Source organism: Argentina silus (genome assembly GCF_951799395.1).
Source record: "Argentina silus genome assembly, chromosome: 7".
NCBI classification, from domain to species: domain Eukaryota; kingdom Metazoa; phylum Chordata; class Actinopteri; order Argentiniformes; family Argentinidae; genus Argentina; species Argentina silus.
The window spans coordinates 19,178,325-19,249,360 of record NC_139661.1 but is presented as its reverse complement, the minus strand read 5'-3'; the positions used below and the strand labels follow the sequence as shown (position 1 = coordinate 19,249,360).

General features: G+C 44.7%; 5 protein-coding genes across 8 annotated transcripts; 4 read left to right on the top strand and 1 right to left on the bottom strand.

The window, feature by feature from the left end:
- Window positions 1–11,577: 11,577 nt before the first annotated feature.
- Window positions 11,578–13,969, top strand: LOC310807099 (uncharacterized protein). Of its 3 annotated transcripts, XM_083673397.1 has the most exons (4): window positions 11,589–11,669; window positions 12,076–12,142; window positions 12,488–13,003; window positions 13,161–13,969. In XM_083673397.1, the coding sequence occupies exons 2-4, from the start codon at window positions 12,130–12,132 to the stop codon at window positions 13,688–13,690; spliced, it is 1,059 nt and encodes a 352-aa protein (XP_083529523.1). In that variant the 5' UTR covers window positions 11,589–11,669; window positions 12,076–12,129; the 3' UTR covers window positions 13,691–13,969. The 3 variants fall into 3 exon arrangements, with proteins under 3 accessions (XP_083529522.1, XP_083529523.1, XP_083529524.1); XM_083673396.1 differs by lacking the exon at window positions 12,076–12,142 and having other exon boundaries at window positions 11,578–11,669; XM_083673398.1 differs by lacking the exon at window positions 11,589–11,669 and having other exon boundaries at window positions 11,715–12,142.
- A 2,305-nt stretch (window positions 13,970–16,274) lies between these two features.
- On the top strand, window positions 16,275–39,339 carry LOC310807096 (ras-GEF domain-containing family member 1B-A). The gene is made up of 14 exons (XM_083673393.1): window positions 16,275–16,451; window positions 21,341–21,523; window positions 21,782–21,904; window positions 22,198–22,335; window positions 27,040–27,252; window positions 27,762–27,836; window positions 28,689–28,784; window positions 28,902–29,004; window positions 30,621–30,700; window positions 32,104–32,199; window positions 34,668–34,763; window positions 35,281–35,404; window positions 36,249–36,321; window positions 37,659–39,339. Exons 2-14 carry the CDS (start codon window positions 21,347–21,349, stop codon window positions 37,681–37,683), a joined length of 1,419 nt encoding a protein of 472 aa, XP_083529519.1. The 5' UTR covers window positions 16,275–16,451; window positions 21,341–21,346; the 3' UTR covers window positions 37,684–39,339.
- A 1,723-nt stretch (window positions 39,340–41,062) lies between these two features.
- Window positions 41,063–43,151, top strand: LOC310807491 (E3 ubiquitin-protein ligase TRIM7-like). The gene is made up of 2 exons (XM_083673988.1): window positions 41,063–41,528; window positions 41,790–43,151. The coding sequence occupies exons 1-2, from the start codon at window positions 41,214–41,216 to the stop codon at window positions 42,330–42,332; spliced, it is 858 nt and encodes a 285-aa protein (XP_083530114.1). The 5' UTR covers window positions 41,063–41,213; the 3' UTR covers window positions 42,333–43,151.
- A 1,065-nt stretch (window positions 43,152–44,216) lies between these two features.
- LOC310807489 (TBC1 domain family member 2A-like) lies at window positions 44,217–50,897 on the bottom strand (the record flags this gene model as incomplete). Its single annotated transcript, XM_083673985.1, has 11 exons — window positions 44,217–44,415; window positions 44,572–44,693; window positions 44,906–45,091; window positions 45,391–45,511; window positions 45,845–46,387; window positions 46,627–46,796; window positions 47,067–47,177; window positions 47,305–47,673; window positions 48,145–48,335; window positions 48,517–48,520; window positions 50,550–50,897. The coding sequence occupies 11 exons, from the start codon at window positions 50,895–50,897 to the stop codon at window positions 44,217–44,219; spliced, it is 2,364 nt and encodes a 787-aa protein (XP_083530111.1).
- A 1,234-nt stretch (window positions 50,898–52,131) lies between these two features.
- Window positions 52,132–61,606, top strand: fxn (frataxin). 2 transcript variants are annotated; one of them, XM_083672674.1, is made up of 6 exons: window positions 52,132–52,275; window positions 52,862–52,945; window positions 53,439–53,530; window positions 54,225–54,345; window positions 59,748–59,845; window positions 60,133–61,606. In XM_083672674.1, the coding sequence occupies exons 1-6, from the start codon at window positions 52,159–52,161 to the stop codon at window positions 60,269–60,271; spliced, it is 651 nt and encodes a 216-aa protein (XP_083528800.1). In that variant the 5' UTR covers window positions 52,132–52,158; the 3' UTR covers window positions 60,272–61,606. The 2 variants fall into 2 exon arrangements, with proteins under 2 accessions (XP_083528800.1, XP_083528801.1); XM_083672675.1 differs by lacking the exon at window positions 52,862–52,945.
- The last annotated feature ends 9,430 nt before the right edge of the window (window positions 61,607–71,036 follow it).

The window sequence follows — 71,036 nt, the reverse complement described above, 5'->3', positions numbered from 1 at the left end:
AACTGCAGATACTATTTTACTTGGGCTGTTCTGGATTAATATTGAGCCTGATATGCCAGAAGCATTTACAGTACATCGTTATATTAGGTTATTGTGCAAACATGTCACCTCCATGTAAAGTTATGTGCTAGAACCCATGATCAGGGTTATGTAAACAGAAGTGCAGCACCGTGATATGCGGGGGCAAACACTAGTTATGTAACAGCCATTTCATGTCAACCATGGTTGAGTGGCATACAGGGGATATCCGCTCCTGAGGCCTTCAAAGATTCTCACGTCTCCCTAGAGCATTTGATCCTTCACACAGGACGCTACAGGATCAGAAAGGATCTTTTCTGATATGAATTGGAATCGTGCAACAGAGGAAGCGGTTACGCCTTAAGGGGGAGGACGGTTGAGACGGGTTACCGTTGGATACAGTGGAAGTATCTGTCTTTTTGCGTTTATACCGACTGATCTCTCTCTCCTTTTAATGTGAGATAAAAGGGGAGCTTGGTGATACTATATTATTATTATTTTACCAACAAACTAAAGTCTATTCGTAGGTTAGCATTGTTATACATCTAACGTAACTACAATACAACGGAGATGTTGTAGTGTTTGCAAAAGGGGTATGACAGTGACATTCGATATCCTTTATCTATGTTTGTTTTTTTGTGTATTTTCTTTATGATAACATAGAGCATCAAAGTCCTTACATCTCAGCAGACACCCTGCTAGAGCAAGCCAGGACAAGTTTACTGAATTATGTATATTTCTTTAAGTACGCAAACCAATTAAAATCAGCACTGGATAGGGCAAACGCAAATTAGGAAAACCTATTTGGGTAAAAGAGGAGAGGAGGCATAGTGCACTACTCCCCTTTAGGGTACAGCATGTTTTAAGCAGGCTCTCAAATCTATAGACTTCAAGGAGTGTGCACTGTGAGCTGTGTACTGTATCTCTTCAGAGCAGCTTTGAATGTGGATAAATTAATGCCTGGAGTTGGATTTTTCAATCCCATAACCCCATTCTGTCCATCTGTGGGTTATTTTGACTATTCCCAGACCTGTGGTACAAACACATTGCCTTGCCACTGTGAACACTTTGTGTGTCTCTGTGTCAGTTAGAGATTGAGAACAATGTCGGTCTCACGGAATTGATGCATGAAGAACATTTTATTTGACAGTTCAATGGAAATGTTGTGCACACCTAATAATATTAGCACTGCAAAAAGAATATGCCTGTGCCGACCCAGCCATGAACCCACACACCCGGTGACCCAAAAAACCTATTTTTTGAAAAACCGTCAGCACCATGCATTCCAAAATACATGCCAGTGTTATGTGAATATATGTCACTGTTATGGGGTCGGGAGGGGGTGGGGGGGGTGGGGGGGGCATACTGCGTGGGTGAACTATACATACACACAGCATGTTCCTGCTCTCCTCAAATGAATGAAAGCAGAGGGTATGGCACTTCTGCTGATGTGTAGAAAGCAGCTAATTCACACACAGGCAAGACAGAGAAAGCAGGGGAATGTGAGGCTAATTATTGGTACTCTGGAAAGAAAAGAAAGGGAGACATGTGCTGGGGATGTCATTCCCTAGTGGCAGAGACAGAAGAAAGAACCAGAGATGATAAGAATTCGGAGGATACACACTCTCCCTGCACCTGTAAATGCAGTGTGTAGAGTTGTTTTGATAAGCAGAGATATAACCTACCTACAAACAGCTTCATTGGCTGTTCTCAAATGTTTGACTTGAGCCAGATTATTCAGGTGTTATGGAGCTGATGATTCTATGTTGTTGTTGTTATTCAGACACATCCATCAGATGATGCACTTAAGACGTGTGGTATTGCATTAGGTCAAGAAGCAGCTGCTCTAGTCTCTGCCGAAAGATACCCAGAGACACCAGGACGGAGACATTAGGTCTTAGAGACCACAAAACACTCTTTTCACTCTGGCGTTTTTTGGGCCTTTGCTCAGAACTTAGGGTCTTGTAAAAGAAAGAGGGGCTAAAGTCAGGCCTGGAATCCAATATTTCCAGTGGATTTTTGGGCAACCGCTTCCTGAAACCACAAAGGCATACTCAAAGGTGTAGGGTGTGTGGTCTTTGAGGTAATCCAGGCGGATGATCCTGTCCATGCTTACCTCCTCCTACTCTTTCTTAAAAGGCTCCAGAAGACTGTCTAAAAAGACTATAATGTAAGTAAAGCAGGATTCATCTACAGTACATTCTGGAAGAGCTCTCACCCACACACTTTCCCTTACTACTGCAGAAGCAGGATACAGGACACTGGGGTAATTCACTTTTAGTCACCAAAGGATTAAAAAGACAGAGTACCAGAGTATAGCTACTGCATCTCAAACCATTGACATTTTTATTCAGAGAAATAACACCTATGAGTGTTGTATGAAATGTATTTGTTTTGGTTTCAAATCAGAAGAAGATTAACCTGAATGAAATAACACTAATATGAATACTCTATGATATTCCCCAATATGTACTGCATGAGTGAACCGACTTTTTTCAAATGTTTAAATTCCAATTTCACGAAGCAACATAATTTGCCCATGAATATTCAAAACAATACAGCTGCGACTCCAATTTAATTATTGGAGTCGTAATTGGTTTGGACTTCCTCTGTGGGTTGGTTTTGGGCAGATTCCCTGGGCAATGAGGGCATGAGGATTAGTGTCGATGTGTGTTAGAGTATAGGCCTTGGCCTGGACAGGGTGAGCCGTGCCAAGCTTCCTACTCAGTCCTCACTCCAGTCCTCACTCCATCAGGAGAAGGGTTGTCAACATCCCATGCAGCTTGATTACAGAGGAACATGCCGTACGGGTCAATTTCTTTTCACTATTTCCCTTTTTCTCTCTCTCTTTCTCTCTCACACACACACACACACACAGACACACACACACACACACACACACACACGCACAGAACATGCACACACTGTTCATTTTTGCTCTCTCACCCACACACTTGTGTGCTGACAGTAGAAGATGGAGTTCCTGACCAACCCAAACGGTTCAGTGTTGGGAAAGGACACAGGAAGGAGGGGAAGAGGGAGCGTCAGAACAGTACAGACAGTCCAGTACAGCATGTTCAGAATCCTGCTGAAATGGACGACAGATGACATTTGAACTCTCCCCAGCCCAGAGCCACACTCTTTGAGAGCCCAGACTAGTGATATATCACACTCCATTCTGCACAGCTCAACTCCCTCATTAGACACTAAAGAAATCCCAGTGTCACTCACAATTATTCTCTATGAATGCGCACACATTTGCAATTATACTACAGAGATTGCTGAACGGAATAGGTATTAATAGATGTAATTGCAAGGGAATAGCTTTTCTAAGATTAGAATGAGGTCCTCTGTATTTTTCTCGTCGCGGATGTGGAGTCTTTATGAATGATCGTTTCTAAATGAATGGAACCAATAAAGCTAATTCAACCTTAAACCTTAGGAATATTGTCAAAGGAAATATAATATTGACGGTTAACATCATACATATGTCTTTCACAGAGGCTTTACCCGTGACATTTTTGGGGGGAAAACGATCCAATGTTTCCGCAACAGCACTTTTATTTTGAATCCCCCTAAAACCAGAATATCCTCACACTTCACATTTCATGCTCTTTCAATGGACATCTTTGAAAGGTCATGGGTTCAGGTGAAGGCTGAGGTATGTTCAAGATTTTCTTAAGGGGTACCATTTCAGCAACTCTGTGGTGCTATAATAGATCTGTTGTTCAGAATGTGTATTTCTATCAAGCAATTTCCTGTGAGGATTTTTTATTAACCCCATTCCAAATGTAATCATATCCCCCCTCAGGGTGTTCTATGAAATACTAGCCAATCACTTGCACATTGTGGAATCCTCCGAACAATTAGGTTTCATAATAAGAGGGAGGCGTACCCAATTTGATCTCTCCTAATTTTTCCCTCCCACGCATCGCAGCTAAATGCTGCGGACACATTTCTCTACCTTCGGGACAGGCTCCAACGAGCATTTTAGGTCTTGTCTGATCAAAGTAAATGAGCATGGAGAGTGTGGGCAGCAACTCTCATTTTATCGGAAGCCGCTTTTAATTTGCCAGACAAGCACTTTACCGAGGGCCCGATACGGGCCCCCTCAGCGCAGCTGGGACACGAAACGACCGACAGCTGTGTTTACAACTGTGCCAATAACTTTGTGCCCATCTCGTTATTTTTAGAGGGCCTAAATTTAAAACACATGTTTACAGTGGCTTCTGAAAAGCCTTTTGAGAGGGAGAAAAAGGAGTTGGCCCCTGCGCTGCTGTCTGTAAACACTAACTCACGCACAGCCAAAACAAAGCTAACTCGCAGGCTGTCGCTGTTACATAACTGGATCGCTCTCAGCCCTTAGCTGAACTTCTTCTTGTTTCCCTGAACAATCTGTCAAGTTTTTTCTTTTTTCTTTTCTCTCTCTCTCTCTCTCTCTCTCTCTCTCTCTCTCTCTCTCTCTCTCTCTCTCTTTGTTTTCCCACCGATTCCACTATTTGAAGACTGGAGTTGAAAGGAACAGTGGCCACTGAGAGAAAAGCTGTATCCTTTGAAAACATTAGGAGAGAGGAGTGGGCGGCTGCGAGGACTTTCTGCCTCTCTACTCTTTCACACCGTCTCCTTCTCTCTTCTCACAGATAAAGCCAAGGGACAGATAAAGCCAAGGGACAGATAAAGCCAAGGCCCTGGTCCATCTGGACCTGCTTCGGCATGCCATTTGGCACCCTGAACACAGCCCAGCGCTGTGCCACCATCCGCAGCTCTTTGTCACAGCACCGCTGTGGGGCACGGTCAGGGCTTCAGGGCGAGCACGCAGTCAGCCCGTCCATCCACTCATAAACAAAGGGGAGAGGAAGAAAAAAAATCCTTAAAAGTCTCTTCCAAATGACTTGCCGACTGTTACATAACGCCTACGAATTATGTAATGGAACACATTGGACATCTTGTGCAGTCCTTCCTGTTTCCTTTTGCCTGCTCATCCAATCTCTCGCCCCGTCTCTCTCGGTGAGCAGAGGCGGTGAGGGCTGGTTTGGATGAGGGGGAGGAAAGAAAAGTGTGTGTCTGTGTGTGTGTGTGTGTGGCCGGCCAGCAAGGTTTTATGTAATCCAAGCAGATTAACGGGGGCACAATTAGCCAGTGCGTAGTATTCTGTGACAGCATCGCTTTCCTTTGCGTTTTCTCCAGTCATGTAAGACTGTCACTGAGTGACAGACAATGGCATGTTCCCACTGCTGTGACACTTGACTAAGCAAGCATGGCCCACAGTGTCACCCCTGGATGCACAAGGAACACCCGCCATATTGGCAGGAAGACACAGGCAACCTGCTGGGATGAGAGAGGGTGCTCAGCTGTGACACCCCCCCTAGGGTGTGCGTGTACACACACACACACACACACACACACACACACACACACACACACACACACACACACACACACACACACACAGGCATACAGTACTAGAAGCACGTCCATGCTGAGAACCCCCCTCTGGTAGTTTATCCATTGTGTGTTCTTGCGTCACTGGACAAAATGACTCAAAAACAAAGGGAGCTTCACCAGTGATTTACTGGCACAGAGGCCTCTGACAGCGAGGTTATGTGTCAGAGCTCACACCCTAATCATGAGTCTATTTATACACGTTTCAATAAAAATGGACCACAGGACAAATGACAAATAATCATCATGTATCACTTAAAATAAATCAGTCCTAAGGGACAAATATGGAACTACTGTGACTTTTAGGTCACTAAATCCACCCCCAAAGTTTTTTTTGGAAAGCATAACCAATACATGAGCAATTACCATCTCATTAAGAGTTGAACCACTCCTAGATATCTGGAATGGCAGGGTCCCTGTGGTATGTGACAGATGATGCAGGCCCTGGGGCCTTTAAATTGCTCCAAGTCTGGAAAAGCGAACAAATTCCCTGCATAGAAGCCGTCCCCTTTTACCGTCAGGTGGTCTGAGTGTTTATTGTGACATCACTCTGGCCCTTTCCCAAGCACAGATGGATGGGAGGGGGTCTACAGGGGGGGGGGGGGGGATCTAGAGGGGAAGGAAAGGAGGGGTGGGTTGGGTTGGGGGTGGCTGTTGGTCAAAGAGGCAGTCTGGGTGGGTCCCAATGCTTCCTCTACTTCCTCGAGTTACTTCCCCCCTCCCCTCTCTGTCACCCTCCCTGTTTCCCAGCTGCTAAAGCTAATTATGTCTGTTCCCAGACCAGTGGCATCAGTGTCCTTGGAGTTTTCTCACAGGTTTTTCTACAACCTTTTTTTCTTTTCTTCAGGTACTGGTGGGTTGTCCACCATCTTAATGTCATGGAGGATTTACCACCTGTTTACCACAATCTGATCTTGAGTAAAATAACACTTATATGCGTAGTTGAAGTCTGGTGACCTCTTCTCATCTACAAACCAAATGTTTTAATATTTTGTTTTTTTACAAATATTTTACATTTATGTGGCAGTGGAGTTTTTTGGACAGCTTCCATGGCATAGAATTTTTGGGGGGGAAAATATTGAAGAGCTGGTTTGAAATTGTGAGAAAACATATTGCATATTGCATTTTCAGTATATCTAACTGAGCATAGTATTTTAGAGGTTATCTGAGTTTATCTTAATTGAAAAAAAGTACTCTACCTTTTCTATCAAGTCTTATCATAACTGGAATTTGGTGATTTAAATCAGCAACACAACAATCTCAAATAAAATCTGCACTACTTTTTTTTTTTTTTTTTTACTACACCTATCAGTAGTCCACAGTGTCTCTCTGCTCCAGACAGCAGTGTCACAGATGGACAGATGACTGTGTCTCCCAGTCACAGATGTACAGATGACTGTGTCTCCCAGTCACAGATGGACAGATGACTGTGTCTCCCAGTCTTCCTGATTGACTTTAATTCATTCGTCCCATGTTAGGGTAGGAGAAACCGGAGAAAACACACACACACACACACGCACACACACACGCACACACGCACGCACACACACACACACACACACACACACACACACACACACGCACGTACACCACACGCACGTACACACACACACACACACACACACATGTCTAGACGTCCACACGTGCACTCTTAAAAGTACTAATCACATGAATGTCTGTCTCCCTTTATCCTGTTTTTGCTGTCTAAGGGAACACTTTGTTACAGCCGTCACCCGCCATGCCTCTGGCATTTCTCCATAGACACCTGCTGGGAGGTCACCTACTGCTGCTCTGAGAACAGTAACACCCTCTGCAACAGGGTGTAACAGCATTTCCCTGATTGCCCATCCCAATCCACACTTTACAGTTCACTACGCAGATAGGGAAAAGGCAGTTAGCTAGATGTGACATTTGTAAGATGTGTAGTAATTGTTTCTATTAAATATGTGATAGTATTGCATGGAAATGTTATGTTTTTTCGTTGATATATAATTCGAAAAAATATTACGTTTTATGAGTTCTAGTTGGTCACTGCAGATCTCTAATCCATTACTGAGACATCGGCTGTACTTGAAAGAGTGTTTTGTCTTAATATTTCTTTGAAGGTATGTTTACAGTTGAACGTTATGGAGCTAGGACATAGTCATGTGATGTTCTCTTTTGGGATGTTTTGGTGCTTTTCTCTTCAGATCTTTCACAACAGACATAATCGTAGCTGATGTAGCAGAAGATAAAAGCCAGAAGGTCATGTCGGTTTTTCCCATGTGATGGAGCAAAACGCATCCCGTCTCTCGCTGTATGCATGTTAGATCAATAGACTTTTCTTATGGAGAGGCTTGGAATATAATACTTAGGTTACAGGGTTGCTTGGGGGAGTTGTCCTCCCTGCTTTGTTTGAGATCAATATTGTTTATCTGCTGTTATACTTTCAAAGACACACACTACAGTGTGATTGTGTGAAGTATGCGGCTTAGAATCCATGAAAATGGACAACAGCAGCATTGCGGTTAGATACGTTTCGCAGATTTTACGTCTGTTAAATCCAGCGGTATTTCCACATGGTTGCAATCGCTAGTGTTGTATTTGATGTTGATTGACGCAAGTGGGGGAGGGGGCTTGCTAGGGCTCCCCTTGTGTGGTCGGTATCAGTTTACCAGAAGTAATGCAAGGCTTGTCTGTGTTGAAAAAACATACTGGGGAAGAGTTAGGCATACCTCGGTCACCAAAGGGGGGTTGCCATAGTGAATTAGGTGGGCTGCATTCCTCAGAATTCCAGAGACGTGGACCTAAAGGGGGTTGGGGTTGACGTTTGGGTTGGAGGTCTCACAAAAGAAAACTTGGAATGATTTACAGAGGACGGTGAGGGTTATTAAACACCATTTGAAGACGAATCGAGAAGCGAAAGGGACACCATGTCCCACACTGGGAGAAAACACCCGTCGTGGTTTGTTCACAAAGAACAGTTTAAAAGTCACCCACCAACCCAGTAGAGCTGCATTGTAATCATTGTTATAGTCCAAGACCACCAACTCTGATACACACAGTATATGAAGGGCAATGAATCATCAGCTTGACTATTTTTTCAAGGCACAGCCTCATTCTGACCCTGTGATGTAACCTTTTAATTGTAACTCAAGCAGGGGAGGCTGGTGGAGATAGAAATCAGAGGACGGGCTCATTGCAATGCATGGAATGGAATAAGAAATGGTATGAGAAAACACACGTGTTTGATGCCATTCCTTATTCCATTCCATGCATTACAATGAGCCCGTCCTCAGATTTCTACCTCCACCAGCCTCCACTGAAGGGCTTATGAACGGCCAGTGGGCAATTTCTCAGCAGACCGTACTGACATGCTTTTCCACTATCAATGTAAACAATAGCTGGTTCTCATGTAATCCAACCTAATATGGAAATTTTCAACATTGCTTTGAGGAATGTCGAATGTGACTTTTCCCGACAGAGAACAAAGCTTCATTGGTAAAAATGTGTGTGACAGCAAGTGCAAGGTACCGTAGAGTCTGTCACTGTCTTTGTTTTGGTCTAGCTTGAGTTCCTGTTAAGGGACTGCCCACTTAGACAAAAGGAAAGGAATTCAAGGTGGAAATTCCCAAAGTGTTACATATGAGAGAATAGATAGCTCTGTGTGACTCAAGTAGAATACATGGATGTGATGTGAAGTGATGGATGTGATGTGACTGAATACAAGCGAATTTCTTTTTTAGCTCAGCCCTATTTTTTTTTTTTATGATAGTATGGGATATGAGCATAAGAGAAGTGCAAATACTTCATTCCATATATGGATATATATATAGTATGCTTGTCTCTCTGGGCGAATCCTTCAGAGACACAGCTGCTCACGGTGAGAGATTTGGATAGTATGTGTTCATTGTATCAAAATAGTATGGTTTCAGAAAGACCTCGATATAGACAGAACATTATTACCATCTTTTGAAGTGGGTGTCTAGAGTATATGGCCCAAATTGTTCTATGTTTTTAGAGAGGATTGGAATGGATGGCATCCTTTCCACAGATCTTGCCGTTATAGCTATACGTTTGGCTATTGGTTTGCCTTTGGTCAAAATGGCTGCCGCAAATTGGTGCATACTATAACAGTGCACCAGAATTAGAGGGCATCAAAGGCAAAGGACCAAGTGTTCTGTAATTGGACTGAGTGAATTAAATCATGGGACTGGCTTCAAAAACAGCAGTCTGACAGCCACACGTCACAAGTTCTCTGAAGCCCACTCATTTCTTACTGATAGCTGGCTTGTGGTGGTAACGCCATGTGTGTTTTTGAAACTCTGTGGTCTGCATCTCACCCTCATCCATAAGCGCCCATAAGTGTACGTGTAGCAGCTGTGTAACAGGTATAGAAAGAAGAGGGCAAAGTTACTGCACCGTTACTGCATGTTTCCCCTTCATCCATAGCAGCTCACCTTATTTAGAGATACTGGCTTTATGTATGTCTGGCCTTCTTTACACTAAATGGTGATTAAAATAAGTTTTGTGCAGCACAAAACGAGCACCAAATGACTAGCCTTCAATATCAGCTGGTGTACCTTGTTTTGGTAAGTGAAATGTTTTCACTGTTGTTTTGTGTCTGGGCGGGGAGGGTGTGGGTCTCAAGAATACTGCTTGAGCTTCTTAGCTGCCAAGGAACATAAAAGGCAAATGGAGACACGCCAGAGAATGGGAGCTCTCAAGGGCGGCTGCCTACGCAGCGGGATGTTTCACTCCACCTCCAGTTACACTGACATAATCGTCTTCTGCATGTTACCGGTTCCCTCTACTTTTGTGTTCACTGACCTGGTTTCTGCACTACAAATCATGCCACAGAAAGATATACAACCTGTCTCTCCTCGGTAGTGGGAGGGTACATCCCCCTACGAGACAAGGCAATATTACAGGCTTGCAGTTGTTTTTTTATTACAGTATTAAATTACAAACTGAACCTTCTCTTGGGAATTCACGCTTGCAAACTGTGCATCGTGGGCTTAAAAAAGAGAAGCCTGGTAAAAAACAATGAGCACGCATGTGTGTGTGTGTGTGTGTGTGTGTGTGTGTGTGTGTGTGTGTGTGTGTGTGTGTGTGTGTGTGTGTGTGTGTGTGTGTGTGTGTGTGTCCAGTTGAGTGTTTAGTCCCTCTCATCCTCATCTCATCCAATGTAATTATACCCTGCGGTTGGCTCATGATGCTGCCGGCAAATCCAGACCCCCACACGTTCAATGGTATGCTGTGATGCAATGCTAGTAGTTGCAACTTCTTTAGTAGCAGAGATACAGTATGTCCATGATGAAGAGGGATATGGGACATGGGGGCAATTTTACTTCTATCAAAAGTCATACATATATCAATATTCTCTTATACCTAACATGATATGGAAATCTGTGTTAAGGTATCCATAAACCGAAAAGGCAGATTCTGTCTTTTAGCATGAATTCCAAGTACATTTTGCAATATAACACAGAAACTATTTCACCAATGGTGAATGCAGAATAGTGGCAGAGGTGGCAGACTGGAAAGCTTTAAAAACTCCAATGTCTCATGTTATTCATTCATGGAATGCATGAGGCAGTGGGTGACTGCTCTCAGAAGATCAGTGGATTACAGCAGACTAAAACAGCATTAGCTGCACTTAGGACTCTTCTAATTACTGCGTTTGGGATGAAAGGCAGAGGGAACTCAGTGAAATGGAAGGAGGGACAGCGGGGCTTAATGCTCCCAGCAGCCCGCACGGCACAATAAATAACCCAGCCAGCACGCTGTTTTCTGCTTTACAAGAAACTACGCCCATTGCCATGCTCCTTTCTTTTTGCTAAAAGAAGATTAATTTGTACAAACTAAATGATAACGTTTTTTTGTCATCTTTCTTTTTTGCATCAATACAAACATTTAATTTGCGTCTATCCTGTGGACATTTATGTTCATGCCAGACTTGTTAAATCTTACTTTCCAGCATGTGCAATCATAGAGGCAATATTTTACCTTGAATGTTACTAAATATGTTTCAGGAGAACCTGTGGATCAAATATTGCAAGTATTTTTCAGCATCAATAAACAGCTATCATCATCTCACCCGATGGTGACGTCACGCACTATTCTGAAACCGGAAGAGAGAATCAGTTTGTGTATGTTTGGCGACAAAACGGCTAAAATGAACCCTCCAATCATCAACTCCACGAACTCAGTGTCAACATCCACAAAGAGTAAGTTTCTGAAGTGGGACTGTATGTATTTTAACTGCAAGTAAAACATCACGTAGCGTGGTAACTTGGAGATGGCAAGGCACGCTGTAGCGATCAAGCTAACGGCTAGCTAGTATCAATTTGACATCGAAGATGTTTCGCTAACAACTAGCTAACACTGTCTTTAGCCTTGATTTAACAATACCGAACATCTACTCTAGTTACTGATAGCACTGAAACTTGTCACATGCCACTTGACTTGGCTAACTTGCTTCCTAGTCAGCTTGCTAAAGTAAACTACCTTGCTTATAATGTATAACCTGTCAAGTGAACATGAACAGGTATTTCAGTTCTGTACAGTTAAAGTTGTCTGTCAAAGTCCAGAATGCGCTGTGGCTTACATTCTGCATGCTTCACACTTCTTCAGGAAATGGTGTGAAGATTGAAGTCGCTTTCTTGGAACTTGCAGTTCCCAGCATTTATGCAGCATAGTGGTATGACAGGCCCAACATTGTGTTCACAACAGTACTGCCATACACTAAATGCCATAAATGTAACACTGTCTTCAAAGCCCTTCTCAGAGGACTCTCTGAAAGACCGAATGAATGTCTCTCTGAAATGTGTTTCTTAGAAAAGAGTTACCATCCCATAAACTTAACTGCTTACCCAAAACCTTTCAATTGTAATCAATAGAGGCCTTTAATAGATGAGGGGCAACAGTGCAAGGTAGATGACCCAGCCTAAGTGATGATGATAGGGATGATAGGCCTAACATTTGAACCTATGTTTAAAAAAAATTAAAAAATGTTGTCAAAGTCATGACTCATTTCATAACACAGGAAAGCGCGAGGCGGAGCGCTCAGTGAACTGGACGGTAGAGGAAACCCAGGTGTTACTCTGTGCGTGGAGTGACGAGCGGGTCCAGAAGAGCCTGGCGGAGAATGTCCGCAACCGGCACGTGTTCAAACACCTGTCGGCCCGCATGTGTGACCTTGGCTTCTCGCGGAGTCCGCACCAGTGCCGGCTCCGCGTCAAAACCCTCAAGGCCAACTACGTGAGAGCCAAGCTGCTGAAGAGCGTGGACGACTCGCAGCCGTGCAGCTTCAGGTACTACGAGGAGATGGACGCGGTGCTGGGGAGGAAAGCCGTGGAAGGGATCGGAGGCTGCCATTATGGCTCCGTGGAGGGGATTGGAGGACGGCAGTCGCGGTACTTGGGCTCTGAGGTTAAGATCGAGGAAGACAGAGAGGCCTCCACCGAGGAGTACGAGTTCAGCGGCGAAGGGTTCACTCGGCCGTTGGCGGACAGACGCCACGATGTTTTCCTGGAGCCGACCGTACATCCTGGACCCATTGGTATGTGCTAGCAGCTCGTCTGTCATATATTCTATAAGCTCATTCTCATCAGTTAAGTTTGCCATTTCATCCACTGTACCTACAGTATCTTGTCAGTATTGTTTTCCCAATGCCCACTGTTAACTTTTTTTTTAATTTTTTTTTTTATGTGTTGCAGGCTTTCTAGTGGAGGATGACCTAAGCAACAGGTACTCCTCTCCTCCTCCACCTGCATCACCACCACCACCACCATCACCACCACCACCGCAGCCTGCCTCCCCTGTCCCTCCACCGCCAGATCCCAATCTCACCCCGGGCACCATCCCCGCAGCACACTCCCAGGCCCTGGAGCCAGCACTCAAGCACCTGGCCGACTGCTTCCAGCGCCTGGTCTCGGAGTCGCGGCAGCTGCTGGTGCAGCTGGAGAGCCAGAGGCAGGAGCAGGCGCGCTGGCAGCAGGATCTCCTGGCCAAGTGGCTGGAGAGGGACGATCGCAGGCAGAGGGAGGCCGCAGACAGGGACGACCGCAGGGAGAAGGCCCGCATGGAGCACGAGTTGAGGGTGCTGCAGCTACTCACGGGCCTAGTCCAGCAGAGGCCACACCACCACTACTGTCAGTGTAGTCGGGTGGAATGTGCGGGTGCAGCCACAACCAGCCAGCGGAATAGGACTGATGATAGAGACAGGTCTGAATCACATGCCTTATAGAAAAGCATGGATGGAATTGGCTGTCCATGTCTTTTGTGGACTGATGGGCTACTATGTGCTGGGATCTCAGAACATACATTTGCCTTTTCCAAGAGTGCTGTTTTTGTTTTTTTTACCAACGTTAGTAGAATTTTCTGGGTTAATCAAAGATTTCTTAGGATTAAGAATTCAATTGTTTCCAAACTGAAGAACTCACAAGAACTGTATTGGCATGTGCTCTGTCCATTTGTACTCTCATTTTTACTCTCCGTTGTTACTCTCCCGACCAATAAAACACATTGTTATTTATATGTTCCTTACAGAAGTTTGCTCATATTTGTCTTAGTGGAAATCGACTGACTTTATGCATTGATTTCATAAATGGCAAGCACATTCTGGAGATAGATACGCATGCTAGAAACACTGCAAATCTTTTTCATCTTGTTCTGAGCTGTGGTTTACACCCCACATTACGTATGCTGAAGCACTCTAAAACAATGACTCCTAACCACAGGTTATTTAACAGTAGCAGTCCTGCGTAGGTGTAAACCATGGTATTATGTGAACGGTTGTTGTTCTCAAACACCTCCCAGTAGGACCATGATAGGGGACCATGATGCTCATGCTGTGTTGCCATTGCCAATGGCCCAGGTGATGGCTCCCTTAGCACCCTGAGGAAGAAGTACAGCTTCATTGTAAACTGTGTCAGTCTTGACACAATATCCCTTTTTTTATTTTTTTTATTTTATTATTTCTATTGCCACACCACTGATGTTGGTTGAATTTGTTTTCAGTACAGTGTGGGGGGGGGGCGGGGGTCTGCATTCACCAAAATATACAATCAAGACAAGACATGTTAGAGAGAGAGAGAGGGGGGGGGGAGAGAGAGAATACCATACAATACAGTACAATATAACATTATGTATGATGTGTGCAAGTTGCAGTAAGATGTGCACAGTTCTGACAGATCAGGGTATCATCATCATTTCATCAAAACATGACATTTGCTTATAAATGAGTTGTGAAGCATCTATGCAGGTCATATGAGGGGTTTATGAAGGTACACCAGGAAGCCTTAAAAATGGTACTTAGTTTAAAGTCCTAACCCAAAAATTACTCCCCACAATTTACTCTCTGCTTGCCTACTTTGTTCACGGTTCCGGCAGGTTGATTTTTCACCAAACAGTCGAAGTGCATTCTTCAGATATCTCGGTGTTCTGCCTGCAAAGGTGTGAATGCCACTGTTAATGCACTCACACCCAGTAAATCAGGCTACTGGTTCTCACATGGTAAATGTATACTGTATGTTGACGTCTACTTGCGGATTGCAGATTTCACCATGGGGGTTTCACCATGGGGGCGTCTGAGAGCTGTGAGGAGTCTAAGGACCAACATTTTCTTGAATGAACTATCCCCATGCTTCCACTATTAACCCTTGGAAACGTGGTGAAACATGAAACATAGCTGTCCCATAATCAAACTGCTGAAACTCAAATCCTATAATTCCACAACAACCATGTAATCCCATTGTATACAGTTAAACTCTCCCTAGGAGATCATTTAAATGGGCTGGGGAGACTGGATTACAGCCTATATGCAAACCTTTCTAAAACCAGATTATTTTATGAATGTTGGCATTATTTGGGAAGAATTGCTGTGATTCTACTGCTCTGTGAATTAACACACTTCTGAGGAGCAGCCAACCTAAAGCCAAATTCACTCACTGACCTGTATCCTTGCCGTTCCAGAGGCAGAACCTTTGTGTGAACTGATTCTGGTATTTGGGGGGAGGGAGTGTGTGAGCTGAAGTGGTCAGGAAGAATTCCAGGTTTTCTTACTGAGCAAAGTTGGCCTCTGTCAAGGTATAGCCTATTGGTAGTGTTTGGGGAAAGTGCAGTTTCTCTTAGTCCAGTTTCAAGGCTGAGAACAATTATGGAGTTTTATCAATGCAGTTATAATGTAATGACATTATTTGGTGGTACTTGATTTTTGCAGAATATGATTCTTTAAAAAACATTGTTTTGTTAATTTAAGCATCAAACAAAATGTCATACCTGGTACATAGACATACAACATGCCTTCTGCTTAAATATGTGGATCTTAATAACAGTGAATCATTGTGGTGCATCCTTAGGCAAAGAATATCATCCTATAACATTTATTTATTCAAGTTACAAATCAGTATTCTTGATGTAAATGCTTGTTTTAAGCAATTGTCACAACTCACATTCAAGTACTCCAACAATTAACAAATGCCACTTTCCCATTCAAATACATTTCCCATATACACACGATAGTGTATTCAATTCCCAACACTGATGTTATACATGATGAAAGATTTCCTAATATCGCTTCACTGATGGCGCTTCCAGTCGTAATGATTGAGGGTTATGCCTACTGGCTCGTCCTCCTCTCTGATTGGCTGCCGCGTCTGCCGTAGAGTAAAGTCATTAGCAGGCTTTCCCGGTTTCGCAACTCATACAATTCAATACGGTCGTGGAGTGCAGATCTCCGTGGCAGTCAACAGCCCCACTCGGGCTATCGTTAGATATTCATGTGGATGTTCTGGTCAACCAAACCCTAAGACTTGTGAAACCGGGAATTCTTCCTTCTACTTGTGATTTGCAAGTGAATATGCTGCATTGATAGACCGTCAGTGGAGTCCTGCTGCAGAATATTTCCTTTGAAACTTCACTCCGCTCATGTAGGAGAGTCCTCGCAAGTGCTCGCTTTATTTGATTGGGAAAATATATTACGGATTCTAAGCGGTTTTCATTCTGAGGTGAGATATTTCCGTTTGGTTTTTGGGGGTTTCTCTAAATATTAAATAGTTTCCGTTATAACTCACATAGTGGTGTTTTCTGCCTCTGCGATGTATACAAGGATAGCCGCGTATGCAGTTTCAATGGATTTGTAGTGCGACTGCTTGGGTGTATTTTGCATGGTATCTTACCGCACGGCACCTGCATCTGTTTTTCTTTTTTTTTTAAAGCGTTTACTTATATTGGCCTCTGTGATGCGCACACTGTTGAGTTGATTAGTATTGAACAAAACACACACATTGTGAATTAGGGAATAGTTGACACATTTAATATCTTTATGGATCTCAATTTTCCTTCTGACGGCAGCAAATATAACTTGTTTTTTGCTGATACATGTTGGGGGTAATTGATTGAATAGCCTATTATGTCTTGTAAATGTCATGTCCTCACAGAATGTACTCTTGTAATGGGATTTTTACAATTAGTCTCATGGTGGACTATTTTTAACCTCTACTACAAATGGTTAAGAGGATTCCCCATCTCCCCCAAGACATTGAAGGGATAAACCAAGTTAATCCCATATTTTTCCAAGACAACATTAGACGGGTTTAGTTCAGGTTTGATGCAATTTCTGTTTAGAAGTAGCCTTAATTGTATATGCTGTCTTTGTGCTGACACGCTCAATCCTTTCGCTGGTGATTTCTTAGGACTTTGACCTGATAATGACTCTGCCTCTACAATACTGCAGTATCGCAAGAGGTTCAAAGTGTGTTAGCAGTGAGAGAGCCTACTCACCCCAACTATGCACTAATTACCGCTCCACACCAGTATCCTTCTCATTAAATAGTAATGGTGAGCATTTCCACTAATACATTCTAGTATAGGTGATCATTAGGGGAACTCATTATAATTGGCACATACTTTTGTGTGTGTGTGTTTGGAGGAACCAGTTAATGGCAAATTACTTACTTCCACTTACATACTCACTATTTGTCCACTCCAATGTTTGAGATGGCAACCATGGATACGGTGAGTGACAGGGGGGTTGACTTTGTATTGTGACACCGGCTTCATTCAGTGTGACTTGTGTTTATTAACCACCACCTGGGTACCTCACCTGGGCACCTCACCTGGGCACCTCACCTGGGTTACCCCTATGGCCTTAGCTTACCCAGCGTAGGTTCAGTGGCTCAGCAGTTCAGCTATCTATCTCCAGCCTACATTTCCTCATACTGTGCGTGTGCAAGATTCCGCATGCCTGAAATTGTGTCAATTGAAGGGGTGGGGGCCGGGGGCCGGGGGGGGGGTTGTGTTGATTTAGGTTCCTCCAAGTGTCTCTCTGTCTGCTTGGCTACACCAGGGAGTGTGGGAAAGATTTCCTGTCCATGGTTTTATGACCCCCGGCTCCTAGTGATGGCCTCTCACGAACAGTCGTTAGCACCTCATAGGCAGGGCGGGGGTGATGCTCTCGTGCCCTTGGGGAGGCCACACCTACGAGGGTCTGCTTTGCAAGGAGGGGAAAAGACATCCTGCAGCTCGTGTTGTAACCCATCAGTTCAAATGCTGGGCATTGAAATGTACATCTTTATGGCATCGTTCCTTATGAGATTAGTCGCTTGTTTCATGTTGACCCACACCCCTTTCCATCTTATCGAACATTTCTCAGAAGCCTTACATATGAAAGAAATTAATATGGTACATGTCACCATAATATAACATATGCCATTTAGCTGACGCTTTTATCCAAAGCGACTTACATTGCAGTGAGTGCATACATTTTTCTGTATATTTAGGCTCATTGGTAAAAGGACAGTTTCATTTCCAGGGTATTAATTGCGCAACCCTCCAGTTTCAATATGGGGGAGAAAGTCCCTTGCACCCAAGACTGCCACAAGACATCCTGACTCCACTTATCACCCAAGCAGTCATCTGAGAAATTGCTCACCATGTGATAATGAGTAGGCAAGCACAAGGCCAATGAATGAGTGAGAGCATATTTCCATCAGGGTAAACACAGGCTATGCATAAATATGTTATTTTGAACGATGACTAAAATAATACTAGAAAATCTCTCACTTCTTTATAGTAACAGTTTAATTGGTTAAAATAACTAAAGCAAGATTGAACACTAATTTCTTATAACCCAGATTTTTGGGACTCATTTCGATTTAGGCTAGAAAGTAGATGGTTACACATGCTTATATATACGTTTGAAACCAAAACATTCGCCTATTTCTGGTAGCGAGTGAGGCAGTGGGCTTGTTGTTTGTCTACCTCTACCACCCACCCAGTGGCGAGCCTAAACCAACATCAACATGCTAATGTTTGCCTTTGTTCGCCAAAGGAGTCGACATGTGGCCCAGTATACTTGACACCTGGAACCGAAATGTAAATAGTTTCAGATGTCCTGGGTTTGTAATCGGCTCGTGCTTTTGTTTTACACTTTTATAGGATTAGGCCTATGTGTGGTGCTGCAGCTGCACCCCCCCCCCCCCGCCCCTGCTATTTGCATTTTTGGCCTCCGGGCAGACTCTGAGGTTGCCTATACATGAGTGTGGCCCCAATTCTTCTTTTGGGGGCTTCTGTGGAGTCACACACACACACAAACATACATACACACACTCACACAAACGTGTATACAAACACACAGGGACAGATGCTCTGAGCACCCTGCATTTGGTCAGGGGTAGAGAGGCTCTTATGGACACAAGGGACTGGGAGAGACGGTTGGGAGATTAGAGAGTGAATGTGGCATTTGATGCCGTTGCCAAGTCATTATTTCAGAACTGGGCCACTTGCTACGATTTATTTTTTGTTCAAGAATATTCAAGACAAAACATCTGACCAGTCCAAGGCATTTCATATGCAATGAAAAGGTTGATTATCAAAAAAAAAAAAACTTAAAGCATCCGTCATCAATATGGATAGGCTTTGTTGGATTATGAAAAATAGCAATATGGTCTCTGTGATTTGAGTTTAGTCATCTCTGTATCCTCTCCGCTGTAGGAGGGTGCTCCTGCCCTGACATCAATATTCCTCCACTCTCCCCACCTCATGATCTCACTCACACCATGAGCCACATGGTGCAACAGATGCACAGGCTGCTGAGCTGACTTCACACACTGCCTATTCTGATGTAAATCGCTATGCTTGTCTGAATAAAAGCGATGGTGTGTGTGCGTGTGTGCACGCCCGCAGCTATAGAAGACGTGTGTGTGTGTGTGTGTGTGTGCACGCCCGCAGCTATAGAAGGCGTGTGTGCATGTGTGTTTGTGTGTGTGTGTGTGTGGAGACAATCACAATCTTTGGCTCTCTTGGCAACCCCTATGATACACCCCTATTTGTCCCTGGCACTTGTGCAGTGGAATGGCCTAAATGGATCCCTGAATAGGCAGCCGCCACGGGGTGGCCCATTGTTGGGGGGGTATCATTGCGCCCCGTGCCAGCTCAGTGAAAGGCCCCATTGTGCGGTCCCCAGTGGCTCAAGGGAGAGAGCTCTTTTCTGGGGCAGGAGTCTCCAGGAGTCTGGCTGGCATTTGAGCCAATGCCCCTGTGTATGGGAGATTGGGCTTGGGTGGGTGGGTGGGGGGTGGGGGGGCATTAGCTCGTGCTGGCACGCTACAGACCTGGCAGTAAGGTGGTTGGGGCACTCGTACTCTGGGGGAGAACTCACTCACACACTAAAGAGGGCGCACACACTGCTGCTTGCTTACACACAGGTGCCTTTAGCCACGCACGCACACTCACAAGGTCACATCGCATGCACTCTCAGAAAGGTCACTCATACTGTACTCTACACTCTCACATTGGGCACATTCACTCTCAAGGTCACATACACACTCTCAGGGACTCGGGAACACCCCACATTGCACACACACACACACACACACACTCACACTCACATGGGTATACACATGCATAGCAGCACCGCCTACACACGAGCACATCCACATGACTGACGCAGACTCATTCACAGGTGCATACGACACCCTCATGTGAGCACCGTGTGATGGGGAAAGATGAGTAGCCTTGCTCCCCACGGGGCAACGCTGCCCTACGCACAATGCCCGGTCACAGGACTCCCCTGAGTCTCTCACAACCTCCCACACGTTCACGTGTCTCTCTTCATTTCTGAGTGTGCGGGAGAAAGAGAGTGGGGGGGGTGAGGGGGGGGTGAAACAAACTCTTTTCATTAGGCCCCTTTTTAAATGTCAACCTGTTTGGTTATCATCATGTGCGTTATAAATCAATGAGCGCTGTGTGTGTGTGTGTGTGTTTGTGTTTGTGTTTCTGTGAATATGTGAGGGGGGGGGTGGTGGTGGTGGTGGTGGGGTCAGGGTGAAATAAGACAGGCTCTGTTCAGGAGCCTCATTATTTTCGGTCAACATGTTTGGCTGGGTGGTTATCATGTCCTCTGTAAATGGATGCACTGTGTTGTCACTCGGCTTGCGGGAGATTATTTCGCTTTTAAACTGTTGCACAAGACACGAGCAGAATGCCCGCTTACACTGCGGTAATACGGTGGATTAGGAAGTGTAGAAAGCCCCTGTGGCTGATATCTCCATAGAGATTAGCCTAAATTAAAAGGATGCAAAGGTCATTAAACAAAGATGCTTTAATGTACCGTCATCACAGGGTATAGCCATGTGATAGACATTCTTAGAAGAATTTCCTTAAAGGTCAGCAAAAAGCTTCCCACGGGTGAGGCCAACCATATTCCAAACAAACACCACTGTCTGTCTGTGTTTGAGAATATCAGTCCTGGCTAGCTATTTTGGATTTGTTTTGCAGCCTACATCCACTCCTGCGGCTCTCCGAAAATATCCGGAATAACAGTGCTTCGGTCAAAGCAATTGTCCTGACAAGTCTCTGTTTTTCTTTTTCTTTTCTCTCTCTGGGTCTCCCACAGGACAATATGCCTCAAACCCCACCTTTCACGGGGATGTTTGGCACCAGTGGTTATAACAAGAATCTCTACCAGACAAAGGAGGAGGGCTACGGGGGACTGTATTACCATGACAACAACCTCGTGTCGGGGTCACTGGAGGCCCTCATTCACCACTTGGTCCCATCCACGGACTACTACCCAGACGTGAGTTGCTGTTACTCTCGATTATGAACGGGTGAAAGTGGCAGTAAGCAAAAAAAAATTAAGATCTTAAGAGAAATTAAGAGGCATGCCAGATAAGATCTCTTCAACATTCATTCACTTGTTTTGTATGTTATGGTTATACTATTAGCTTTCACATTTGGTTCGTATTTGATTTGACAGCAGGGGAAGAATAAACCCGGACCCTACATTTTCTACCGTTATTGATCTCTCTCTCTCTCTCTCTCTCTCCCCCTACAGAGGACGTACATCTTCTCCTTCCTGCTCAGTTCTCGGCTCTTCATCCACCCCTATGAGCTCATGTCCAAGGTGTGTCACCTGTGTGTGGAGCACCAGAGACTCAGTGACCCCCAAGCTGACAAGGTACAGCACATCACCATACCCCCCAAAGCTCCCATTGTTCCCCTTCCCCCTCTTGCACTAATTGGCCTCAAGTTCAAGTTCAAACAAGGCCGTAGTCTCCAAACATTTCTCTTTCCGCAACACAACATTGTGTTCATTTACTGGATCTATTTCCATGGTGATGAAGATTTGCATTACATTCCGTCATCTGGCCATAAAGTATATGAAAATAGCCTATAGATATACATCCCTGATTTGTATGTTGTATTTCTGCTATTTTCAGATTTATGGATGTATTGCATGTGTATCCTCAGATAAGAATCCGGAAGATCGCCCCCAAGATCCTGCAGTTCCTGACCGAGTGGACGGACACCTTCTCCTACGACTTCAGGGACGAGCGGATGATGCGGAGCCTGAAGGAGCTGACTCACCGACTAGCCAGTGGCGATGAGGTCAGTCCTCCCACAGAACCTGGCCTGTCCCAGAGTTCCTCAGTACATCGTCTCATTTACCATAGAAAGAGTCTCAAAAAAAGGTCAGGTCTTCAGTGTTTTTTCTTAGGTAAAGACAACAGGGGAAGAAAACAGGAAAAGCATTGTCTTAACTATTTATCTGAGATGCAATGAAAGACGACACGAGAGAGCATCAAGGGAACGGAAGAGAAGGATCATGTTCACGGAAGGGAAACCTCTCAAGCGTATCACGTTTTGTTTACCTGGATCTGCCGGTGTGATACAGCGTTGGAGAATGCATATGGAGTCAGGCCGGTGCTTGATTTCCAGGGATAGGGGTGGGGGGAGAGAGAGTTTGCTCTAGCCACAGGGTAGTTTTTCAAGCCTGGCCGAATAAAGAGAAAAGAGCTATTGTTTGCGAGCCCAGCGGCTTTTTGTCAACTCTGGTACTCCTCCTTAGGCAGCGTTTAAATTGTTCCACTAGTGCTGAGTTGAATGTCACTGGCTTAGCACTGGTTTCCCTCCATAATAAGGTTGTTTTAATGGAGGTTTTGGGAGGGGAGGACATTTTGTCCTATGCCAGCTGTTATCTTTCCCATCGATGTAGGAATGGCCAAAAACCCGCACTGCAGCACATTTAGGCCTAGCACTGTGGCTTTAACGAAGACACGATGACTCATGCTGTCTAAGCATCAAAAAGAGAAGTGCTAACGCGATGTTGCTAATGCAAACTGACGTTGTTAACCAAGCTTTGCTTCATTTTCTTAAGTGATCTCTTTTCTTTCTTTTTTTTTTTTGCCACATCATGGCCCTGAAGCTCTCCATTAAGACTGAGGGTGCGATGACCTCACAGAGTCAAAGTATTCTCACACCAATTGGGTTAAAGTGATCCGGTACTGAATGTTCTTTTCCTTCATGCTCCATTATCTTTTTTTCTAAACTGTCCTTACCTGAGTCAACATCCACCCCCCACCCCCCACCCCCCACCCCCCACCCCCAACAGTTGGAACACATAATTCAGTTAGCATTAGCGGTTATGAATCGGGCCGCATTCACCATTCACTGTAACCCAGTGGTTTCACATGGCTGTCTGTTGTGCTTGTGAAATAGCCCGGGGAGGGGGTGGTGGCAAGGGGAGTGGGAGAGATAACGACGGGCAGCAGGGGGCTAGTTAGGCCCACAGTGATGGAGGACATTCACATCCATCTGTCCGGATGACATCCCCTCTCAGCCACAACCCAAAACACACGCACGCCCCCTTTTGTTCAGGTTTCGCAAGATTCGTCAATAATACAACCGCTAGTATTGATCCGGGGTTAACCTGGGAATCAATGTTTGTCTGTCATCATGACAACCTCCCCCAACACACACACACACACACATGCGCGCACACACACAAACAAACTCAAATTCACACCCCCCACCCCTGTACATATGGATGTTTATTGCTGTCCTTGTGTTACCTCTCAGATAACTGTTACTATGTAGCTGCTCAGGCTAATGTTTGCTTGGAGACACAACACAACTAATGTAAGTGGCAGCGTACATTGTGGTGATACCCTCCAGTCAGTCAGTCACACACACAGAAATTAATATAAACCGAAGCTCCTTCATGCGCACATATTTAGATTTTTACATTAGCACTTCATCCCCGCCCTCCATTGCTTGTTTTCGTGGCTAAGGTCGATTTGGACAGTGAAATATTGGAGATCCCATTTTCACTTCACGAGACAACCTGGAACTTTCCCTCAGTTGATATTGGGGTCAGCACCCTGCTAAACAAGAAAACAAGTTGTTTACACTCGGCTTGGCAATGAATACCAGATTGATGCCCCACATATTTTTCACATGTATCAAGATAACCAAAATCCATACACTGCCACGGGTCGTGTTTGGCTGCTAGATTCCTATCAGTGGCTTAGCTGGATATATGACCCCCTTTTGACAGAGCAGCCCTGTGCGATACCTTGCTAGCTCACTTGCTAGCTCCAAATCTGTATTCATCTACCTCAGTCATCTGTCCAGCCCTTGATGTGCTAACACGATAGCCGTATCATGCAATTTTAGGCGCTGCTTGTTGTTTGGTACAGTGGGACCCATTTGTTTTGAATTGTATGGTGCCTGTGAGTGTTTTTGTACTGCAGGTTCCAGACTCCACAAGTGAGTGGTGGAAGGTGGGGTCACCATTATTCTCTGCCTGTGGCCCCATAGACAATAACTCCCATTTATCATTGAGCATGAGACTACTTGAGGTCAATGGGGGAATGCTTTCCAGTACTCCAGTTCTTGGAGGCCAATCTACTAGGAGAGTTTCTATGAAAGAATCACGCTGTTCTCATTCTATGACAGTGTTCTGACGACAGTGTGCATCAAAGTAGGTAGCATTGGTTTTCATACTTCATATACAGTAGGCTTACAAAAGGCGAGCACTCCGTCCAGAGTTCAATGACCCTGCTGCCTATTTCTCCCTGGCTTTCAGGAAAGGATGGTGGTGGTGAACGTCTAGAATAGATGCCCTAACATCTGTTCAGTGTGGTGTTCTAGACCACACTTCAACATTCTAGCCCTTGATCTTTTGCTAAGACTATCATTATGGATGTGGTCGGGTATATAGGGAGGAAGCAGTCTGTATGTAAACAAGTGCTCTGATCTCCTTTGGAACCAAGACCTCTATTCAATCAAAACAGGTACTGTCAACTAAGTAAAATTGTCCAGCTTTCAGAATAAGACAAGTCTGCACAGGTAATAATTGTGTATTGAAAGATATTGCTAAGACAGGAATTATTGTATTCCAGTAGGCCTATATTTAGGTCCTCACTTGCTCAGAGTTGCTTGGCTGACATGACACCCAGAGAGAGCCTTCTGGCCAGGGTCGGGTGCTCCTCGGCAGGAAGTGATGTCAAAGAGCCAGGAAAAAGAGGGCTGAAGGGCGGGGGCAGAAGCTAACTGGGCTCTAACGTGTGGGAGGGGGTCGTCGTCGTGTGGCAAGACCGTCTGTCGCCCTATCCGATGCCAGGGTTAAAGCGTAGGGAAAAGGGCACATTGGCTTAGTCCTGTTCGCCACGCCATTTGTCACAACAAGCAAGCCTTCCCGCTGCTTGGAAATGTCAGGCCTGTTATCTCCAAGAATTGTTTCTATATTTAGCGAGAGCCCCCTCTATTTGTGGCGGAGACAGAAGCCTCACCAGATGGTGGTCTTTGAAGTGGTGACCAGGGAGATTCTCTCTGGTGTCTTGCCTGGCTCTACTGTTCATGGGTATACAACAGACAACAGAGGAACCATAAGGAAATTCCTAGTTGTTTTGAACATTCTATTCATGTGTTCCATGCCCCATTGTTGAGAGAAGATGCAGGTATACAAAAAGAAACATTGTCACCAGGGAGGCATCTTCAAAATGTGACACACAGGGTTCATCCCGAGTGTTTAATCTCCACCACAAAACTGGGATTAGAAAAGGGAAAACGATTATTCTCCAGATTAGTCTTTCGCTTGGTTCAAACACCACTCACAGCAGCCCGCCTCTAGTCTGTCGGTCCCCTCTGCCACTGCTCTCTCCTAGGGTGTGTGTGTGTGTGTGGTATACAAGCACTTCAGGCTATACAAAAAATTACAACCAGGGCTGATAAGTGGATTTCAGAAAAGATCTCTCTCCCCTTGATTGATGGGCCTCCGTTCAATTTCCCAAGTGCCCGGTCGGCACACCGACGCCTCAAACAAGAAGGGGGAGAGAGGAGAGGTTTGATGGCTGGCTTGACACTAGCCTCACATCCATCATAGGGGTAGTTCATGAAGCAAACTGCATTCCCACACTGCTGAACTTAGGACTTGTTTGCAGAACCTAGTTTTTCTGGGCGAATTGGCAGCCGTGAAGTGAAGACGGGATGTGGTCACAAAAAAAGGGGCCCCTCTCTCTCTTTTATGTAACTCATACCAGCGGTATGGAAAGAGGCCATGACCATGCTTCTCTACACACACACACACACACACACACACACACACGTTATGCAACCGCTGTCCTAAAGTGTGGCAGGGACCAGTTATCTAATGGCATGCAGTGCTGCATCAAGTTATGGACCAGAGGAGGTTTTAACTATAGGGTGGCCCCTTCACCTCGGGGCCGGCGAAGGGTCCCTCGTTACGTTTGTTGGAGCTGCAAGGTCTTTTATTAGCCTCAGGAACAGGATTATGTAACACAGTGACCGGCCGTCTCAGAGGACACATCTGTTAGTGTAGCCAACGGACACTTTGCTCCAAAACAAGATTTCGCAAATGTTCTTGCTTTGCTGTGCTGTGCTGTGCTGTAACAACAATCTCAGTACGCACTTTTTCTGCTGACGTGCAAATCCCAGGTGGTGTTGCCGTCCCAGTGACTTTGTCTTAGTTTGCCACATATGTATTTTTGGGAAATACAGTAAATGTTAATAATTTTAGTTGATGCACAGCTGAGGGATGGGGCTGGAGAAAAAGAAAAAAAAATTCATCCAAAAATGGATGTACCAATTACCGATTGCCCCTTTAACTACATAAAATGATTGCTCGCTCTCTCTCTCTCTCTTACCCGTGCCAGCATTTGTAATAAACCCTAAACTACAAAGGAAACCAAATGAAGTGATTTACATGCATACATTGCTTTAACCTCAGAGAAACTGACTCTCTCTCTTCTTCTCCTCTCTCCACCCCTCCTTCACCCACCCGTCCTCCAGCTCTACAGGAAGACAGTGCAGCAGATGACGCAGACCCTCATCCGGAAGCTGACCACGCTGAGTCAGTACGAGGAGGCGCTGGTCAAGATCAACGCCACGGCCACCGACAGGCTGACGGTGCTGAAGGCCAAGCCCCAGGCCATCCAGAGGGACATGCTTTCCATCTGCAACGACCCTTTCACCGTGGCCCAGCAGCTCACCCACATAGAGCTGGTGAGGGAACACTTTTATGGCTACCCCAAAATCAATAAGTTAAGGCCACTTTACCGAGTTTCATAAGGGTAATGATGCTTTACTTGGTACTCTGAATGCACATTGTCATAATGAGTAAGAGGTCAAAGTGCCTTACAGGACACCCCACATTTACACCCCACAAGACTACAGGACACCCCACATTTACCACATGAATAACAGGAGGAAAGAAATCTATACCTCAAATCACGGGAGAGGAGAAAACATGAGAAAAGCTGAACCATGAACCATGTGATATATTGTCACAGTTGTTAAAGAGAAGCCTGTACTGTTTTCTTCACCTCTGTTCACCCTTGTATTGATTTAAATCAGACGATTGTATTTCTGCTGTTAGCGCCATGACCATACAAAGTCAATGTGCAACTGACACCAGGCCAATGTTTTCAAGGTGATGTAACATTGGCAAACATTTCTGAACAAATTGACCAAGCGCAGACAGATAGAATTTATCGAGTTGCCTTCCTTTTCAGGAGAGACTGAGTTACATTGGGCCCGAGGAATTCGTCCAGGCCTTCGTTCAGAAAGACCCTCTGGACAATGATAAGGTAATGTCTGCATGTTTGTACAGCATAGGTCATCGTCCAAGGCAGAAAAAGAACAGCCAAGCACATACCAACGTTATGCAATACAGTTGGCTGTAACTTCGCCTGATTGCTAAATTCAGAGAAGCAGCGATTTGTCTGTCTACCTCATAATGTTAAAGGGCCTAGTTTCCGTTCCAGACTGTCATTTTATATACACTACCCTGAAACTGACCCCATGGGTCAATGCAAGGACCTCATTTTGTGTCAGTAGACAGTGAATCCCAGACATACCGTAGTAGACCAAATATCCGCTAAACCCCCCCTCCCTCATCAAGATTTCCCCTTAAACATCCCTCTGTCTGGATAGCATGCTTGGGCCTTATCGCCTAGCAACCACTGAGCCACAAAGAGCTGTCGAGGGTTTGTTTTGGGGGGCTGTGTAGAGTCTGTGTATGCTCGCCATTCTGCTGCTAGGCAACAGTGAGGTTTGTGGGGGGGGGGGGGGGGGGGGGGGCGGATTTCGGCGCCCTTTCTTTGTGCCTAGCCTCAGGCTAGCCTCCCTCTTGAAGAATCCACTTGGAAGGGGGGAGAGGGTCGGGGGGTGGGGGGGTAGCTGTTCACCGTGGTCATTGTCTGGAGGATAGTGGCGTAAGGCCAAAGGAATTTGTGGAATTAGAACTACAGGCAAATCCTAGTCAAGGACAACTCTATTGTGATAGGCTTGCAATGATCAGCTATTGCATGCAGGTCTAGGGTCCAAAGTTCATATTCGCTGGTTTAACTGCACTTAGTCTGTTTTCCATCACGCGGCAACAATGGGAATAAGCTGTAGGCTGTTGTAATTACATGTCCTTCTATTCTGTTATGCGACAGAGCTGCTTCGGCGATCACAAGAAGGCTAGAAACTTGGAGGCGTACGTGGAATGGTTCAACAGACTCAGTTACATGGTGGCCACAGAGATCTGCATGGTGAGTAGCTACTGTGAGCCAAGCTAAACACTGTTGACGCTAAGTTAACTTCCTCTATCTGGCCCTTCTACATTTTGGCCCTGAGGGTTTATCTTGCACTTCTCTGTTCCCTAACAGCCTGTGAAGAAGAAGCACAGAGCCCGAGTCATCGAGTTCTTCATCGACGTGGCACGGGAATGCTTCAACATCGGCAACTTCAACTCCCTCATGGCCATTATTTGTAAGTGGTTGTGTTGTTTTCTCTCCCCTTGCGACAACTTGCTCCCCAGCTCATTTGCTGCACAAAGAGCTGTTTGTCAACGGGAAATCCGATCAGTAAATTCAATTTGCCATTCAGAAAGACTTTGTGTACTGTTCTAATCCCTATAGCCTTTACCCGAAATGACATGGCAGTGAGTTGTTCACATCTAAAACCACGGTATTGTTGGTTAGCTTTTGAAGATCGTCCATGACCATTTTTCAATCACATAAATGTGTCCTTTTGAGGGGAATAGTGTCTCTCACAGCTCTTTGATCGCAGCTTGTGACCTCCCCACCCCACCCTCACCCCACCTCCCCACCCCATCCACAAAGCAGCCTGGGTAGTTTGGGTCTTTGCCCTGGGCTGTTGGGAGGGGGGGGGGGGGGTAGCCGATGGTCCAAGTGGCCAGGGAAGAGGGCAGCTGGTCAGGCTTATAGGCTTGGGACAGGGAGTGGGCGCAGGGAGGGTGGAGAGGGGGGGGGGGGGCGGGGGGGGCAGCTGGAAAGGCACACACACACAACACCCTCCTAGGCAGATGGTCAGCACTGACCAGAGAGCAAGAGAGAGCGAGATGTAAAGAGGGAGAGGGGTATTGGCAGGCATGTCCAGGGGACAAGGCGAAAGAGGGTGGTGTGGGAGAGCGAAGGACGACCCACAGGGGGGGTGGGGGGGGGGTAGAGGAGAGGAGAGCCAGCTGTCCCAGCCTTTGCTTGTGGCAAAGCTCCTCTCTAGGGACCCAATGGGGCAGATATTAGAGTTACGATGAAGAGACCAAACAAATCATGGGAAAGGCTCAGGTCTCGGGCCTGGCTGTTGTCTGTTTTTACCGCGCTGTCTGTCTGACATTGTGTAAAAAGGCTGAATGGGATGAGTCTTAACATCAGCGCCCCCGACAAAGAGGGAGGGAGTGTGTCCCTATGGGGTTTACTGCCACCAACACCTGTCAACACACAAGCTCCCCTCTGTGAGGCAATGTAGCTGTTTATCAGACAAGACACGCTCTGGCAGACTCGCATGCCACTATGTCTGTGTCTCTCTTCGCATTTCTATGGTCACATTTTCCAGGATGTCTGAATTTCTGATGATTCTGGTGTTAGAAGAGGAATAGGACTTAATAAGTCAGAAATAGCCATGGGGCATGAAGGAAATTGTGTTAGGACTCTCAACGCTCTCACAGCATTGGGTCTACCACTTCAGTATAAGCATGTTGTGAATTTCTGGAGCGAATGTTTTTCAGAAGTATTGAACTAAGGGACTTTTCAGGGACAGACAGAGCGCGCGCGCACACACACACACACACACACACACACAAACACTCATAAGATTACCATATGGGAAACAGAGTGTTGGGAGGGGAAGTGAGGCGTGTGCTAACACTATTGTTCGATTGGCCTTTGCCATGATACTTCTAAAGAAGAAAGAACAGAGGAGAGGGGGTGGTGAGGGGGGGGGGGGGTCTGTCTGAATGAGAAAAAAGCCATGTGTTTATGTGTGTGTGTGTGTGTGTGTGTGTGTGTGTGTGTGTGTGTGTGTGTGTGCACGCTCATATTTCTCACACTTCTTTTTTTTTTTCTTTTGTCTTCCTGTCTATGCAGCTGGGATGAATATGAGTCCTGTGTCTCGACTGAAGAAGACCTGGAACAAAGTAAAAACTGCCAAGTTTGACATCCTGGAGGTAAGTCCATGAATGCTTAGGTGTGTGTGTGTGTGTGTGTGTGTGTGTGTGTGTGTGTGTGGCGGCTCTTGTGGCAATGAGTGGGGCGGTGTAATGACAAAGGCAGATGAAAATGGGCCAATTGGAGGGCTTATGAATGTGGAGCAGCATCCGAGTGTGTGGAGGATTGGAGAATAGCTTAACACCCTGTATGACTGTGTGACTCATGCATGACAAACCACCCACACAACTGAAATGTATGGATCGTTAGTAGGTTGATTCTATAGGGGAATCCTTTTAGAGCAAGATTGCTGTCACATGACTAATGTTGAATCCTCCCAAGCTGTTCGATGACTTTCAATGCCTGTACGATAAAGTAATTCCCCTTCATATTCACCTGTTTGACAAAATAATTCTTATTGAGTGTCTATATTATACAATCTACCTACAGAATCAAAAGGCAGCAGTATCAGTGCATAGTTAACCTTTCTTGTGGACTCTAGGGCCTTTTTGAAGCTGTAGTACTCTATATTAGTGAATATAACTCCGGAAGTCTTGAAGAGTTCCCCACGTGGGTGTAGGGGGAGGTCCTCTGGGATCGGTAGCCCCAGACAGTGAGCTGTACCTGGGGCTCAGATCACACAGCTCCATGGTGGGCAATGGGGACCCTCAGACATGAAGGAAAGGGAAGAGTAGTCAGGCATACCAACAGACGGCCATACATGTCCCATCACTGCCCAAGTCATGAGATGTGAAGTAGGAGAGATTAAAGGGATAAATCAGGTTGGGCCCCTGTGGAATCATGGAGCCAATCAAAGGTGCAGGTTTTTCTCCCTCTCTTTGCCCACACCTTCCTCCTTCAGGATATAGACATTCTGTTTCTGCTCTTGCTTTTGTTGTGGCAGCAGAAATGTTGTTTAGTTTTTTTTCTCCCCCTGTTGTTTGCTGATGGAGGTTATAGTCTTAGTTTGATAGCCCCCATCCGTCTCCCGCTTTGTTCATCTCCTCAAATTGACAGAGATGGTTTACATGGGACAGTGAGTGATTGATTGAGTCATTGAGCTGGAGTGTCCTCCACGAGTGAGAGAGTCTTTGGGGGTTGTGGAGGGCAGCAGGGGTTTCAGATTACCTAGTTCCAATGAAGAGTGGAGGAACATGGCTTCGGGGGCCTTGCAAATGACTCACCACAGTGCATTTTCTATTAGCCTACGTTTTGTATTGGTCATATTGTCAATGCACTTATCCGTAATCACTCAGAGTATACGATCTGAGAAATAACCAACAGAATATATTGCCGTCTCGTTTTCTGTGGATGCGTTGCAAGCCGTTTATGAGCAGAGTTTACAGGGAACCTAAAGCACACACTGTGGGCTTAATCCTGCTGTTAAACTAACCCTCTGTTCTCTCTCTCTCTCTCTCCTCAGCACCAGATGGATCCTTCCAGCAATTTCTACAACTACAGAACGGCGCTGAGAGGAGCCACCCAGAGGTCGATCACAGCCAACAGCAGTAGGGAGAAGGTACGCATGAACAGACTCACTCTAACCAAGGCCCCAAATGTGTCCTCGTCATGTAGAGGTAAAGCTCAGGGTTTTTGGAAAGAAACCATATTACTCATGAACAACTTTTCTCTCTCTCTCTTTTGGCTGTTAGTCTTTGATGGGATTCAATGCATTTGACACATTTTTCCCAGCGATGCGGACGGAGGCAGTTGGTGAATCATATAGATTCTGATCTAATAAATTGTGGGAATGTTTCTCTTGCTTTTTGAGTTCTGGTAAACCCCATTTATGTAACCAATGAGGGTATGACACATCGGTAGTCTAAGTGTTTTTCGTACATTTATGTAAAAAAGCTTTTTGAAGTGTTTGACGCAAGCTGTGCTCTACTTCATGGGAGGACTGTCAAACGCTCTGTCTCACTTGGAACTGATAAGCGGCAATTAATTGTTACGTAAAAAGTGGAGATTGTATCGTTCGTCTGCACTTTCATGTAACCAGAAAACAAGAGGGAACGCAGTGGGAATGACAAATAGGCCTACTTGAAAAGCATTCCTGCCCGTTAGGAGAGGCTTCTGTGTCGCCATTTGTTTGCCTCTTGTTATCGTCTGCGTGCAGCGTTCCCATCTTATGGGGGGGGGGGGGCTGGGGGTTTGATTGGATTCGAATGTTATATAACAACAATTTGAAGCACAGGGCGCAGAGGTCAAAATTGGGTCAAGCGAGACGCTCTGACCGACGTCCAACAGACATGAGGGCCCCCATTTCCTCCTCCATCAAATATGTTCTGTTCCCTTCAGGAGAGGGGAAAAAACATGGCTGTCTGCCAATTCATATTATGTTCTCTGCTCGCTTGCGTCTCCCACCCCGACCGCGTGTGAACCGGCCAGCCTGTTCCAATCCAGCGCTAGCGGTTAGCCTAGAGTTAGCGGTTGCCAACAGAGGAGAGAGTGTTTGTTGACATACTGGGTGTACTGTCAATATGTATGGCTTAAGATCTCTGATGGAGGAGGGGGGATTTTTGGGAGGAGTAGTAGGCTAGTAGGCTATGCCTGTGGAGTGGAAATGCTGGAAGGCTGGGGTTTGCCCTGATAGACAGACAGACGGACAGGCAAGGGTCATGAGACAGAATGTTCTCAGGCAAACTGGAATGTTCCTGCCCTTGTGACTTGTTCTTGGGTGGGGGGGGGGGTTGTTTATGGATTGTTCCATGCACGACAGATGTGTACTTTTTTGGGTGTTTTTTTTTCCCCCTCTCAATTGAGATCTGTTTTAGATTTTGTTCATGAATGACACTGTAAGGACAGCGAAAAACCAAAATAATTATGTACATGTTATGTTGCTGATGCGGATTGATAAAATAATATTTTGGCAGCTGTAAGTCACTGATCTAAATGAGGCTTGACATCTCACATGCTTGTTTGTGCTCCATCTCTGCGGCAACATGCCAGTCTCACCTCCCTATACAAGACAGTTTAGCCTTTCCCCAGTGATGACACAGACATCATGTTCCATTTGTTATTGCCAAAATATACCCCCTTAGATAACGAAAGGAACATTCCAACTCCAAAGAGGATGGCAAGAAAAGAGCTCTTAATTAAGCCTCTTTTCTCAGACCTGGTTTCTGCAGAGGACTGTGGGGGCTCCAAGGGGGCTTCTCTCAGGATGTTACCTAACCTATGACTCCTGCTGTGTAAATCACTTCTACTGCTCTACTTTTAAGCGTACTTTTCTTGTCACTGCGGGGCCTGTTTTTCGGGCACGCACTCTTCTTGTTTTGTGTATGTACCAGCCCACATGTCATCACTTGGCGTTGCGTGAGTGTTAAGTACTTCCAGACCACCTGTCTGTTGTCAAGATCTTTCTTTCCTCTCCCTTCTCCTCCTCCTCCTCCTCCTCCTCCTCCTCCTCCCCCCCCCCCCCCCCCCCGCCTTCCCTCTCACCCTACACTCTTATCTCCGGTACGCAGCCTGCCCAGCTTCGGCCACCCCAATCCCCCTCACCGTGAGTGGGGAAGCCGACGAGGTGTGGCAGCCTCTTTCTGGAGCTCTTGCTAGGCTGGCCCCCTGCACGTCCTCTGAAAGCACCTGATGTCATGAATGTTTCATGTGCGGTATGGGGATGTGATGGGAGGAGGGGAGATAAGGGGGTGATGGAAGCATCCTGGTTGGCTTTTGGGGATGGCTGATCGCACCAAATCTGCCATTTAGATTTTCCCTCACTGCTATCTGGGATAAGCAAGTCACTTGCTGACCTAAATCGGTGTTTGGATGTGGTTGTGAATTATTTAAGGGACTTTGGGAGGATTGTTATCTGGAAACCACCTTTTCGTGCCTGACTTCTCCTTTCCGAGTGTTAAGAATTTTCTGGCGGTACGTTTGTGGTAATAAACACTGAAAACCCTTGCCTGTACAGTGTCACCCAGTGGAAACCCCCTAATAACTATACAGCAAAAACTAAGTCCTATTTTCACTTTTCTTTTCTTCCAGATTGTCATCCCCTTCTTCAGCCTCTTGATCAAAGACATTTACTTCCTGAATGAGGGATGTACCAACAGGTTGAAGAATGGACATGTCAACTTTGAGGTAAGTTTGGCACACTTTAGAAAAGGAATTCCCCAACAGTAACACACAAGATGAAGCATTATGACGAAGGCTCTTACATAACCTAGCCCCACCAGTTCCCATAGCATTGCTATGGGAGTCTGTATATCAGTGTATTAACAGTGCATGGCAACCAATGTGTCCAATTATAGCTATCTTCCCAGATGACTGACGGAGAATGAGGAAGTGGTATTTGCTTGCGTAAATCCCAGCTGGCTTTCTCTAGAATTTGCCCTCCTTTTGTTATTAGAGACCAAACATGTGCTGGTCATAAACCGGTGTTTCCCCCAGATTTGTTCTCAGGTGGGGATTGCCATTACTATTACTATTGAGTTCCATATAAGCCAAAACGTTCTAGGCAGAGAAAAAACAATCCAGTGGTAGGGGAAAAACCATAGGCATCGCGTTTGATTGATTGCCTACAGAATTTCTGTACGCACGTGAGCCTGAGAAATCGAGTTCAGCAAATGTTAACATTGATGTTGTGGTTGCGTTGCAGAAATTCTGGGAGATGGCCAAGCAGGTGAACGAGTTCATGACCTGGAAGAAAGTGGAGTGTCCGTTTGAGAAGGACCGCAAGATCCTGCAGTACCTGCTGACTGCACCCGTCTTCAGCGAGGATGGTACGGCCGATATAAATACCCCAATTACACTACTTCACACACACAAACACAGAGGCCCTTGAACATCTCATGTTAGCTGGAAAACAAAAAGTTATGTTTACATGTTCTTTTCAGTGCCTGTCGGGATCTGAACTGAACTAAGTTTCAACCCTACTTACCTACAAACCCATATTATCTCCTCCCCTGCTTGAGTGGCACTGGCCACACCTGATCCCTCATCTCTGGCACGACACATAATCATTTCTGGCACACGCCCCTTAATCTCAGACTAAGCCATCTCATTGGCCTGAACCCTTTTCACTCACTTATGGGACCAGACGGGGCGGTCCACATACGCCCCTTGACCCCAAAGAGCACCATCAGTAGAGCGTGACTACCCTGAGTGCTCCAGACCCACCCGGTCTCCTGTAGCCGACAGGTTAGGATCATACCCACACCTGTTTTGGGTCCACACAGATTTACTGTCTGAAGATACAGTACCCGCCATCTCTGGCGTCACTGGATGTCATAACTGCAGAACTGCCCACATAAGCCTCTTGACCCCATAGAGCACCATCAGTAGAGCATAGCATGTGTAGAGTTGCATAACCTGCATTCTTAGTTGGGAGTCTAGGCAAAGAATATGCTTCCAAGGCTAGAAATGGGATGATTTTCGAATAAATCATTACAAAAAAGGCTAGGCTGAATATTTCTGCTATACTTTTCGTAGACATGACGTCCCTCAACAACAAATAAAACCTGCCAATCTACAGTGACCTATACAAATGTGCAGTGTTGTTATGCTGTGTTTTGATTTAAAAAATGCTCATAATTGTTCTCTGTTTCCCCCCCCCCCTCCTCACAGCGCTGTATCTGGCCTCCTACGAGAGCGAGGGGCCTGAGAACAACATGGAGAAGGACAGATGGAAGTCTCTTAGGTGTGTACCCCGGGGTCAGCCCCATTCATCAAAGCTGTCACAGCACTTCCCTGCCAGCCATGCAAATCCAATGGGATTTAGGTCACAGACGCACGCTGACCCGCCCGCAAGTCGATAATACACACACTTTGTTCACACCATCATTCAGACATGCATGCACACACACACACACACACACACACACACACACACGCACAACCCCCACATCCACACACACTATGTTCACGCCATCACACACCGCTTTGGGCGTGTAATATGTGTGTGTAACTCAGAGAAGATGGATGAGGAATTGTTGGCATTGTTCAATTGGGTTTGGGTTGTTCAAGGGAGCCCTAGGGAGCTGACAAAGGGATATTTACCCAGTTGGCGCAGACCGGGTGTCAGTCACAAGGTTACATGACAAAAACCAAAGCCAAGAGGATTTTTCCTCTCAGCAAGGGATTTTTTTCAATCCATGTCATTTTATGTTTCGGCAGCTATTTCTTAAGCTAACCGCTATGACGAAAGACAGTTGTTGGTAAATGTCCTTGTGAAATTGCCATCTTTTATGTACGGGACATGTATAATAAATAATTGTCAGTTGCAAGCCAAAAGTCTTCAAATGAACAACTCACAACAGATGGCTAAATCTGCTACCTTAGGTCAAAGGTGAAAACATGTCACATGTCTGAGACTGACTCCAGACCTTAGTGTGTCCCTGCGTGCCTGCGTGCCTGCGTGCGGGTGTGGGCGTGCGTGGGTGAATCCACCGGGCTCTCATTCCAGTCACATTTCCTGATAGCACTCCAGCCATTCTGACTGGCGCTCTTTTCCCCCACTGCGGCGGGATCCGTCACATTATTCCAGTCAGGTCGTGTCAGCAGAATGTGTCACCACCCTGGCGATGTGCTCCATCAATGTTTCAGCCAGAGGGCGGGGGGAATGAACCCTGTTCTAACCAGGCAGCAAGAACATTGAAAAGAGTGGAGGAGTGGTTCTAGCACTGAACCGCAAAGGATCTACTCCATTTTCTTTCCGTGTTGATAAGAATAGACTACTAGTGCATTATGCCAACCGTGCCAGTATGTAGATGGCACTTCATTTATTTTTTATTTAATACCTTTTACCTTCTCTTTGGTTAGCAGCTGGGGTTAGTTATCAGGATCTGATAACGTCTGTAGTTAAGAGATTCGGTAGAATGAGGTGAAATGTCTTCTAGAGTGCGATGTGGTATGAAACAAGGATCAGGTGTTGGTAACAACCAACCAATATTTATATCTTCTTTCTGGTACTGCTGTCTCCATAAAGCATTGTCTTTAGAGTGATTTACTAACAGATTTTTCCTTTTCTTTTCACAGATCCACTCTGCTAAGTAGAGTATAAAGTTCTGAAGAATACAGAATGAAGTGAACCCTCTTGACAAGCAAGCCGTGCCCCGTTGTCCAAATAAGAGTATCCCCATTTGGAAGGGAAACGACAATCTATACTTTGCTGAAGAGGACATATTGTGTCCTCCATCGATGGATTTCTAATGAAGCCCTCAAGTTTTTTGCTCTTTGTGCTGTATATTTCAGGACAGCTTTTTTTCATCTCTTTGTATGAATTTGTAGTCTTTTTTTAAAAGAACAACGCTACGACCATCGCAACGAGGAGAACCCAGGGAGATGCTGTTGCTGTCCACCGCATCTGCCGAAAACCGCCAACATCGTTGGGGTGACGCTGACAATGCAAAAGGTCCCCTGACATTTTCAAGATGTATTTTACTTTTCACAGAAGCTAGGAGTTTTGCTGCTGGTTGGCTAACTCAGTCCTGACGGGTAGAACAAGCTGCTCTCTAAGAACAAAAACCAGCATTTCAAGTACTGGAAAACCTGTTCTGTATATTGGTGTGAAACCTAACTTGCAGCATTAATATTGAAATATTAAGCTATCATTCTTTGTAGGTTGTAGTTTGTTGTTCGTTTGTTTGTTTGTTTTGTTTGTGTACGTTTCCTTTTCTACATGATACCTGAGTGATGCGTTTCTCTTACCCAATGTGGTCGACCACCCTTTTTTTCTGAGGAGTGTTTTTGCTAAAATATGTGCTAAATGCACTGAGTGCATTGGATACAAATATGATGTCATTTTTGTTCGTGTTGTATAAAGCTTTGTAATACTCTAAACCAGGAACCCCCCCCCCCCCCTTCCTTTATCAATGAAACACTCAACCATGAGCAGAAATGGAGGTGTGTAGATAGCATGTCCCTGATAAACAGTGTTATAATGGCTATGCCACTTGCCACTGTACAGCATAAATATAGCCTTGGAGTACTACATGCTTCAAGAAGTCAAGATTAGCCATTGTGAGTGAGTTGGACAGAGCTAGCTACCCACTACCCCCCCACCCCTCTTCCTCGTATGATGGTATAGAGGTGCAATGTGGCTTTGCTGCCCCCTGGTGGTTGAGCTAAGTGAGGGGTGATCAATGGGGGTGATGGAATGATGAGAGCGAATGAAAGTCTATTGAATGATGACGAAGATGTGAGAGGATTTGTAGGTTTTCTCAGTTTACGCTTACATTTCTATCCTTGTGTTCGGCTTTTGTATTTTTCTTATTATTATTATTATTGTTGTTATTATTATTTTCACCATATTTGTTTTATTTATGATCCTCTTTGTGTAGTCGTGTTATTTCAGTATGCTGATATTTACAATTATTTTATTGTTCTTATTTAATTTTGTACTAGGTACATAACATACTTCATTAGTTATCAGATATTGACCTAACAAATATTTTTTATACAGGTTTGTATGGGATCACTTCCTTTTCAGGGTACGAGCGCAAACTATGAAGTTAAACACGTTGACTGATGTCTAGCTTGCCTTGTCGTTGCTTTTTTTCCCCCTCAGAATGATATTGTGGTTTACTGTGTAAATAATTATTATTTTCCTGTGTTTATCCGTTTGTATTTTGACTGTTAAGGTGGAATAGAGGAACTGTTTATAACTGCATTAGTTGTGTTAAAAGAGAAAGTGACAAAGTTAATAAAAGAATGCTTAAGGAGATACAAAATACAGAGTATTCACGTGTCATAAATGGGCGGCTTTGGTACTGCTGAAAAATAATGTACCTTGCTCCCCAACATTTGCAATCATTCACTCCCCTTATGGATTTCAAATGAATGGACTGGTGTAAGAAATATGATGTAAAATGCAAGTAGTCCATGTTTCAATTTCACATAATATGTTGAGGTCTAAAATACACACACTCCTTATTATTCTATAAGAAGAATCACGCTGCGTTGTGTTCTGGAGACCTGCTGTGCAATTGATTAAATTGGGGCCGTAGTGTGAAGATATAGCTCCACCAGCTGGTAAAATGAGGTAAGTGCAGTTGAACGCTCAAGACGAGGCCAAACACTTTCAACTGTGTTTTTCCCTAGTGGGTTCTATTGCATTTTGTAAACGTTCACATTGACTCCTTTATCTGCACTAATGTCATAGAACAACCGGGCAGATGGATGCATAGGCCTTTACACTGGCTTTCAAAATGGTGCACAGAATTGTCCTTGTTGAATGGTTACAGATACCTGTGATTGGCAGACCTGTATGATGGTGTAGCCTGTGTTATTACAATGGCTTGAATTTAAAACGACACACAGGCCTACGTTGATTTAAGAGACGTCGTGAGCAGTGCACCAGTCCAACTGAAGTTAGACGCTGACACGAACTGTATCTGGTAAGAACCTTGACAGTTGGGTCTCCTGCATTTCCTCCAGCCTTTGCGCCAACATCTGATTTAAGTATCCTGATCGTGGTTTAAACTGAAGAATATTGTTAGTTACAGGGGTGAGAGAGAAAGAGAGAGCAATTATTCGTCAAGTCCCGCAGAAAAATTTAAAAGTCAAAAAATTGCCGCAGTCAAGATCATAGTGCTTAGGCATATACTGGAAAATAGACTTATTTTGCTATACGGCAGGCGTCATTCACTGTATAGGCTGTCCTGTCAGTGAAAATAAAATATGAAAAACAAGCCCCTGGAGAAAGCCTTGTCTGTGGAATGATAAAAGAGAACGAGAATGTAAATTCTTATTTTATTGCTAACACCTTAACACATTTCCATAAAGAAACACAATGTAGCACTTTGGATATCTAAAATATATATTAAAACAGCGAAACTAGAAAAAGAGTGAAAGGATTACTACAAAGAGATGCTATAAGGTTGTCAGTGCAGGTGGTTCGCCTGTTCCAACTGTTCCGCCACCTGTTCAAATGTATCTGTCATCTACCAGCTATTTGTGCTATCTTGTGGGATTACGTTCTCTTGTGGAATTTTTTATGGAACTACAAGTTATAATTATGGTTCCTGCCAAAGTGATATGAGAGACCAAAAGTCACGTGCCTATAAATACAAGAAGTGCCACTTACCCTCTCCTGTATATACATAAACGTAAACATGTCATCCCTTAAGCTATCCATAGTCATGTTCATGTCAGGGTACTGTTTATGTGTAGGGGTCTTGATTAGTAAAGCACATCTCAGAATGTTGAAATATGAATTTAATGTATTAGTCCATTGCACGTTTATATATATATATATATATATATATATATATATATATACCCACTTGTGTTGCCATGAAAGAAAAACATGTCTGTGACACAGCATTTATGGGAAATAAAGTCTAACAGTACCGTACACTACAGGTTGACAAACCAGACCAACCAGTATTCCCAAGGAAAAGAACAGACCTGGAAGTACATTTCTGGAGCAGAGACGCCATTACAGGGTGTGCTATCAGCTCATAGAGTAAGCATTAGTAACATATCGACAAGCATCAGTAATATACAGTGAAGTGGTTCATCTGGTGAGACTACGAAAAACGGATACTGCATCTGGGATACTTGGATACCAGCAGAAACATTACAGAGAAAATGGCAGAGAAATCTCTCCTGGATAGTTACCTGTGCTGCCATGTGTGTTCAGAGACGTTCAGAGATCCTGTATCTCTGGGCTGCCACCACAGCTTCTGTTCCAGCTGCCTGGACAAGTTCTGGGATCAGGCCAACAAGAAGAACTGCCCGGTTTGTAGGAGAAAATCTTCTAAGAGTGAACCAGGAGTTACCTTCTCATTGAAAGAACTAGTGGTCTCATGTGCAGGGAGACAGACATCAGGACCACCAGTAGAAGAGGGTAAAGAAAGTGATGTTGTTCCAGAGGAGGGTGGAGAGGTGGTGTGTAGTAAACACACAGAGGAGGAGGGTGGAGAGGTGGTGTGTAGTAAACACACGGAGGAGGGTGGAGAGGTGGTGTGTAGTAAACACACGGAGGAGGGTGGAGAGGTGGTGTGTAGTAAACACACAGAGGAGGGTGGAGAGGTGGTGTGTAGTAAACACACGGAGGAGGGTGGAGAGGTGGTGTGTAGTAAACACACAGAGGAGGGTGGAGAGGTGGTGTGTAGTAAACACACAGAGGAGGGTGGAGAGGTGGTGTGTAGTAAACACACAGAGGAGGGTGGAGAGGTGGTGTGTAGTAAACACACGGAGGAGGGTGGAGAGGTGGTGTGTAGTAAACACACGGAGGAGGGTGGAGAGGTGGTGTGTAGTAAACACACAGAGGAGGAGGGTGGAGAGGTGGTGTGTAGTAAACACACAGAGGAGCCTAAATGGTTCTGTGAGGTGGAGCAGAGAGCTGTGTGTCACGTCTGCGAGGACCCTGCTCACCACGGCCACACCGTGGTTCCCTTAGAGCAAGCAGTGAAGGACCTGGAGGAACAACTGAAATCTGATTTGGAGACACTGCAGGACAAGCGGTACAAATGCGAAGACTTTGAGAAGGCAAGAAAGCACAGCTGGGAGGTGGAGGTGGGGGACCATCCACACTGGACTGTTGGTGTGGCCAAAGAGTTAGGTGACAGGAAGGGGGAGCGATATGCAGACCCAAAGAACGGAATTTGGGCTGTACTGCAGAGGAGTGGTACGTCTGAAGCAGGAGGAGGAGGAGGAGGGGCTCTAAGTCTGAAGAGGAACTCTACCCATATTTCACTATTGTAGAGGAAGATGCCAACAATCCTGATATACAGGTCTGCCATCACAGGTGTCCGTGACAGTGATGTCATCCCAGTGTGTCTCTTAGTTCTCATGCTGAGCCTATTCCACTGCTCTTTCTGTCATCAGACTTAAGAGGACAAAGGCCAAGTTCATAACCCCTGCAGATATGAGTCAGAGAGATATCAATCTGAATGATCTTTCCATTTAGGATTTTGCTTGAAATCATTACCCTAAACGCTTGTTCTGTTTTACATGTTGTAGACCCTTACATTTGTGACAACTTCCTAAATATTATATCAATGTGCTTTGTTAATCACTCTGTATGATATGCAATGTAAACTGCCCTGATACAGGTATGAAAACAACAGTTTTCTTCTCTTGTCAGAAAATAAATAAATATGAAAAACAAGCCCCAGGAGGTATTGGTTAGGGAAACACAAGTAGCACGTTGGAGAACAGAGTAATAATAATCTGAATAATCAGAAAATTATGGGATAAATATTATTCAACAAAAGAAACCCAAACTGACAAAAAGAGACAAAGGTAAATATAACTACAGAGAAATTAATGAACAGGAAAAACAACTATGGAGGATTTGTAGGTTTTCTGTGTTTTTTATACCGGCTTGTATGAGAACACATTGACTGATGTCTAGCTTGCCTTGTCATTACTTTTTTCCCTCTGAATATTGTGGTTTACTGTGTAAATAATATTTTTTTGGGGTATTTTGACTGTTAAAATGGAATAGAGGAACTGTTTATAACTGCATTAGTTGTAGTAAAAAAAAATGTGACAAAGTTATTAAAATAATGCTGAAGGAGATACGTGAGTCTGCTGTATTTTGTGTGTCATAAATGGACGGCTTTGGTACTGCTGTAAAATAATCTACCTTGCTCCCCAACATTTGCAATCATTCACTCCCCTTATGGATTTCAAATGAATGGACTGGTGTAAGAAATATGATGTAAAATGCAAGTAGTCCATGTTTCAATTTCACATAATATGTTGAGGTCTAAAATACACACATTCCTTATTATTCTATAAGAAGAATCATGCTGCGTTGTGTTCTGGAGACCTGCTGTGCAATTGATTAAATTGGGGCCGTAGTGTGAAGATATAGCTCCACCAGCTGGTAAAATGAGGTAAGTGCAGTTGAACGCTCAAGACGAGGCCAAACACGTTCAACTGTGTTTTTCCCTAGTGGGTTCTATTGCATTTTGTAAACGTATATATGTAGAAATATATATATAGAAATATGCAGTAGTATAGCAGCCTGTCCAGCACCACTGAAGGAGCCTTATTCAATAAGGAATACTGAATAAGATGACCTCATTAAGAGACACTTGTAAGACAGAGAGGTAATAAGATACTATATATTTGTGTTCTCATAAACCAATCAGCACATACTTTATTGTAGTCAGGAGTGCGATAACACACCCAAACACACGTGTCAGTAAACAAACAGAAGCTGCCCATATCTGTACCACTGACCAAAATCTTCCCAAATCAAGGATTCGTTGACCATTAAGACTGTACAGTGACACACAAAGGCACATAATAATCTCTCTATACGAACACCACTCCTCACACAGTTTAACTAGGGATGCATACAGAGGTTAAACCAGATCTCAGCTCACATGTTGTTCATTCAAAGTCCATTCAGAAGATTTGTGTAGAGTGTAGCTACTATAGGATCTTACACTCCCTCTTAGGCCAAGATCAGACACCGCGTTAAACTTAAAAACAGGTAAATTCTTCCAAATCAGGGTAGCAACAGAGCCTTCAGTTCATCAGGTCTCACTTTTGGGTCACAGCAACACATGGTGCTGACAAGGAATCCCTGCAGGGAACCCCTCTGTCCTCTCCTCCCTCCGTCCTCCCCTGGTTTTAGATTTCTCCCTCGTCCTCGCTGGTTATGAGGCCTAGCTCTCTGTCCCTGTGCTGGGCTCTCTCCGTCTTCATCTCCGCCTGGACACGGTCGAGCTCCTTCAGCTCCGCTTGCACCCGTTGGAGATGCAGGCTCCGCTTCTGCCGCAGCTGCCGTATGGGGAACGGGTTCATGTCGAATGCTATGCCCATCAACTTCCTGTTGGAGGGAGCAAGGGAGAGTATGTGAACAAATGTGTGTGTGTGTGTGTGTGTGTGTGTGTGTGTGTGTGTGTGTGTGTGTGTGTGTGTGTGTGTGTGTGTGTGTGTGTGTGTGAGGCTTGACAAACGCCATTCTAACAGAGAAAGTGTGTACCTGTAGTCAGTGATGGTGGTGGGGAAGAAGCGGAGGTACTGGTAGATATCCACACAGTCATGGATCTTTAAAATGTCCTCTTCTTTGTACTTGAAGAGTGCCAATGCGTACCGAAATATCACCTGCAAATGAAGGTCGGCATAATTCAGGCCATGGACCATTTCCCCCTCTGATCCTACAGTAGCTAACCCCAAAAGCACACTCTGATTCTAACCCCTTAACCCAAACTCAAATTCTTACCCCTAACCCCCAAAACTTGTTTTAACCCATAACCCCCTTCTCCTTAAAACTCTCCCCTCCTGCCCTTGGATATCTGCTCCCTAGCCATGCTGACCTTGGTCCCCTCGTACAGGAAGGAGTCCCAGACTCGCAGCAGGAGGTCAGGGGCTAGCCGCTCCACGAACACGGCAGAGAACCAGTCTGAGGTGACCAGGGGGACATCCACGCCGTGAGCCTGGAGGTGAGCTGTTAGTCTGGGTATCTTCTCTGCCATGTAGTCCCTCAGCACACGCTGCTCCACCTGAGAGGTAAGACACATCTTCAATAGTTTATTGAATTCCCTTCTGGACAACCTAATATATACTATAGTAAATAGTATATACGTATGAGTACATTATTGCCTTGTTCTGGATGGATTTTCTTGGTTCGTTCTTGATTAAAGCCACAACTCATGAATATCATGTCATTAATGTCATTAATAATCAATTGATATCAACCATTTTTTAAACTTTCATGCAGTTTATTTGTAATTTATGCAGCAGCGAAGGGCTAGTTCTCTTCACAATAAATTATACAAGGGCCAATTTGTCCCTGCTGTACCTGAGCAGCAATTTGGCTCTTGTTGTAGAAGTCCTGAGGCATGATGGTGTCTACAATGGCCACCAGACACCAGAATGCCTCCTCCTCCTTCTGGAGGACCAGGAGAGCCATCGCTGCCAGCCTGACACAACATAGGAGACAAAGAGATGAAGTCTAACACAGCCTAATCAATCAACACAACTGTAGTCTCACGTCATCACACTTACAGAAAGAGCCAATATGAACTGACTATGAAAACTGACGTCCTGGGCAGAATTAAACGCGCACAGACACTGTCCTGTGGTTGACAGTTGTTTTACAAACATTACAAACCAATCAAATGGTTTCCCTCTCAAAGGTAGACTTACACCCTCAGTAATGTTGTTGATGTTGACATTTGAACGATGCCGTCATGCAGTTAAAATTAAATTCTTTCTATTATCTCTGAAGTAAATGATTAAGGAGTGAAAAAGACCTGTTTAAGGCGTGGCAGTAGCCCACGGAAGGGTTGTGCCAGCAGAACGCCAGCAGGATACGGTGCAGCTGCTGGACAGCAGGCTTGGCGGGGGACGAGAAGTGCCGATTGCCCCTCAGCGTGCTCTCCAGGTCCAACCGGATCTTCCGCGAGGCCGGATGTGCCACCGCCCGGCTCCGCAGGCACAGCTGCTGGTAGTGGTGCGGGTGGCGCTCTCTCAGGGTGCGGGTACGTGTCCACACCACCCAACGCCACACACGCTGCCGGTACCCCCGTGGCACACCCCTCCGTAGCAGAGCCTTTAGTTTTGGAGATGCCACCAGGGCAGGGCCCAAGCCAGAGTGATGCCCATCGAAGAGCTGTGCCCAGCGGGCTGTGAGAGGTCCGTCATCCCTCTCCTCCTGGTCCCGCCCCTGAGGGTGGTAGTGTTTTTGTTGTAGGGGGTCGTGGGAGTGGATCCCCAATGCTTGCAGCTTGGTTAGCAACTTCACATCTTCTTCTTGGACATGGGGGTTGACTGGGAATCCGTAGTCATCATACTCCCTACACACACACACACACACACACACACACACACACACACACACACACACACACACACACACACATACACACAACTTTGTCAGTTTGGTCATCATTTTGCTGATCACACAGATACAGACACATACACTCTCTCTCTCTCTCTCTCTCTCTCACACACACACTCACACACACACACACACACACACACACACACACACACACACACACACACACACATACACACACACACACACACACACCTGGCAGGGTTCAGGTCCAAAATGTCCCTCCCGTTCTCCCGTAGTGCCTCGGTGACCAAGGTTTTGATGGTGTTGATGCGTCTCTCCAGACTGCGATTGTCCTGCAGATTCAAAAGAACAGCCAAGAACCGGCTCTCCATCCTGAACACCTTGGCCTCCAGATAGGCACACTGACACACACACACACACATGCACACACACACAAACACACACACACATGCACACACACAAACATACAAACACAGTGAGACAGAACAGATTCCTTTCTGTAATGTACTGTTTGTGTTAATTATGCTTCTTTTTTTTTATCGAAATGTAAAAAATGGCATTGAGTTCTTGTATCCAAAGAAAGTAGACATGTTATTATCCAAACCAAATATATGCTGTGAAATCAAAGCTATGGCTCGGTCTGAAGATGAGCCACAAAGCACCTAAACTACCTTCATGATCAGGTTCCTCTCCTGCTCTGAGCTCTGTCTCCACACCTTGTTCAGCTGGTATACCTCAGAGTTCAGGAAGGTGTTCTGGGTCTTGTAGGCCTTGATGTCTTCCTGGGGGGAGTGGGACAAAAAACATCACATTTCATACACAGATGCAGGATGAGATAAACCACTCGACTAAGTTCCTAACACGGTCTACACACTCACTACCAATCACGTCCATCTGACCCTTCCTCACCTTGAGCTTCCTAATCTCCTGCCTCAGTTGCTCTTTGGTCTCTGTGACGGTCCAATCACGATCAAGACGTTTCTGGGGGTCAGACATCAATGCAGCTACCTGTTGGGACAAACGGACAACCATCTCCCTCTCCACCTGGTTCCTCTCCCCTCGCAGTCGGAGGTGCTCTTGAGACTCAGGTGTGTAGTGATGCTGTGGCACTGGCGCCACCTGCTGACTGTATGGGTGAACTGCGTGGCACTCGGCTTGGCCCGCACCCCACCGCTCTGAACTCTGACCATGGCCCTCTGACCTCAGGGGCTCCACAGGATTGGTCAATTTCTCCTGCTGCGCCACCTCCAGGGCCTTCTGTAATAGGACCACGAGATCCTGAGAGGAAGTGACATCAGTGATTATGGAGAGCACAGAGTGAGGTATATTAAACATTGTATTGTCAGTGTGTGTGTGTGTGTGTCTGTGTGTGTTTATATTATAACAACATTATACTTGTGTTTTGTGTAAAAGCTTTATATATACAGTACCAGTCAAAAGTTTGGACACATCTTCTCATTCAATGGTTTTTCTTTATTTTTTATTATTTTCTACATTGTACATTAATATTGAAGACATCAAAACTATGAAGGAACACATATGGAATTATGTAGTAAACAAAAAAGTGTTAAACAAACCAGAATATGTTTTATATTTTAGATTCTTCCATTAGCCACCTTTTGCTTTGATGACAGCTTTGCACACTCTTGGCAAGTTTGTGTCCAAACTTTTGACTGGTACTGGACATATAAACATAGCTTATATCATAGAGGAATATCTCAGGACTGCATCTGTTAATTCAGCCTTTACCTTCTGGGCCCTGACCTCGCCCGCAAGACTGAGCACTTCCTGTTGAAGATGGGAAATGTCTTCAGCTTCTTCCTGTTGGGGGTGAGTGGTCTTGTCTAGGAGGGTTGGAAGGGGGCGTTCACTGCTTGGGGGTCTCTGGTGTTCCACTGGGGTGGACGGTGGCTCAGAGTGGTCACAATACGTCTTTAGAGCTGCACGAGAGAAATCATCACTGAGTGTCTACTGGATAGCACTCCTACCGTTGTGGAACAATTTACTTTCACACTATTATGGTTGAGATGATGATAGTGATGAATCTTTAAAAAATGAGACTGTGTTACAGTGAGACATGGCCCAGTTCTATTTCCCTCCTCCTATCCCCTCAGAGCTCACAGATCTGAAAGGACAGGAATCAGAATCAGAATCAGAATCAGAATCAGAATTCAGAATCAGAATCAGAATCAGAATCAGAATCAGAATCAGAATTCAGAATCAGAATCAGAATCAGAATTCAGAATCAGAATTCTTTTATTTGGCCAAGTATATTTGCACATACAGGAAATTGACTTGGTGAGGTTGGTGCATGGGACATAAAAAACAATAGCAAATTTACAAAATAGCAAAAAATTAACAAAATAGCAATAACAAATTTACAAATTTACAAAATGGAACAATAAAACAATACATTTTGTAGGCTGAGCGAGGCTAAGTGTCAATGAGGCTAAAGTCTGTGAAATGGGTATGGGGCATGTACACTATAAATTAGAATAATTTTAAATAATTATAAATCTAAAAAAATAAAAATCTGAAAGGACAGGATAGACAGGATAGAGCAATACAGTGACTTCTCCATGTAGCTCCATCATTCCAGCTTTGCCTCTTTCTATTGCTTCCACCTATCCTGTCCGGTCTATGATCACAGAGCACTAAAGAGGAGAAGGAGAAGGGGAGAAATGGGACCAGAACAACCTACAGAGTTTGTCAGACAGCGGTTGTCTTTGAATGATGTCTTTGAATAACAGCGGAGGGTCACAGAGCTCCTCCCAGTTCAACCCCTGGCTGAGCTCCTGGGATGAACGGCTCCGATTGAGGTTCTCCCGGCTGGAAACACACACAGACACACACACACACACACACACATGCATGCACACACACAGACACACACACACACACACACACAGACACACACACACACACACACACACACACAGAAACGCACACACACACAGTTTAGTGTTTATGAATTGTTACATACAATGTCTGTCAATGTCTCTATGTACAGGTGTATGGCGTGTGTGTGTGTGTCTGTGTGTGTGTGTGTGTGTGTGTGTGTGTGTGTGTGTGTGTGTGTGTGTGTGTGTGTGTATACTAACTGAATCCCCATAGGAGGTTGTCTCAGAGGGACGTTGCTGAGGGTGGTGTAGCGTCGTAGAGTGGGGTGATTGGCTGGTTTCCCTTGTTGTCCTGATACACTTCCATGATGCCACCTCTTCAACTGGAGCTGCTTTAACCAGTACGCCATTGACTCACTGTTCACTGCCTGAAGTGAGAGACAGAAGAAGAGTAGAATAGAGCAGAGTACAGTAGAGTAGAGTAAAGTAGAGTAGAGTACAGTAGAGTACAGTACAGTAGAGTTGAGTAGAGTACAGTAGAGTACAGTAGAGTACAGTAGACCAGAGCAGAGCAAACAGGGTTCGGCTCAATTCCTTTTCTATTCTGTAAATTGAAATTCCAGTTAAATAATTGAAAAAAGGCTTTTTATTGTGGGTGATTTCTTTTGTTTTTCTTTCATTGTGCCTGACAAGTAAAATCAAGCGCACCTCACGTTTTTCTAATATTTGAAACCATTTCAACCATTTCAACCATTTCAACCATTTCATGCTCATTAAGCTCAGCTTGGGTTGAGAGTGAGAGTGTGTGCGAGAGTATGTTAGCAAACTATAGTACTCTCCTGTCATTGCCACAACATGGCTACACAGCTGTGACCTATTAAAACCTAGTGGATCTCACACACGTACCCCACATTCTCCACTCCACTAGGCTAGGGTTACACCCCACACAGCCATGATGACCACCACCTTACAGTGCGTGTGCAGTACTGTATCCCTGCAGATTCATTCAGTTACTAATATTGCTTATAGAGTATACAATGCACTGTTACACATTTAGAATAGGCTCGCCGTAATACATTGGCAACATCATGTATGCCAATAGGGCTCTACATAATATAAAAAATATAAATATAAAATGTGTCTAAAACTGATAGAGCCAATGTTTTTTTCTGTGGGATGTAACCAGGGACACAGAGACACAGAGATAGAGAAAGATACAGTAACTGCATGAATAAATCGACAGACAGACAGACACAGCAGGCAGGCAGACAGACAGACAGGCAGACAGGCAGGCAGACAGGCAGGCAGACAAACCTTGAGGGTGAAGGTGCGTTCGGGCGTCTGGATATAGAAGGCTCCCTGGTCCATCTGGGGCAGGTCTCCCAGGATGGCGTTGGGGAGTTCGATCCAGCCCAGCGGGTTCACATCCTGGGCACTCCTGTAGTAGACCAGCTGACACTCCTTCTCCTGGTACAGGAACCAGAGGGAGCGCCACACCTTCAGGGGCCCGCTCAGCTTGTCCAGGTAGCCACACAGCGTGGCAGAGGACACCTCGTGGCTCTGCCGGTTGTTGTCTATAGGTAAAGGGTCTCCATCTTTGTTTGGTACCAAGGCCACACCTATCGCTATAGGGTTGCCATCTTTGTTTGGTACTAAAGCCATACCTACAGTTGAAGGGTCACCATCTTTGTTCAGGGCAGTTTGTTCTCTTTTCTCAGTCCTCAGGCCTGGCCAGTGTTGAACTGTGATGAGGGCACCAACGATCCTCTACTGTTGTTTGATTTAACTACCCTGCATCTTTGGCAGGTGGGATGAGTTGCCTTCAGGTCCAGAGAAAGAGAGCTGTGAAAGTAGCATGACATTTCCCAAATGCAATGTTTAGAGGGGTATTCAGACAGCAAACTGGTTCCAAATGGTATAGAAGTGTTATCTAATGAGGTATCACCTGAAAAGGAGGAATTATCAAAGCACATTTATAAATCAATGTAATCACCATTCAAATGTATTTACTACGTATGCAAATATTATTGTCACATTGAAACAATACTTTTAGGCCACTTTAGGAAACCCTTTAGAACAAAACATTTTGACAGTGGTTAGACTATTTACCAACGTTTTTCAGTGGTCCTGGCGAGGTCCTGTCTTCATGTCTTATAAATACCCAAAGTCTGGGCACTTCAGGAAGCCAATGGGTGTGGAAAGTTATTTTTAAAAGGTTGCATCCAGAGTTTTAGGTTACCCAACAGGCAGTGCACATGTACAGTACAGTACAAATCCCAATGCTGCCACCATACTAATACTCTTAAACATTGCTGCTATATGCCTCCTACCAATATGTTCATATAGGTTTCTACCACATACAACACATACAATAGGCCTATGGCCAGCAATCTATTGTGATTGAGTTGAGTTGTGTTTGAATATAGTTTGCATTATAGTGAAGGTAATATTCCTTTTCCTTTATTTGTTTTCTTTAGCTTCTGGGGCATAGGGGAAACAAGTTCCCAATAAAATATGGCCCTGGGACACTACCCTTCTGAAGACAAGAACCTGGCTAATGCAGATCACAAACATAATGTCTTGAAGCCACTCTTCCGCCTATGATTTGGTGCTAGTAAACCATGGCAAAGAACATAATGCATAACAACACAGTATTTCAACCCCTCCATCTTAACATGACTCACTGAAGTAGATAATGTGTCTGGTCGGAAGCATAATTAGGTTTACTTGTGCTGTTCTGTCTCCTTTATTTTGCATATAGTACTATAATACTCCAGAACAGCAGGTGGCGGTAATTTGACAGAAGTGGGGCTGCCCATGGCCAAAATCAAAACAGGCATGGGTAGAGGATTCACGATCATCCATCTGACGTAAACAATCGAGTTGGTTACATGACCGGTGGGCTACAGACAGACAGGAGACCATGATTCGGTTGTCAAGTAAAAAACTATGTATTTCACGTTTAATACGCGACCAGAGCGCTACAATACAACAGAAAGCAAGACTGTCTGTGCACGGCAACAGATGTCTGTCTAATCAGGTAATTAACTTACGTTATGATTGTCGGGTAAAGTTAGCTAACTAGCTATTTTATAAAGTCATCAACAGTCAGTCGTTAGCTATGCTAGTTTGGCCAAAGTCAGATCATAGGACAAATAGCTAGCTCGCCAATGTCTATGCCACTCTGAATAGAACTGGTCTGTTTAATTACCGGGTTTGGTCAGTCAGCTGTACCAATCGGTCGGAGAGTGAGATATATTATTATTATATTTTCTGGCTGTAGCAAAACTAACTGTCAAACTTAGTGGACCGCTGGCCATAGATGTGTGTCATCGTGTGTCATCATACTAGAAAGAGTCGACGTCCTCATATTGATAATCAATACAGGGTTTTCCCCACAATTTCTGAACAGCGTGGCGCTGGATTGTATTAGTTACTCCATCAGTACTAAATATCTAGTTTAATTTGCCTTGAAATGTTCACATGGTGGCGCCGGCAAGTTCACCGTGTGACGCAGCGCCATTCTCATTCTTTGGGGAGAGCCCTGCCATAGTCAGCCGCTGGTCTCGACTAGCTAGGTGTTTATTTAGCTGACTTTCTTATGTGCGCCTTCCTCTCTGTTTCAGCTTTTGGCCAGCTCCCGCTGTCTTTCCATACCAAATGACTCAGCGTGTTCTGTGGTCTCATGGGGTTCCCAGCGTTCACCTAAGGTAATAGACCTTTGTCTATTTCGATGACACATGCACTTTTTAGACAGATCACCAACTTATAACTTACTGTGTATGGTGGGGGATACATGAGTCTAAGTTGATTCTATGTTGGTTTGGAGTGTTTTTGAATACCTTTTGGCAGAGATCCCCAACCCTGGTCTTTGAGAGCTGAAGGACATGCATACTTTGGTTCCAGCTCAGCACTAACACACCTAATACTGATTATCACCAGGTGTGTACCCTATTACTTTTCACACTTCTTGGCCCGAGCTGAGCTGTACTGCACTTTTTTGGCTATGTGTCTACATTCTCTGAAACTGTTCAGGACAGGAGTGGGTCGCCACCATAGTGTGAAAAGGATATTTTGTGCTGGGTTGGAACAAAAGTCTGCACACAATGCCCTCTGATATGATGGATGAGCAAAATAACTTATGCAAATGAAACTAATTATTCAGCACATGACCTTAGTTCACTGTTTGTTCCCCTGTCCCAGTGGCTTGATGTTCGAGTTGGAAGATGTGAACAGTGGAGAGGCCTACATTTGACATCACCAATACGGGCAGAGGAGAACGCTGCTCAGACAAAGTACTACAGTATATGTGAAATGACCACCCCCTTGCATGACATTTTGTCTCTGTCATATGTAGGCCTACGTCTTGTTTGAACAACTTTAGGCCTACACTCACGGAACACTTTATTAGGAACACCTGTACACCTTCTCATGTGGGGAATGTTTTCTTGGCACACTTTGGGCCTGTTAATACCAATCAATCGTTGCTTGAATGCCACAGCCTATTTGAGTATTGTTGCTGACCATGTGCATCCCTTCATGGTCACAGAAGAATTGAGGCTGTTTTGAGAGCAAAGGGAGGCCCTACCCAGTATTAGTATAGTGTTCCTAATAAAGTGTTTGGTGAGTGTCTATACAGTATTTGTATGTAAAGTATTGTCTTGTGCGATTTGACTGTGCCTGAGAAATTCCCATGTGGGGAAATAATGTTCTTCCTCTAAATGTGAGAAATGTAATAGCACAACAATTTTGGTGCAGTAAGAGTTGGGACTTATTTTTGTGATTCACAATGCAGCCCAGATGAAGACATTGCAGCTAGTGCTTATCAAACTAGCCTGCAAGGTATACTAAAAGTGTGTGTGTGTGTGTGTGTGTGTGTGTGTGTGTGTGTGTGTGTGTGTGTGTGTGTGTGTGTGTGTGTGTGTGTGTGTGTGTGTGTGTGTGTGTATGTATGTATGTATGTATGTATGTGTGACTCTGACTCCACAGTGACATAACTGAAGCGGATTATGAGAAACTGGCAGATGAGACTCTTGATGCGCTGGCGGACTTCTTTGAGGATCTTATGGATGGACCTTTGACTGGCGCTGAGTCGGATGTTGTCTTTACTGTAAGTACATTCCTTCCGCCAATCAATGTTTTGTTGTTATTAAGAGCCTCATATAGGCCTAGTGAAACAACCCCCTCTACACTTACAGGGGCAGATTCCCAGACACCAGATCAAGCCTAGTCTTGGACTAAACCACACAGTCTCCTTTGAAGATTTTTGTAGTCTGGGGTGAGGCTTAGCATGTGTCTGGGAAACCAAACCCTAGAGTACATGCTTTGGGCGTAGATGTGTGCCTTTAGGAGTATGTCAGCAAGGGATCCTACTAACAGTTATTGTGTTTTCCTCAACAATGATAAGGTGCAGGCATGTTGACGAATCCAAATCTTGTGTCGCTGACTTTCCCGGTCCATAAACTATTTTAAAAGGTATCCATGACGTGAGGTAGCCTGAATAATGTGGGGGAATTATCTAAAGAAGTGGGATCCGTCACACCCATGTTGTCCACTAGATGGAGCTGTTGACTCATATTCCATTTACACTGAAGGCATGGATTACATGCTTTTTGCATCAAAAGACTGTTCCTGAAATTGAATTTTTTTTTTATATAATGTTTTAATGGGAGAGACTGCATTGTCTGTGTGCATCAATTATTATATTCAGTAACAAGTAATGTTGGTGGCTGACAATAATGCTTATGCCTATGCAAGAAATAGCTGATGTATGAATTTAAACATGGATTATCAAAATGTGATGGTAAAGATCATTGTTGGAATTGACTAGTAGTGAATCATGACTATGTGTCTGTTAGGTCTCTTCATAAAACCCCTAGGTGTTGTGAAGGCGATGATGAAACAGTCATTGTAGCTGTGTCCTCTAACATCACTGACACACCTTGGCCACTAAACACCAGGCCAAGAATAACTAAGCAGGAATTTATGAGTTCACTAAATCCATACAAAAAACAACAGTTATCCAATACTGAAACACTAGGAATAAAATGGGTTTGAAGAAAACGCGACAACTGTTTCCTTACCAACCAATTTGGTTCTAAACTTGGAACGGTGCGTGTGCCGGGCCGGTGCTTGTTGTTAGGCCCCATTGCCGTATTGATTTCTGTCCCAGTTCTGCAAACCCAATTAGGGCTTCTCTGTCGGTGGCGTATAGGAGGCGGGCCAGCTGAAACGAAGGCAATCTGTCCACTGGAACACTTCCCATCATGCTACTCTGACCCATAACTGAAGGCATTCATTTTTCAAAATGAGATGACCAAAAAAAGAAAAGCTGTCGGAGCTGAAAATGGACTAGGCTGCTTATCACCATAGGGATAAGGCTACATGCAATCAGTATTACCGTAGAGATATCCTAAGTGTTTGAATGTGGATTAAGTTTATCTTCTCCTATCAGTCACAAATAAATTGCTAGCTTATGCCGAACTTGGTCAAACATGTTTTTGGGACAATTGGCATCCATTGGTTCCATTGTCCCAGGCAAACTACAATAAGCACAGATCAATTATTTGAAAGTATTTGACATGTAGGCTGTTTGCCCTAGGTCTGGAGTGATGGTATCAATCATATTTGGAGTGTTACATCAAATTGCTGATGGCCACAGCATAATGTACTCTGAAGTGTACAGAAACATCTTCATTGGGTGGCGCTTTATCATACAGGAAGACAATGACCCTAAACATACTGCCATAGCAACTAGGATTTTTCAGGGTCAAAAAGTGGAATTTAGCTGACGCTTTTATCCAAAGCGACTTACATTGCAGTGTATATGGTCCCAACAGGACCCACAACCTAAGCGTTGTTAGTGCCATGCTCTACCAACTGAGCCACAGAGGACTTATTTCTTGACTGGCCAAATCAATCTTCAGATTGAAATCCTATTGAATATGCATTTAATTTCCTGATGATAACATTTAAGGCAAAAATACATCAAAACAAACAACTGAAGATGGCTGCAGTACAGGCCTGGCAGAGCATCACCAGAGAAGATACCCAGCGTCTGGTGGGGTCAATGGGTCACAGACTTCAGGCAGTTGTTGCATGCAAAGGATTGTCGACCAAATACTAAGCAGGAGTGCTTAATTTGGACATTATATGAATCTGTCCTATTACTTGTGCCGTGAAATAGGGGGACTGTGTGTAAAAAGTGTTGTTATTTCGAAATGTTGTAACCAATATGCACACAAATACCAAAAAAAGAAAACCTGAGAATCTCTACTTTTACTCAAATCTAAACTTTCCAAGTATAGAGCCAAAAGAAGAAAAAATGCTTCACTGTCACATTACTTATGCAGGGCATTGTTTATATCATGATATAATGCTGACTGAGAGGTATCTTCCGACGCTGGATTTCAAAGACAATGCTTGCACTCAGTCTGTTGCACACAATGGTCTGCTAGGCTATATGTGCCTTCGAGCACTCTGCCTGACTTAACATTTTTTTCGCTTTCTCCATTAAACTGCCGTTCCCCTGTGGATCCTATTGTTGTTACTTTCTTTACCTACTCGTTTGGTTATTACCAGCTGAGAGCTCGTCCAGAATTCATGGAAGCACATTCAGGCTTACTGGTTTGAATGTCTCCCTACATGCCATGGCCTTCCAAAGGCTGTGTCAGAGAGGGCTGTTCCAGTGGCTGACCTTGGCCCCATAACACTTCCCTTTGCTTTATAGCTCTGGTGAAATGTGTTTGTCCTTGAATAAAGTGGCTGAAGGTGACCGTACCTGGGCTAAATCCCTTTATTCGTTTTCTTAAACTCGTCAGCACCATTTGAGTAATTCACAGTAATGTAATGGTCCCGTAGCACATCTCATATACAGTACGTAGACATGAGATTGAATAGGCCGACGCAATGGGTTTTCTTTACATTGATATTTCAGCGTGGTGACTGTCAGGTTTGACAGCCGTAAAGGTTTTTTTTTATGGCGACGTCTTTATTGACGGTACACATCGCCTGACACTCTGAGGGTCAGCACAAGATCTGCCGTTAAGAGTCAAGGAGGAGCTGCTCTCTGATAGATCTGTCTGCAGGGGAGCTTGACTGGCAGACTACTAGCCTGGAGAAGGATTAATCCTCTCTGTCTCTCTCTCTCTCTGTCTCTCTCTCTCTTTTCTCTTCTCTCAGTCCCTCTCTTTCTCTACCTCACTCCTCCTCCTACCTCTCTCTGGAAGGAAAATGTAATTTGTCGAGATTTGTTTTTATACAACGTAATTGTATCATCCAACCTTGTTTTGACCTGGCTTTGGCCCATGGCTCGTTTGGTTAGCATGTCCAATCCTCAGACTGTATTTAAGTACAGTACCAGTCAAAAGTTTGGACACAAACTTGCCAAGAGTGTGCAAAGCTGTCATCAAAGCAAAAGGTGGCTACTTTGAAGAATCTAAAACATAAAACATATTCTGCTTTGTTTAACACTTTTTTGTTTACTACATAATTCCATATGTGTTCCTTCATAGTTTTGATGTCTTCAATATTAATCTACAATGTAGAAAATAAAAAAACCATTGAATGAGAAGGTGTGTCCAAACTTTTGACTGGTCCTGTATGTGAGTAGTAGGTCCACCCTCCTTCTCTAGCAGTGGTGTCTGGCTGGGTTACAGTTCCCCGGCCTCTGTGGACGGTGCGGCGCTGAGGGGGGTGATGGGTACTTAGGCCGCTGTAGAGAGAGAGCTGCTGACAGGCTGACAGGTCATTCACACTCACTCCGCGTCTCCTGCCGTCGCCACCACCGGGCAGATTAATGTCACGCGCTGGCCTGCCTGCCTGTCAGTCGGCCAATGCTGCGTGAGCGTGAGCGTGCGCGCGCACACTAAGATTTCCTCTGGGATAAACGCACAAGAAAGATCTATATCAGTGCCTTTATTTCTCTCTCTCTCTCTCTCTGTCTCTCTCTCTCTCTCTCTCTCTCTCTCTCTCTCTCTCTCTCTCTCTCTCTCTCTCTCTCCTCTCCCTCTCTACCCCCCCCCCACTCCCTCCCTCCCTCCCTCCACCCACAGAGTAGGCTTTCATCCTCCTCTCCTCTGACTGATTGGTTAATGTTCCCGACTTGGCAGCTGACCCTCTTTTCAACTGCCGAGAGAAACATATGGGACCATAAACAACACACACGCACGCACACACGCTGCAAACCCCTATAAAAGAAATACAGTAACCCAATCACATCTGCCTAAACCCAGTTCTCACTTTGCTGGCCGCTACTTCCGGAATGAAATATAGACTACTGACACACGGTAGAAACTACCATGCACACACAGTACTCATCTGTACTACTAAGTGCATACTTCTGCCCACTCACTCTTGCCCCCACTTTGTACTGTAAATTGTATTCATCTTGCAATTAGATGATGGATTTTAACAGCACCGTGTCATCAAGATGGGCTTAAAACCTGTCCTTGACAAAGACGAACATTGAGGTACTGCACAGTCACAGAGGACATTGACGTACCCCACAGTCACAGAGGACATTGAGGGTACTGCATGTCCTGTCCTTCCCCAATGGAATCTCCATTGGCCCCTGGAATAGCCACTCACGGAATGCTTCATGCTCTAATATGGGATCCAGACAAGCCATAGGATTCATTCTGTGGTCACAACACCCAGCCCCAGCCCATCCTCCGCCCCATCCTGGCTTAATCTCCTTAACGAGTGAAAGGGATATTCATTAACACCCTTTAACAAGCCCACAGTGAAGCTCTGCATCCTGGAGGTCAACCCCAGCCTGGGGAGAGGGGCGAGGGGAGAGGGGCGAGGGGCAGGCAAATCCCATTTAAGAACAGCAGCGGAATTAATTAAAGAAATAACATTCCATTTAATCACGGGTGGCTAACGTTGTGGGGGGGTCAGTTACTGGAAATACAGTGTTCGGGTTATTTATGGCTATGGAGAATTCAAAAGCTGGCAGCCTGCCCAATGTGTGTCTGATTGTTTATGTTCCGTGCACGTGCTCTGCATCTCAAACTGACTGTCTGATTTGCCTACAATGGAGCATTGGGTCATATATTCCCATAGGCAGACATGAGAAGCTTTGGACATCATATAGCCATTTTTGCACCATCTCTGAGTCTGTCGATGACTGAAAAGAGATGTCACTTGAGGCACGTTCCTTTGATTGATTGAGTTGGATAAGGAATTGATCATAACTGCTAATCAGATTCACACCTGCACCGGCCGTACCAACAACTTACTGATATTGTGTCTGGGGTTGGGGTCAGTTTGAATTTCAATTTCATCCAGTGCATGAAGTAAATTGACATTGTAACACATCCATTTCCATGACGATTAATCAACTCATGAATTCAGTTTCGATTCACTTTGCGCGCAGACTGATTTCAAATGTTAACTGACCCTGCCCTCATCAATACCCGATATCCTAAGTTGTTACCATGGCCCGGCACTCTAAAATGGCTTCCTTACCCTATATACACTTAATGGTGGTGTTCTTTCTCTCCCTGACAGGGCGGTGTGTTGACAGTGAAGGTGGATGAACAGCACGGGACGTACGTCATCAACAAACAGACGCCCAACAAACAGATCTGGCTGTCGTCTCCTACCAGGTTTGTGTGTGCACTGCTCTCAAACACTCATATTCAAATTCTGACAGTTGAGAGTCGATTTCACTTTTCCGAGTCTGCTGGCCTCTAGCCAATGTTCTTGCTATCTGTGTCGCACTGGCGAATTACATTATGTACTTATGCCTCATTCATTCATTGACCTCAATCCAAACTGCTGGAGGATAGAGCCCGAATTCCGAATTTTCGATTTACTGTCCAAATACTTGCGGAGGCCACTGTAGGGTTCCTCTATGTCAGCCTCATCTTCTTACTGCCTCTGTCTCCCCCAGTGGGCCGAAACGCTACGACTGGACGGGAGAGCAGTGGGTGTACACTCACGATGGCAAAACCCTCCACCAGCTGCTCTCCAGGGAGTTCTCCATCATCTTCAACTCACACATGGACATGTCCAACCTAGTCCACTCCTAAACGAGTAGAAGAGAGAGAGAGAGAAGGGACCTCTACTGCCCCCGTCCCCACCACGGCAACCCCACTACCAACGCATTCTACAGTGTAGTGTAGTTTATCACGTAACCTCTGGCCTTCAAAGCATTAACATGGGTTAGCCTGGGGCGGCACTGTTTCCACGTATTTGCCACAACCGCCTGTGATATCTGTGACATGTTGATCCCATAATGACAGTGAATCGGGGGGAGGCTGGTGGAGGTAGAAATCGGGGGTCGGGCTCTTTGTAATCAAATGCGGTTGATCCCAGTCCTCCGATTTCTACATCCACCAGCCTCCCCTGCAGTGAATGTGTATACAGTACTATTGCAGCAGTGTTTGTTTGTGTGTGAATGTATATAGCCTTTTGTGTCGTTACCTGGTTTGAATGGGGCTGTCTTGTCCTATAACTAAAGGAGTGGTGAATGCACTAAAGGAAAAGTTCTGATTGGTCTTGAAATTCACATCATACATCACATCCCCCCTCTGTTAATCTTCAACAAGAGCCCCATTTCAATTGTGACACTGACTGAAGTGTGATGACGAGCCTTTTGTGACCTAATTTGTAATAGGGAGTCGCTGCAATCAATGAACATATGGTGTGTTCCTGCAAGTCTGTCTCGTTAAACATACCGAGGACGTTCTAATTGACCAAAACACATGTTACTCGTCCATTTACATGTAAATTAGTAGCAGCAATGGATCGCATTTATTGCATGTATGCGATCTAATCTGCGATCAAGAACAGGAAGCTCTGTTTTAATAGCCGAGCCGAAAGCAGGTAAACAGAGATATTAGCGGGGGGATATCCCATCCCTATATATACGCCAAACTGTTATCTACAGCTCAGAGAAAGTCTGTCGGAGTGGTGATGGCGGCTCTGAGATGGCAGGTACATCCTGTTCAGTATGCAGAGGGAAGAGTGGGATTACCGTGTAGGACAGATGGGACGGAGCAAGAGGTCCTACTCGTATTAGGGCTGTACAGCTTGGTAGCTGTTTCGGTTCTCTCTCTCTCTCTCTCTCTCTGGGAGTGTTTGTTCATTGTTCACTGACGTGAAGAGTGGTAGGCCATTGATGTTGTTGGGGCTACAAAGTCCTGCATGGTTGAAGGATTGACATTTATTTACAATTCATAATGTCGGAATAACGTCTGGATGACATGCATAGGAAGCCACCATATTCAGGCTATGAATAACAGCATACTGCAATACTGCTCACATTCCAATTAATTTAAATTATGTTAGTCTCAGAAAATGTGTAGACATGTATTATCCTCGTTTGTCATCAAAATGTGTCAATACTTAAAAATAAAAACATTGAATGCTCACCTGTTTTTGTTCAATTATTATTTTATTTTTTTATTATTATGTGACCTTTTGGGCTTTGGCCAGGTATACATCTAGAGGTCTTATCATGTGCATTGTCTTGTCATGAATGTCACTGTTATCCATCCACGTAAAAACAAAATCACATGGACATGGCCTCCGCTGGCCAGGGTGCATCTAAGGCCTGTGTTGAGTCATATCCATGTTGACACGTGTTATTAATATAACCCTTGGTAATGATCTTACAATGCTATCAGATTAGGTACTGTGACTATCAATGGATGATCCACAGAGATCCTCTCCTTCATCCATAACAGGAGATATTACTTACAGAGCTATAGCAAATCATTGAAATGAAGTGTGTTGGGCCCAACATACTTTCTCATTGTTTGTAAACATTTTTTTTTATTCAGTAAAAAAAGTCAATTATCATTTGTCCATGCATTTAAGCCTTAATGCAGTAAGAGTGATAATTGACAGTTCTCCAGATGGTGAGCAATCCAAGCCCTATGTTAATTTGTCCTGCAACATGTCACACCAGCCCCATAAATAGCTTTTCGAAAACGGAGAGAAGTTTCCATGGGAACATGGCTCTGGACACCTTTGTCTGCACACCGCTTATGTTTCTCTCTCTCCCCCATCTCTCTATCACCCTCTCTTCCTCTGAAAGACTCAGATATCACCCTACTGGCTATACAACCCTCCGAACTGGTCAGACAAGCAGTAAAGCAACCGCGCATTAAATATGAGAGTAGGCCTCCGTCAAAGCGGATCAGTGCTCATAGAATCCTGGCCTGGAATCTTTACGCGACAGTGAAGAAGAAGAAGGAGGAGGTAAGGTTCAGATGTTGGAATGTCGTCACTTTAGATTTTAAAATGAAATGTCAGACGTATTTCAAAGGTTGGGTTGTTTCGTTAAAGTAACTATGATGTAACTTGCTGTACCTAAGGCGTTGATCTGCGAATTCAGTGGCGCAAAAAACAACAACAATGTAGGCGGTTTCTGCTGACATCATGATTGTTATGCCATGCGCTCACCTGTTCGTTTCAAGACACGCCCTTTTGCACCTGTTCGTTCTTGCATCGCCGTGTCTGCTACAAAAATGTTGTACGTCCTGTAGTTTAGCCGAGGAGCTCTCAACTGTTGGTCAAGTCAAACATTAGGCTACGATTGAAGGTAAGAAAGTAGTCTTTTTTGAGTTGACGGTTTAGAGGGTGTGTCTTTGCCCTAGTTGTGTGTGTTATCTTATTCTTATGTGTGTACTATTATTATATGATTAGGGTGTGGGTAGCCTGTAATGAACAAGATGAGTGAACATTGTAAGTCACATTGTGCTGTCCTATGAAGTTATCTGTCATACTGTAAATGTCTTGAAGATAAACAACCTTTCTGTAGCTATGGATTTTTGAGCAGTGCCTCTGACCCCCACTATTTAATCATAATTCCACTTTATCAGAAGCATACTGTAGGTCTTTTTTTTATTTTATTTTTTTATAATGTTTTTAGGGCATTTCTGCTTTATTGGGATAGAGACAGTAGAGATTGACAGGAAGGATGGGAGAGAGAGAGAGGAGGGAAGACATGCAAGACAGGTCGAGGGTCGGAATCGAACCAGGAACCTTGCGATTACGTGGCGAGCGCATTAGTGTGCTACGCCACTAAGCTACGTCTGCTGCCGGTTTTAAAGTGTGTTCTAAAATAGTAGCCTATTCCCACCCTAACCCTTCGTCTTCACAGAGCTCTCTGGGCTGTTTGGTAATTTCCCACACTTTTCCTCCCCAGACCCCTCGTGTCTATGCCGGCACGTGCGTCTGGGGAATACACCCTCAGCACCCTCCCTCCCTCCTTTCATCCATCCCTCTTCCCTCCATCCTAAACCAAGCAGGATACTATAGCAAGCCATACTGCAGTGGCACAACCTTCCCTTGGCCTGCCATTGTAACTGATGATGATAAAATACTCTGCGCAGGGGTTGATATAGATATTGCTTGTTTTGCGGAACAGTGATTGTCGTCTATTTATGGATCGGCCCTGTGGTTTGTATGCAGTTTTAGAATAGAGCAAATGTAGTGGAGGGCCTGAGGGGGAGAGGTGGTAGCCTGTGTGAAGGTTGTTGTAGACTGAGGCCTTGTTTACTGTGAACTTATCGATCCTGTTCTGTGATAGGGCAAACAAGCTGGGCTTGACTAGGTGCATCACATCCAGGGATCAAATTAAGGCCCTGTGAAGCTCTTCTATCTCTCGCTGCATCTCTGCCCCTCTCTCTCTCTCTCACTCTCTCTCTCTCTCTCTCTCTCTCTCTCTCTCTCTCTCTCTCTCTCTCTCTCTCTCTCTCTCTCACTTCCTCTCTCTGATAGCATCTAAGAGATAAAGAGGGGGGGGGGTTGAAAAAAAAAATCAACATTTACTCAGCCTTTGAAGACAGGAATGCACTAGAGTCACTGTCAACGATGAGAAATTAATCTGTTCAATTCGCGGCGAATGAAGCAATTTGTCTCAATTTTCCCCAGTCCCTGTGCCATCGCTAACCCTCCCTGTCATCTCCCAAGATTAAATTCCTCACCACTTGGGAAGGGAGAGCTTGGCCCTTTTGCCTCCAGAGGGAATTAAGGAAACTTTATATAGTACTGAAGAATGCATTGTGAAGCCACAGATTGGATTCCCCTTGTTTTGATCTGATATTTTGGATCATGCAGTCTTATCTCAAAGACCCAGTTGGCCTACGGTAGGCTTAAATATATATTATTTGTTTCTGCCTACATGTTTGATTGAGTTTGTGTGAAATTAAGGCCACCTCCCAGTTAGCTGTTTTTTCTCTTGCTTTGCTCCCATTTTACCGCTATCCTAGTAAAGCTTGAAGGTCAAAACATTTTGATGGAATGAAATACCACTTTTTATTTCATGTACCCACTTTGATCCCCTTGATTGTAAGTGAGGAGAGTGTCTTCTAACACAAGGCCTTGTTGTTTTGAAATAACTGTGCGTTGTGACTCAAACAGGCCTAATCCTTAACTAAAATGTCCCTCCAGTGATAAGTACTGTTACGGATGGGCCTCCTTTATATGCACCGCACCTGGGGTCCGCTCATCCTACCAAAACCTTAAGTACCACATTAACATGACACAAAGCACAGAGTGAACACGCTAGTATTACCAGGCCTGGGACACACAAGCACCTGTACATTTAAAACTGAGAAAACGGCAAACAAACAGCCTCCTGCTGGTCCCTGCAGCCCTCATCCTCCTCCATTATGCTCGTCTTGGGATTAGCTTTCTCCCTTCAGCCATGACTGCTGACAACTGAATCAGTGATCGTTATGATTGACCGTTTGATTCCTATATTGATTGGTTCATGTGGCGTCTGCGTGCAGAATAAGGATTTATGGATTTGGCCAGGGTGGCTAACACTCACGTTTTATTTCTTGCACGGTTGGAGCTTAAACATTAGAAAAGCTGCTCGGTCAAAAACACAAGGCACTTACAATGCAGTTGGTTCACTATCCGTAATATCACTCTATAATGTAGCACATACCTTTCTACTCTATGGACTAATACTTACTACAGTTAAACTGTTATCATAGTAATTATGTACTTTATGCTAATGAGAGCAACTAGTATCAAACCCAGGTCTCATGTGTTAGCCTGCTGATCTAAAGCCCAGAAATGAGCTCTGAGAGGTTCAGCAGATCTTCAGTTTTCAAGCCAAGCCGATTCAAAAGTGGGACACACACACACACACACACACACACTGCAGTTAATCCAAAATAAAGTATTTGAGAAAAACAGGACAGTGTAGCACTCTGCTTCTGACCTCAACTCACGGCCGGGGTAATAAAGGACAGTAGTCGATGAGATATTGATTATTGATATTAACTGATTTGACTATTTTCTGTGGTCGACGTCCTTGTGTTTGACGTGTTCCTCGATGACTCAAGGTGAGTGCTGCGTAAAGGTCACGACCCTCGCTGGACAGATTGGGAGCCGGTGTCCCGTTCTAAATGTCCCCTGAGTACACAATGGTAGAGAGGTAGGTTCCTGACAGTGTGTTCGGTGATTTAGTCTCACCTGTTCTCTGCACTCAGTAAGCAACTCGATTGATTACAATAGATAGAATGGCAGAGAAAGTATCTGCTCAAACTATGGGAGAACAGACACTACTGCAGCGTAGCAAGTGACGGTAATGCTTAAAGTAGTACAGAATAACACAATTATATTTATATGGGTGAAGTAAAAACCCAGCATTATGTTCAATATATTGACTTTTTACAAAAAGTGGTTGTGTGTGTGTGTCGTATTACCTTTTCAAACAAATCCACATGTAACTCCTATACGTCGATATTGCTCCATATATAGTGACATGACGGTTAGATTGAGATGCCACCCTTCTCTCTGGGCTGCCCCGTCTACATTGGCCTCTGGGTTTTTATTGACTTTTCATCTTTAACAACCTCAGGGTCAGAGGTGAGGCTGTGGAGACCTTGGTTTATCATAACAGAGGATGGGGAACGCACACACACACACACACACAGGGATGGGGCCCGGGGCCTGGCCAGCGTAATGAAAACAGCTGTGTGGGTCTGCGCTGTGTCTCAAGGCCAGGCAGTAATTTAGAGCAGGGTGACGGAGGTCTGTTAGCCCTGGGGCAGCGTTTAGAGAGGCAGAAGGGAAACCAGGGATCTGACACATGATGAGAAGGGCACACACACACACACCTAACACACACACACACACACACGCTGCATTTTCCCTAGTGACAGAGGACATGGCTACTTATTTATGAGCCGAAGGGACAGTATGTGTGAGCGAGCGTGTATGTGATGTGGTAGGCTTTATTTTCAGAGACATGAACACACAGAAACACTTGCACACACAGACGCACACACAGACACACACACACACACACACAATTTCCCTGTCACACAAACACACACACTCTCTCTCAATCACACAAACTCTCACTCATAAATTCACTGTACAAATATCCACCTCTCCATATCCACCAGAGAGAAGCACCACCATTTATTCTGAAGTCAGCATCACAGCAAATATTCTCTCTGATAATGGATATAGAGTGAAACATTATCCGAGACAGAGAGGGAGAGGGAGAGGGAGAGGGAGAGGCCCTTTATCCCACAGACAGAATCTCAATTAGATGTCAGTCCTGTCGTGGCATGGGGCAGCAGTCAGGGCGTTATCTCTGCCAGGGAGACAGACAAACGAGGAGAGAGGGAGGTAAACTCGTTCAAAATGATGTACACTAGTAGGACATTCCCTCTGAACAGGGGAGAGAGAGGGAGGACATGGAAATAGAGAGGTGGGAAAGAAAAAGAGTGTGTGTGTATCTATATGTGTATCTGTATGTGTGTGTGCTTGCGTGTGTGTGTGTGTGTGTGTGTGTGTGTGTGACAGAGGAGGTGCTGGCAGGGTGAGGGTTCCACCCTCCAGCAGATCGATCAGACGGACAGATTCACCTGCATTATGCAATGAGGCTGCCTGCGCCCCTCCCTGTGCCTGCCTGGCATAGTAAAGAGGAGGGGACTCCAGCCAAGCCAGGGCCAGAGACAGGGCACAGCAAGGAGGTGCCGCAGTACAGCATGTGTGCCTTTAATGCTGATGTGTTGAGTTATTGTGTGTGTGTGTGTGTGTGTGTGTGATTGAATATGTTAATATCTATGTTGTGTGTTTGTGTGTGGTCATGTAAATGTGTGTGCCTTCATTTCTGTGTATACGTGTGAGTGTGTGAGTGTGTGTGTGTGTGTGTGTGTGTGTGTGTGTGTGTGTGTGTGTGTGTGTGTGTGTGTGTGTGTGTGTGTGTGTGTGTGTGAGTTTAATGGTGATGCATTGAGCAACTGCAAATCTATGGCACAACGCCTGAGATACAAGTTACACCTCAGCAGAGGTGGCTCTCAGCAAGATTAATGAATGAATGCAGAGCTTGCACGCACACACACACACACACACACACACACACACACACACACACACACAGATAGCCGAGCCCACTTGTCCAGGTCTCTCTCTCTCTCTCTATCTATCTATCTATCTCTTGCTCTCTCTCTCTCTCTTACACACACACACACACACACACACACATACACACACAGTATGAATAAGAGGTTCAGTTGATGAAATGCTCCTGAGCTGTGCTGTATCGATGCTCCTGAGGCACCACCAGAGCGCTACAGGATTGCCTCTCAAATACTCATTTAACTGAAGAGATGGATGCAAACACACTAGTGGACAAAGAAAATAGGAGACAAAGTGGTTAGATCAGCGATTACAAATAGTAAATCAAAGAATTAAGCTTCGGACCAGACGGGTATTACTGACAGACGTGACATGGGAACAGAAAAGACTCCTTGAGGATGAGAATCTGTTTTTGTATGTAGGCAGTTAGTGAATCTCATTTTAACACTTTATCAGTGTAATGAAAAGCGATGTGAGATTACAATTTCTTATTAACGCATCAATTTATAAGCAATAACTGATTGAATCTATTCATGATGTACTGTTAAGAGCCCAGTATTTTGTATTCCATCGGTAGCCTACAGTGTACCTGCAAGTCTGCACCTGAAATAACCAGTGCGCCAACAGACAGTTTTATTGCTCAACCACTGCATGATGCTGATGTGTGTGTTTATGCCTATGTTTATACCTATGTCGATTCTGGTTTGATGGCTCCTTTTACGCTGATTTGGCTATTTGACAACATACCTGTGATGAAGAGTCCGGTGACGAGGTATTGCTGTCCTCCAGAGGTCACGACCTTCACTTCAACCACCGGGACCTTTGCTCCGTGGCAGAAATAACTCAAGCGCTATGTATGCTAACGCTGCATGGCATGCAAGAGTACACACACACACACACACACACACGCACACACACACACACATGCATGCATGTACCTTGTCAAACATGTTTGTGTCTTTTCAAACGAGAGGTTTTGTCATTTAGTTTTCCCATTTGATACAATAGCAACTGATATTCCGGAGATACTGATAACAGTCTCTCTGTATGGAATCTATGCTTTCATATGACTTTTACAGTCACTGCATGGCCCATTCACCTCAACAATAACAGAATCTTATATTACATTATGGCTTTTTAATTGATCCAAGTGGATTTAATTGGATGCAAATGTGAATGAGCATCTTCGTAGTTGGCTACGCTTGGCAGCGATTTGTCGTAAAGGGCAACACGGTACATCATGACACTGAACCGTCGACTTGTTAAGTTGTTAAACTGATGAATTAGCTTAGTGTGGAGCTGTGGATAGATTCAGTAGATTTAGTGGATGTAAACTCCTCATCTGGCAAGTTTATCTCTATCTCCCTCCCTCTCTTGGTTTCTCTCTCTCTCTCCTTCTCTCTCTCTCTCTCTCCTGCTCTCTCTGTAGGCCTGGTTAATGTATTATTTTCTGGGTCTATGGAACTTAATTGGTTTGCAGTGTGGTCTGTTTGATTTGGTCACTGGAGAAATGAGTACAGCACTGGACCAAACCTCTTTTTCTGCTGCAACGTAAAAGCCTGGTATACAGTATCTCTGGTATACAGTCTGTCTGGTATACAGTATGTCTGGTATACCAGTTGCAAAAGTTGCCTTTTTGTAGTTCTGGTCATTGATTGGTATTTGCTCTTCTCTGAAAGTGTTTGCATAGCAGATAATTGCTTTCTATCATTTTGAACTGTGAGTACGTGACCCAAGCTCAAGCATTCAAGTTATTCGCAATGTACTTTATTCTGTCGTGTATATCACTACAAAGACACACACTTCCTCAAAGTATAATCCCGTTTGTTTTCTTTTTGTACTCTGGAGGTGGAGAGCTGAATGGCTCTAAAGGGCAAGTTCTATGATGCTCAGATATTCCAAACGTAGGCCTACACTGTCACCTGCATCCTAATATGCGCCTTAATGCTATACGACAGCACCGTATAATCACTGTTGGTAGACGAATGTACGTGCTAACTTTTACTCTGACAAAGCCTTGACATTGCGCGAAGGTCCTTCTGCCTACTCTAAATTATCCATGCAAATCTATGCATGGCTCAACTCTTCACATCTCATTGGTAGTGTTTTGCACGCTGACACACACTGACGCCAACATGCTACGGTGCTAATGTGCTAACATTTGAGATGAACTGCTTGCCCTGCCTTTCTCAAGGGTTAAAACAGCCTATACCACACAGCAACCTCAATATCACAAGCCAGTCTCCTTGTCAGAGGGTGGACCCCTAGACAGCTGCACGGCCCGCCCTCTCCAAAATGGCTCTACAAGGTCACAGGAGTGACCTTGTCTCCATTAATCTATCAGGGCTCTTGGTGTTTGAGCCATTGCATGTGATTTAGCTCAGTGGTCGATATATACTCACTGATCACTTTATTAGGAACAGTATACTACTACTGGGTAGGGCCTCCCTTTATTAGGAACAGTATACTACTACTACTACTACTACTACTACTACTACTACTACTGGGTAGGGCCTCCCTTTGCTCTCAAAACAGCCTCAATTCTTCATGGCATTGACTCCACAAGATGTTGGAAACATCCCTTTGAGATTCTGGTCCATGATGACATGATTGCATCACGCAATTCCTGCAGATTTTTCAGGTGCACTTTCAAGCTGTGAATCTCCCGTTCTACCACATCCCAAAGGTGTACTATTGGATTTAGATCCAGTGACTGGGAAGGCCACTGAAGAACACTGAACTCATTGTCATGTTCACGAAACCAGTTTGAGACGACTTTTGCTTGGTGACATGGTGCATTATCATGCTGGAAGTAGCCATTAGAAGATGGGTAAATTGTGGCCATGAAGGGATGCACATGGTCAGCAACAATCCTCAAATAGGCTGTAGCATTCAAGCGATGATTGATTGGTATTAACGGGAACCAAAGTGTGCCAAGAAAACATTCCCCACACCATTACACCACCTCTACCATGACAAGGTGTACAGGTGTTCCTAATAAAGTGTTCAGTGAGTGTCGGTGCTGAGACATGAAAAAATGGTGACTCTATGACTGCATAGGTGTGTTTCAGGGCTTCAGTGTGGCCATAGAGGAATACAGGACATGTTTGCCAGTAGCATGTACTATAATATTTTGGGATGGAAGCGTAATTGATTGTGTTTTTCATGGACTCTCTGTGACCATAGGCAATGAGTTTGTGGGGAAATTGGTTAATGTATCATTTACATACACTGCATCTCGGTAATCCCTTTGAGATTAAACATTTCGTCATAGCCAGAGAAGATTTGAATAGAACATACAGAAAAAGCTTTTCGCTTCTCATTGGGTTCAGGGGGAATTACACTTTCCCATTGTGCATATCTGATCGGGTCGTGACAGGATTTATGGCTAGGCTTATTCGAAACCTTTAGGTCCCTACATCATCACTACATCTTTCATTGTAAGTCCCTGTTGCT

Bases quoted from the DNA above. Each gene is read 5' to 3' on its own strand.
- fxn (XM_083672674.1), top strand. From the start codon at position 52,159: ATGATTCGGTTGTCAAGTAAAAAACTATGTATTTCACGTTTAATACGC. The intron at 52,946-53,438 runs GTAATAGACCTT...CCCCTGTCCCAG, and splicing joins GTTCCCAGCGTTCACCTAAG to TGGCTTGATGTTCGAGTTGG. The intron at 59,846-60,132 runs GTTTGTGTGTGC...TGTCTCCCCCAG, and splicing joins TGGCTGTCGTCTCCTACCAG to TGGGCCGAAACGCTACGACT.
- LOC310807099 (XM_083673396.1), top strand. From the start codon at position 11,594: ATGTTTGGCGACAAAACGGCTAAAATGAACCCTCCAATCATCAACTCC. The intron at 11,670-12,487 runs GTAAGTTTCTGA...TTCATAACACAG, and splicing joins AGTGTCAACATCCACAAAGA to GAAAGCGCGAGGCGGAGCGC. The intron at 13,004-13,160 runs GTATGTGCTAGC...TATGTGTTGCAG, and splicing joins CGTACATCCTGGACCCATTG to GCTTTCTAGTGGAGGATGAC.
- LOC310807096 (XM_083673393.1), top strand. From the start codon at position 21,347: ATGCCTCAAACCCCACCTTTCACGGGGATGTTTGGCACCAGTGGTTAT. The intron at 28,785-28,901 runs GTGAGTAGCTAC...GTTCCCTAACAG, and splicing joins TGGCCACAGAGATCTGCATG to CCTGTGAAGAAGAAGCACAG. The intron at 32,200-34,667 runs GTACGCATGAAC...CTTTTCTTCCAG, and splicing joins CCAACAGCAGTAGGGAGAAG to ATTGTCATCCCCTTCTTCAG.
- LOC310807491 (XM_083673988.1), top strand. From the start codon at position 41,214: ATGGCAGAGAAATCTCTCCTGGATAGTTACCTGTGCTGCCATGTGTGT. The intron at 41,529-41,789 runs ACAGAGGAGGAG...AAACACACAGAG, and splicing joins AGGTGGTGTGTAGTAAACAC to GAGGGTGGAGAGGTGGTGTG.